At 35.0% G+C, this 72089-nt stretch overlaps 4 protein-coding genes across 4 annotated transcripts in view; 3 read left to right on the forward strand and 1 right to left on the reverse strand.

The window, feature by feature from the left end:
- Nucleotides 1–5443: 5443 nt before the first annotated feature.
- LOC120337763 (mutS protein homolog 5-like) lies at nucleotides 5444–27872 on the forward strand. The gene is made up of 24 exons (XM_039405644.2): nucleotides 5444–5739; nucleotides 6247–6371; nucleotides 7073–7196; nucleotides 7623–7748; nucleotides 8247–8354; nucleotides 8983–9130; nucleotides 9420–9539; nucleotides 10143–10302; nucleotides 18371–18478; nucleotides 19055–19155; nucleotides 19542–19650; nucleotides 19965–20037; nucleotides 20469–20560; nucleotides 20763–20855; nucleotides 21568–21613; nucleotides 22103–22241; nucleotides 22465–22567; nucleotides 23037–23150; nucleotides 23712–23861; nucleotides 24478–24647; nucleotides 24797–24989; nucleotides 25670–25707; nucleotides 26220–26362; nucleotides 27174–27872. Exons 1-24 carry the CDS (start codon nucleotides 5589–5591, stop codon nucleotides 27359–27361), a joined length of 2922 nt encoding a protein of 973 aa, XP_039261578.2. The 5' UTR covers nucleotides 5444–5588; the 3' UTR covers nucleotides 27362–27872.
- A 4073-nt stretch (nucleotides 27873–31945) lies between these two features.
- Nucleotides 31946–39346, forward strand: LOC120338385 (uncharacterized). The gene is made up of 6 exons (XM_039406370.2): nucleotides 31946–32049; nucleotides 33803–33992; nucleotides 35226–35535; nucleotides 36319–36535; nucleotides 37082–37273; nucleotides 37375–39346. Exons 2-6 carry the CDS (start codon nucleotides 33891–33893, stop codon nucleotides 38213–38215), a joined length of 1662 nt encoding a protein of 553 aa, XP_039262304.2. The 5' UTR covers nucleotides 31946–32049; nucleotides 33803–33890; the 3' UTR covers nucleotides 38216–39346.
- Nucleotides 39347–40860: 1514 nt separating this feature from the next.
- Nucleotides 40861–43616, reverse strand: LOC120338331 (uncharacterized). The gene is made up of 8 exons (XM_078117190.1): nucleotides 43404–43616; nucleotides 43035–43200; nucleotides 42557–42840; nucleotides 42279–42443; nucleotides 42051–42207; nucleotides 41775–41887; nucleotides 41378–41659; nucleotides 40861–41156 (listed from the first exon to the last, which is right to left on the reverse strand). The coding sequence occupies exons 1-8, from the start codon at nucleotides 43614–43616 to the stop codon at nucleotides 40863–40865; spliced, it is 1674 nt and encodes a 557-aa protein (XP_077973316.1). The 3' UTR covers nucleotides 40861–40862.
- A 25926-nt stretch (nucleotides 43617–69542) lies between these two features.
- The window catches only part of LOC120338093 (uncharacterized), a 10874-nt gene continuing 8327 nt past the window's right edge, over nucleotides 69543–72089 (forward strand). Inside the window, exons 1-3 of the mRNA XM_078117516.1 lie at nucleotides 69543–69691; nucleotides 70181–70346; nucleotides 70850–70956. Coding sequence (XP_077973642.1) covers nucleotides 69613–69691; nucleotides 70181–70346; nucleotides 70850–70956 — 352 coding nt within the window. The 5' untranslated portion in view covers nucleotides 69543–69612. The remainder of the gene's footprint in view (nucleotides 69692–70180; nucleotides 70347–70849; nucleotides 70957–72089) is intronic.

Raw genomic sequence — 72089 nt, forward strand, 5'->3', positions numbered from 1 at the left:
TATTGTACATTGTTTTTGGTTACTGCTTCAAATGTCAGCATTAATTTCAGCAACAGCTATTATTTAAAAGCGCGCACCATTGTCGTGGGTGAAGAAATACGTTCAAATACAATGGTCGTCCAAGTTGGGATTTTGGGACCTGTAGCTATACATCCGGGATTGCGCCGTTACTCCGCGGTGAGATGCCAGATCTGTGGTTCGTCAATGCTGCCATAATGGCCAAAGTTTGAAAATAACACGAACCATAAATAGCGCGACCCATCGAATAGCTAAAAAATTCAAAAATGTCCCCCAATAAATAAAATATTCGCCATAGGTTTAGTCTGCGGCTCTGCGCTATTTTTTTTCTTTTGTGGGACGCATAGAATGTGTTCGCGGGCCTCATACTGTTGGCGCAGAGCCTTGATTAAATCCTAATTATGGAGCGCGTACTCTGCCCACATAGGGTGTACGGATCGCGGGCCTCATACTGTCGGCGCAGAGCCTTGATTAAATCCTAATTATGGAGTGCGTACTCTGCCCACATAGGGTGTACGGATGGCCAATACCAATACTCTCGACGACCAGGTTGCACTCCCAAAAAGACGCGTACTATCACTGTATCAGCATAAGATAGGCGTAACTACCCATTGAATCTTGTGGATAAATCCAGGGGCGGCACGCTGCTGGAGGGCGGAAAAATGTGGCAAAACGTTTCAAACGAAGCGGAAAAACGTTTTAAATGAACCAAGGCAATCACATTAAACGACCTAATTTACCAATGAAGCCAAAAAATTACACAAGATATACGTCTAAACCAGGTGTTTTATGGCTCGTGGCCCCCTTCCAGCGCCTTTTTGCACTCGCGGTCTCCGTGTTCGCCATTCCAAAAAACGAAACGTGTTGGATTGTATCATGTGTTTACGACCTATTATGAAATGCAAAAGCAAACCACAGACAAGAAAGTAAACGCTCTCCAGTATACAATCAAAAGGAATCTTACGCTTAGGACTATCTGACGAGGTTTCTCGTATTGGGCGCAGTCTTTTTTATAGCTAGACGAATGTCAACATCAAGACGGTTTATAAATTTTGTTTTTGTGGTAAGAAAGCTCTGACAGAAACCCGAACTTAGTCAATGTGCGTTCCTGTCAAATCTAACTAGCTTGGCAGCAAAGAAACCGATGCCAACGTCTTTCGCCGGAGGTGCTTTTTGTCGCGGTATTTTGGAGTTCAGATGGACGTAATGATTTATTGCTCATTGCATACGAGCAATGCCAGCATTAATCACATTCTCTTGCATCTCAATTTACTTTGGTAAAGTCAACGGAACTGTTGTTGTTACTGTTAGTACATCTTTCTGTGCTTGAAGGCCCAGGAACGCAGCTATTCATGTGTTCATCCAAAACGGTACTGTAGTTCAATTTTCGTAATTGCGTCTATATTACGCTAGCGAAGGTTATCTCGAATTCGAGTGGAACTGCCATTTTGTAGGTTAGACCAGTGATTCCCAAAGTGGGCGATATCGCCCCCCGGTGGGCGAAAACGATACAGAGGGGGGCGAAAAAGTCGAAGGGGGCGATAGGGGGGCGATTTCACGAAACCTTTTTTTGTTTGGAGCATCGTGCACTTAATTCTGTACTTTGTGTGCATTCGCAGGCTTGAATCACGTGGGCGATTATCACACGCGAAGGGATTGCCGGACTCGCAGTAAGGTACGGTAGTTTGCGTATCGCTCGGCAAAATACGGCCGGAGTAAAATAATCTGGCCTGGGACGATTCACTGAATGGACCTTTCCCCGACCTTTTACCGCGGAAAATTCTTTCAATACTTTACCATTTCAAAATTTTCGGTGCTTAGTTTAAAAGTGTTTCGCGAGTTGGTACCTGTAAAATGGGGTATTTCTTTCAAACTATCATTCTAATTCATACCATTCAACAATCTGTTCATTCGCACTCTCGTACTTACGAAAATAAAAAGGGCATACTACTATAAAATATCACGGCAATTGGCGAATATAAATTTTCTGGTAGCCAGCTTGTAGGTAACGGTTATCCCATTGATTATTCTATGCTAATTACGCCATACAATAAGATAAGCTTGAATTTATTTTCGAAGTATTCGAAATTTCTCATTCGAAAAAAATATTTTCGAATGTATTCGAAATAGTGAATTATTCGGTAATGGCCATCCCTGGCTGATGGCAGGGGTTCAATTGCGCAGTAAATATTCGAATATATTGCAATGCAAAAAGGAAATAAAATCCATATTCTATTCGAGAGATTCATCAATGCTTAATTTTTCTAAGAATGTATCTTGTGCGAACAAATATTTCCGAAAATGAACATTACAAAGAACAAGCAAAGAACTAGGATTAGAACTAGGATGCCTTTTTCGAAAATGTTCCAATCTTGGCGTCGTAAAGCTGTCAAGCGTGATGCAGCAACAAGACCGTGTCACCCTAAATGTCATTGTAATAATTTTTTAATAAGACGACTGAGTTGAATTCCCGAATTGTCGCAGTTTTTGCGCACTGTTTCGTTTTTAACTTTAAAAAAATACAAGCGACACGCAAAAAACTAGCAACCCTAAATTTTGTCCCGCGAGCGACATAAAATTTGCCGACAACTGGGCCGTAGCCTGTAGTCGGTCACGACTTCTTCCACATCCGAGTCCATAAATTCAAAAACAAATCGCTGATTAATTCTGTGGACTGGAGATCGTGGTAGGATGAGGAATCGGGAATGAATTTTACCGAAATATTTTGGTGCAGGTCATCAGGCTGTAGGAATGAATTAGATCGTAAATATAGATTAGATGTACGAAAACCAATATTATAAGTTATGGAAAATTAACATTGTTTTCATTATTTTAATGTGAAATGGGGTGAATTTAGGGAGTAAAATGCTATAAGACAAGAGTACACGGCGGTTTTTGAGGAGGTAGAACCCCGAATTCTTTCATTTCCGACCTATTATATGGTGAAAAAGGGGTTTTCAGCCGTGCTACTATTGCTATCAAAACAACGAAATCGCCTTTTTATCAGTAAACGGGGTAATTTTAGATATAATAAAAAACTCCCTGAAGAACACCAAGCTCATCCATCTCATTAAAATACACTATAAACTATGAATTGTCTTCTTTTTTGGTTTGTAATATATTCGTTTCTGACTTTATACATTTTTTTGTAGTGCAGGGGGGCGATGAAGTTATATAAACTACTGTAGAGGGGCGATGATCAAAAAAGTTTGGGAACCACTGGGTTAGACCAGACGGCCTACCGGCGAACTATTTTCATTGGTAGATTTCAAATTCCATTATGATCAAACAATTCACGCACAAGAAAGTGAATACACCCTGACCATGTGATCGCAAATAATCCTATTCAGGTAATGAAACTGCCGTGGAAAGTATGCAAACGAAGTCGCTATATAATAAATTATTAGTCTTGTGTCGTGGCCCCCCTCGAACTGCTTCGTGGCCCCTGTAGAGAACCACTGCACTAGTACAATCAAGTGATTTTACATTTAAAAATGGCGCTACAGCGCTGGACGTAATGCAGTGGTTTGCAAACATCATTTATGTGAATTAACACCCTATTTTTCATGAGTCTCAAGCTTTACCTCACTGTTGCCGTTTCTTTCACAAGCTGCGAATAACGAAGTCAAAACCTAAGTTGATAGAGTTTTACTTGAGATCGACTATGGGAGAAAGCAGGCTGCCTGTGCCAGCAATACTGTCCATTGAAAGTGATTTAGTCGAGACATTATCTTTTGACGATATAATTTCTGAATTTGCTTCAATGAAAACTAGACATTGAATTTGCAACTTTCGATAAAATTCACTATTCACTGCTTTAATTCTTCTGTTGTGTGAAATTTTATTCAGCTTTTACGACGGTGTTGAGGGGGCGGCATTTCGCGCAAAGATCCAGGGGCGCCACATTGCGTTGTTACGCCACTGCATTAAAGTACTTAACCAACTTAATGAAATACCATAGGCTGCTGAGCTAAGAATATACAGCGAGATATTTTGTGCACATACCACCGTCTTCACCAATCTCCGAGCAAATCAAGTGACCGCAATGGAGCGTGAAGCTGCAGAAACTCGTAACGCGAATAACTTTGTTTGTTTTATTAATGTGGGCTTGGCTTTCTAGACTAGTTTCATCCCCATGGTCCACACACACAACACGAGCTCAAACTCCACATACCGGTAAATATATTCGCTTTATCGAATTTCATCTCCCCGGGATAAATATGTAAATGTTATCCTATTTACCCCGTTCATCTCAAAATTGTTTTAGATACAAGGGAGTAAAAGTATACAAACTTGCAAATTATGGGCAAATATTTGTATTGTATTTGCGGAATCTTTTGTGGAAAGCTTCCGCCAAAAAACTCCCACAACAGTCTTCCCAAAAATATGCGGTAATTATCTAGTTGTGAGTTAGCGCTGGAGATGCAGATTGCGCTGGAGATGTAGATTGCGCTGGAAATTATCAGATGCTTAACCCTAACTGGATAATTACTAATTTTTCATTTTAAAATGTGGCGTGGTGTTTTTCCCAAACTATTTGGTTGGGGCCTTATAGAAACATCGTATTTGCGAAACACCGCTGCTAAATAACCAAGAAATATAAAGTATATTATATCGGTATTATGTACAGTACTCATAGTACAACTACCGTATATAATTCTCCGTGGTACAACAAGTACCTGCATCTCTGTATGTAGCAAATACGATAAATATTAACTTTATGTGGAGCAACCTACAGACCTAGGTGAAATATGTGTATTGCCCAGTCAGAGACGAAATGGCAACTTGATGTTCTTGTGACACACATCGCCATCCGTCAAAGTGAAAATTAAATGGTCAACGAAACGCAATTCAGCGGCTCTTGTTTAAGACGTCCAAGTAAATGGAATTAACAACTCATTCTAGCATTATTCAGTTGTCTGGTTATTGCAGTATTGATGCTACTGCAGAATTCCACCGAGGTGTGATACCGTAAAAGCGCCTAACTTCGGACAAAATTATTATATTTTCGTCAATAACTCGGCCATTTATTGTCCAAACGGTGCCAAAATTGCTCGGTAAAACATTCGTGCGGTAATTTACATTCCCTGCAAATTTCGGTTCAATTGGACTATTTTTACTATTGAAATAATCGATATTTCTTGCCATCTGACCGTTATCCTTCACTGCCCTAACTTCGGACAGTCATTTTCTTCACTGCGTAACCGCGACGCACAGAGAGAAAGAGGCTCCCGATGCGGATGACGTAATCACGTCGTTGCGTGAAGATAAGACGCTCGATCGTCGTCGTAACGTAACATTGACGTCACGACGAAAATGCATTATTTGAAACTTCCGTCGTCCTATGTTTACATCTTTCGTTCGTTATTTTCGATACTTCAGATGAGTATAATAACACGTTAGTCATTTTAATCAGGAAATGCCGGTAGTTGCAGACGACAGCATGCATCTGCATAGTCAGATAGTCCATTAGTCTGGTTCACCAAGCCGTTACCATATTTTTTTCTTATCCAGCAGTACAGCTTTATCATTACTTCAGTACAGCGGTACCGGTACTTCTGTACTTCGATATGGACACGGGATATTTGTCAGATCCCTCGAGCAATGTTTCTTTATGTCATCGTCATTTGTCGAGTCCTTTTCAAAATGTTCTTTCTCGATCTATAAACAATGCTTCACATGGAACACAAAATTATCAGAGTATTGAAGCCACCTCTTCAGGTACAAAGTCTACATGCAGACATGGACTAGTTGTCCAGCTGTGTCTGATTTATTATCTCATCTAAATGCTGAAATGTTTAACCTGTTCTGACAGCAGAAATATATATATATATATATATATATATACTGATATATATGTTATATAGTTATAAAAATCCGATATCTAAATCTTAGCAGAACAAAAACAAATAAACATATTAACAGGTTACCATACTGGGGCAAGGATTAGTAATGTCATATTGACATCTTGCTTTTAATAACTTGGATAAAACATAGCCTACATAAGGTAAAGATAGATGACTTTGCATCTTCTCAATATACTGATATAATTTGAAACCATAGGCTATGCGCAAAATTAGTAGATTTAGTCTTGGGATATCAAATTGAAAAAGTTTTGTATTTTGGAAATCTCACTTGCATTTCATTTTTTTTAATTGTTAGATAATTTTACTGTAATTGCGGTCCTATAATACCGCTGGCACATTCTGACATAGTTTGTTTTTCTAGTTTCACCATCAACAAATCGACCATCATCATTGTCATCATCAGATATTCAGGAATCTGACATTGTGTCTCATGTTACTCATCATGCCACTGGAGAAAATTCACCAACTGATGAAGACCAGCCAGAGGTTTAGTTCTCTCTTATTTTCCCTTCTGCTTACATACAGACATATGGTCTTCAGATTATCAGATTGGTTTTGCAGTCAAGATGTTTTATATTGCGTTTTTGAAATAAATATATTTGTTACCTATCGATTTTAATCGGTAAGTATGTTGATAGGTATTTGTCTGTCTGTCTGTCTGTCTGTTAGATGCACGCGATATCTAACGAAAGCGAGATTGAATCTGCTCCAGATTTTGCATGTGCATTCATCATATGTCGTACCAGAAGCCTATTGATTTTGGATGAATTATGTCGTATAATTAGCGAGATATTAATTATTAGTGATGGGACACAAGGTGTCACTATGGAGTAAGAGCGCTGTTTGGGGGGATCCCCTGTCTTTCGATCGATAAGTCTTTGGTCTCTGACCGATATTCTCGTTGTAAGAGTCGTTAACCTATTCACAATAAGTTTTTTGTTTTGTTGGGAAGATTTGCTTAAAAATTTAGCCTGTCCATTGAAGTATTAACAATGCTGCACAAAGGTAATACTGTAATATGGCTTGCAAATACGACTCTTCGTTGTCAATCTGTTACCACCAAAACGATATATGCACTCTCAATAATGATTTTAACATAGATGGTAGACAAAAGCTTGTAGCACTATTCATCAGACCCAACACATAACCTCTTACATTTTTAATCTTCCTTTTTTTCATGTTTTAAGATTATTATGACAATCTTGTGGTATGGGGGTCGACTTGGAGCAGCATATTATGATTCGGATTCTGCAATAGTTCATATACTGCTGGATACACTAGAAACTGATTCTTTTACATTACCAAGGAGATGTGAGTTTTTCGAACTGTTCACAATTCACAATTTGCTTTTGAAAGCTTGGAAAAATATATATGGGTATATATTATAAGGTATAGAAAGATGATTCATATATTTTTTATACAGTAGGAACCGTATGCACAAAATTAAAAGATTTATCATGGGATATAAAATTGAAAAAGTTTGGTATTTCATAAATCTCTCCTGCATTTCATTTTGCATAACTTTGATGATGTTCATCTCAATATCTTTTAAAAAAGCACTAAACATTGTTGAATACAATTCAACTGAATTGTTTGCACATCCCCAATTTGAAGATGAATCTCGAAGTGGTAGCATTGGTTTAAATCTGTAAATATTTATTATATGAGGTTTTGTCCTTGTCGCTTTATATAATATTGTCATTGTTAACCATGTTTGAGGAGATATTTAATTTTCAGTGGTGGATGAACTTCATCCTTCTACGATAGTGACCAGTGCCAAGCAAGATGAAAGATTCATTAATTTGTTAAAAAAATTAACTGGAACAGCAGATGATGAGGTGGAAGGAGTATTGAACTCATCAGGTATGAGGCTGTAACGGTACTCGTATGTTGATTTCGAACTACCGTACTATGTCTTACAGAAGATTATTTGAAAATAAATCAAATGTTATGCTCCGATTCGAAATGATTGATTAAATATTTATGTTGTATATAACCAATTTTTGGATATGTATATATAGGCATAGATAGGTATTCTGATTACCTCTTTTTTCAAATGAAGTAATGACTTAAATGTCATTTCTCAATAATAAAATTGGTTCATATTAACACACGAGCATTTACATAGGGCTGGGAAAATAGAAAAAAGTACTATGTACTGTACATTGGATTTCAGTCCTATTCAATATTCTTTATAAATTAAAAATTGAGTTTCTGCTCACATGCCAATGCGTACAGCACATCTGTGATGGAATGTACAAAAAAACATAACCATTCTGATTCTGAGTGTTTCAGATAGGTCTACACCAAATATGATTTTTAGTTAAATTTAATAGAAGTGGATTTGATATTGATTTGCAGTTGCTTCACCCCAAACTGAAAGATTGCAGAGAGTATTGAATTCAAGTGATTCAAGTTCAGAAAATGTAATTCAGGCTTCATTGGAGATTCTACCAGGCCTTGCTTTTTGTGAGTGCACAACTTGATCATAAATCACTCTCGTACGAGTTGTACCCTTAGTGCCAATCGCGTTGAAAAACATTTTTGTGTTAGATCTAAAAGTTTTACTATACAATTTAAGAGTCCTGCTGCACACTAACACAAATTTATTTCTGTAACGTTTCGCCTGACCACAGAAATAAATTTGTGTTAGTGTGCAGCAGAACTCTCAAATTGCATAGCATTGTATTTTTATTCCTGCTACGGCATCCTTGCATTTTATGCGTACGAATCTACTAGCTCAAAGGCATTGAAGGGTTGGGAGTTAGTCACGCGCAACCTCTACTGATAGTTCTAAAAGTTTTTGAGGTCAACTATATTATTCGAATAGAGAATTCGATTCACAACTGCTATGGAAAAAGCTTCATTAAGTAACTTGTTAATCTAAATTTGCTAAGCATTGTTATTTTCTCTTTTAAATTTATAGACTATCGAGACCATGATTTTTTTTTCTCATGTCAGTTATTTATATTTGGTGTTGACATTGAAGCACAACTTTTCAGTCCGGTTATTTTAGAACAAACTTTTTTGATCCTTTTTGGATTATGAATCTTCTGGTCAACACACCATAATAAGCCTTATTGTACTATATTTACAGCCTATGAAGAAGGTAAGCATCGAATCATTTCAACTAATTTGCCCGGAATACCTGAACATTACACAGATACAGAAAGAACACTGCATATGACTTCAAAAATTCCATTCGACTGTATTTCTGCAATAAGGGCAACTGGTGGATTGATTAGGTGGGTTAAATTATTTTTTATGATTTATTTTCCTTTTGAACCTTATATTAGGCTACTATAACCTGACACTATCTTGTAGTGATGTCATTTGTTTACACAGTGAAGGGAAATTCTAGTGATAAATAGTCATTCGAGGGGCTGTGTTATCTGAATTTTTGAAGAATACAAGACAATACAAGACAATTAAATTATGGCACAGGGATTACTCGACCCTCTGGAATGTTTCATTGGGATTTTGCTCCACTGTGCTAAATTTTTTAAAAATGTTCATTTTTACTTTTTAATAAAGGTATCTTGAGAAGAATCGCATTGGTGTTGGTTTAGAAAAAGATGATGTAAAAACGCCAATACTCGACTTCAAGACATTTACTATGAAGGATGTATTGTTTATCGACAGATCGACTTATAGGTGGGAATCGACTTGGCCTAATTCAAAGCTAATATATCAAAATGAAAATTGGTTTGCAACCTTCTAATTCTAGATTGAGCTTCACCAAACAGCATCAGAAAATGCCTAGAAATATTTATCAAACTCTACACAGCAAATTATTTCAATCTCAGCATTTTCATTCATATAGCACAATATTTCTGTACAGCAAGTTTAATCTAATGTACTGCTCTCAGTCCTATATTTTTATTGTCATTTCTAGCTTGGAATATTTTTCTAATTTCTGTGACATTTTAACTGCATGCGCTTATTTATCCCTTATCTGAAAAGTGATTGACAATTTGAGCTAAGGACAATTTAAAATCAGTCATATTCAAATATTTATTTCAAGAATTTATGAACTATGATTTTGATTAATTCTTTTTAATTTAGGGACAATTTACGGTGCTACTATAAAAATAAGTAGTAAATGATAATATTTTTTTGTTTCGATAAACTTCATGAAAATAATATTTGTTATGATATGGACAAATTTATAATATGAATGGACACTGGAAATATTTTAGAATATTCATTTCTAGAATTTAAATGAATTAAATAATTTCACAAGTGGATTATTTTCAGCGCTCTACAAATATTTAAGAAAGATGATCACCCGGCTGTTTTTAAAATGGGCTCAGGATCTAAAGAAGGTCTTAGTTTATTTGGAATCATGGACAGAACAAGATCTCGACCAGGAAGAAAATTATTACAACTTTGGTTCAATCGACCACTCAATGATAAGGTGATAAATAATTAATTGATCAATTCTTTTTATATTAATTTTCTCCCAATGTTTTTTTAACTTTTCTTTCTGTATTCCAACCGATTTTAACCGTAGATTGAGACTCATTCATCTATATTCTATATCCTAATAAACAGAATAGCAAAAATAGTTTTCCACTATGCCAGTGGTTCTCAATCTGGGTTCCATGACATTTGAACCCATGACAATTGCACCTGCGTACTATTGCACCTATGGAATTTTTTTCGTTTTACGGATATTTGAACCCATACTAACCCTAACCCATGGGTTTTAGCACCTGCATATAGATTGAACCCCCGGATATACACATGGGTTCAAATGTACGGTCACCCTCAACCTGTGGTACGCGGGAGCTTTTCAGGTGATACGCGAGCTGCTTTGAATTATTGCAACAATTAATTTTTAAATTTGCTAAAATATGGCAACAACGCTTCCTATTTGTCCTCAATACTGTATGTATTCGCTTAACGGGTTTATAGCGCCTCCAGTCCTTATCTTTAGAGATCGCCAGCTACTGCCTACGGGGAACAAAACTAGACGGGCACGTTTTCAATTTTGTATGCTTTAGATGCAATTTTCTGGCGCAATCAAAAGAGTGGTATCTTCAGGTAAAATGAAAACAAATAGCAATGTATATGAATCTTACAAATACAATGAATTCTACATGTTTCACAAGATAGTTTTGTTTTGATAACTGCGATCAAGGTAAATTACAAAAGCAGAACTCTGTTATCCACGATTCTGATATGAATGATATACTGCCAATTGGAATACCAGCTACTTTATAATATATTGCATACGATACCATATACTGCAAATATTTACTTAAAGTAAATGGTGTATTGGATATAATGATACTGGAAAATCATTGAACAAATAAGAAAAGAATTAATTAAAATTACACTAATTCCTGTTTACTGTTTTGATGCTGTGAGTTCTTTTATTGCAAGTCCCACAAATGTATGTGGAAACGGGATACACTTGAATATTTGTTTTCCTGTTATCGGATCCACATAATCTGCATATTGAATCTCCTTCACAAGGGTAAATCCCAATCTTTTTATCATATTCTGGCTAAAATAATTGGTGGCAATAGTACAGGCGGTTGTGAATCCCATTTTCACTGCAATTTCTTGCGCCTGTTCCATCATTTCGCTAGGAATACTTTGTCGCAAATATTTCTCCATGATGCAGGCGATATAAAATCGCACATAATTTTTCGTGTTTAACAATCCTTTGAGAAGAGTTTTTGTAAGTGCTCTGTTTTGACGGTGTGGCAATAGCAGGTGTTTGTCTAAACCAAATTCAGTTGCATCCTTGTGGCGTCCAGCAATGATTACTCCAATGAGTTTATTCGTTTTGTTATCAAACGCGCCTATGCTCATCTTTTCAGACAATATTTCATTTAAGCACACATTTGCCATCTTAGTAACCGTATCTCCGGTTACTTTCAAAGCCACACATTGCGGCTCTCTTGTAATATAATCTGATTTGATTATTTTCAGTACATCATTGAAGTATTTTTGGTCAAGAGCGCGATATAATATCTTATTTCTAAACATTTCACGACTTCAGCTGTAAAACAGTATAGGATAGTGATTCCCTGTCGTAATCGTGATCTTTTTACATACATTGAACTAGTGATTATAACGCGGTCGACCGACGCCCTCCACCCCTCCGCAACTTTTAAATTTCTGGGAAGACCGAAAAAGTCGCTAGTAACGTGTGCGATGTTCACAGGACCGGTCTTTTTAAAATCGCTGATAGTTTTTGGCAGCTTGGCGTTTTTGTTTAGGCCGTGAAACTATACCATAGTCACTGAAGTTGAAACAGTCAATTGTGCGCACGAGTACCATCTTATCCATTCTTAAATGGCATTCGGGGCTCGCACTTTTTCTGGATTATTTTGATATATGAAGCAGTCGATGCAAAGTATATTCAATCAATTTTCATTTTACGTAAATAAATTGCACACATTTTCGGGGTTTCATCGCAGAAAACGGTAACAGGGATGACAAATTCATAAATTCGCAAAAATGAGAATCAAAACTACAGATACAGATACAGCCTGCGGAGTCCTTTCATCTGGACCGCAATAACATGAACAAGGTTTTGTCCGAAATTTCCATGGATGTTACCCCGAGAATCGACTTCCTTTTTTATTTCGTAACATTGGCCAATCAGCAAGATGCAAATAGTGACGTAACAACGCATTCACTCAGAAATATTTTCAGTCGTAGTTGTAAACAATACTTCGTTTTAGCGATTTTGAATGCAATGCGTAAGTTTTTAGTTGTGTTTCGGAAATTTAGGTATGAATCTAATAAGTCAATTGTCATTTTGCCTCCTTAGGAAATGTAGTGTAATTGCAGTAATTCAAAATTATTATTTTAGGAAGAGATGTGATTTATTGGGCTAAAATTCTCTATCCCCCCGTACGCAAACTTTTCTGCGAAGGATGGCGAAACTGTTACTGTGTATGTTTCTTGTGCTGAGATGAACGCCGAACGTGCGTTTTGCGCTAATAGTACTGAAATCTTTCGTGTACTGCTCCAATTTCACAAGTCACATTACCTTTTGTGCTGCTTTCAGGTGGCTATGCATGACAGCAATGTTTTGCTAACAGCTAACCTCCGGATAGTTGTCTAGAACTTTGGTATATTTGTTTTGCTATGATGTTCTCAATCTTTATTCTGCGATATAGAATTTGATATTCAAATCTTCAGAAATGTAGAATTTATATTGTTGAATAAATTGAATGAATTTCCCAACTTTTGTAAATTTAGTGTATTGCATTGACAAAAATATTTGTCCGGCCCGTTTCAACACAGTTTGAGTCATACCTGGCCCGCGATCAGAAAAGTTTGGTGATCCGCGCTCGAATTTATGAATTGCGTGAAAATTCGGCTTCAATTCACTCCCAGCGTCCAGTACTCCAATGCAGTAAATCTTTAGGACTCGAACGAAACGCCGATTAGTGCAGGAATACTACAAAATTTACTCTAAAAGTATCGATATCTCACTAAAAAGTCACTGAGCACCTACCACATTGCCATTTTTTTTTACCTCGAACAAGATAATTTTCACATGACGAGCCCTCTTTATTTATACCAGTCTATATGTGGGGCTTGTATCCTATGCCAGTCTGACAAATGAGGCTTAGATAGTTATGCCTTCCTGACAGATGATATTCACGCAATTGACAAACCATTAGCGTATTGATTAATTGTACACCGCAACGATTTCGTCACTGTGTATATTTTATGTGTTCATAACGATGGGGTATAAAATCATTTTTTATGGTTTGCAATACGTTAGACTCTATTCTAAGCCACTTTCCCATGTACATCCTGTTGATACATCTCGCTGAACTAGTGGCAGATATTCAAATTAAACCGCGCATGTTAAAATTCACCCAAGTGCAATTTGCACATTGTGTTTTGCATTTGTATGAACTTGCACGTAGATCCTATTTGAAGAAGAGCATTCGAGACCTCTCTCATTTTAGCGAAATTGCTAAGATGAATCGTTTTTTACCAACTGTCCGTGGGTCGTTGCCCTGGTGGCCTTGCTTAGATTCAGATATTTATTTCGGTCATGCAAAAATCGATATAAAGCAAAAAATATATAATAAAACGGAAAACATCTACTCCTAGAAATAGATGTGGGGTCGCGGAAGATTCAACGAACCATCCAGTTAGCCACACCTCGTTGCTGAATTACAGCATATAATACAGCTATAAAGCAACATGGTGAAAAATGAACTTATAAAATACACAATTAATAAAACAACAACAATAGTGTCGAAATAAACAAAAGCATGGGCAATTTAGAGTCTTAGACAATCGAATATCAGCGTATTCGAATTCAAATACACTTGGTAATTTGATTACGGCTGTGACATATTCGCTTTTGGCCATTGTGCTATGAGACTGATATTCTGAGTATAATATTTATTAATTGTGAGAGACGTTAACTTTAGTGAGGCATGCGTATCCGCTCATCAATGCATACAAAATATCGATAGACATCAATCACCGTCAGTTTAGCAATGATAAAACGTGATGTGTGAAAACTACTTGACTCGTTCCGCTGTGTTATGGATATAAAAACATACTAATAATTGATGACTGCGACTAGGGAGATTGATCTGGGATTCACGATTACCTTATTGCAATAAACCTTAATTATTAACAGGCACTTCATGTTAGTTTTGACTGTTGACAATTTACAGCGTCTGAGTTTTGTACACTATATGTGTGAAATAAAATTACACTAATTCCTGTTTACTGTTTTGATGCCGTGAGTTCTTTTATTGCAAGTCCCGCAAATGTATGTGGAAACGGGATACGCTTAAATATTTGTTTTTCTGTTATCGGATCCACATAATCTGCATATTGAATCTCATTCACAAAACTGAATCCACATCTTTTCAAACTTTTCTGGCTATAATGATTCGTTGCAATGACACAGATTTTTGTAAATCCCATTTTCAGTGCAATTTCTTGTGTCTGTTCGTTCATTTCCGTGAGAATACTTTGTCTTGAATATCTCTCTTTGATGCATGCTATATAATATTGCACAGAATTTTTTGTGTTCTTATCACTTAGTTTTGACCATCCTTTGAATAGAGTTTTCGTAACTTCTCTGTTTTGACGCAATGGCAATGACACGTGTTTGTCGAAACCAAATTCGGTTACATCCATAAAACGTCCAACAATGTGTATTGCAATGAGCTCATTCGTTTTCTTATCAAATGCGCCTATACTTATCTTTTCTGACAATATCTTCTTCAAGAACATATTCGCCACCATAGTAGCCATATCTTCGGTGACTTTCAAAGCCACACACTGCGGCTCTTTTGTAATATAATGTGATTTGATCATTTTCAATACATCATTGAAATATTTTTGGTCAAGAGCGCGATATAGTATTCTATTTCTCAGCATTTCGCTATTTTAGCTGCAATACAGTAGGAAATGTTTAGTTGTTGAGCAATGGCGGTTCTGCCATTTATATATACATATATATGGGCAGTAATGTTGCACCTCAGTGATCAAAATTATTTCGGTATTCAAGTTCAAAGCACTCCTAAACTTACTTAGTCCGTAATTGTGATAGTTTTAAATACATTAATTAAACTGCCGATTACATCGGCCATGGAAGCTGAAACAAACAAAATAATTAACATATTAGCGACATCGAACAATCACTGCCATCAATATCCAAAATGTTTGGCAAAAAATCGGAAGGTTGTTGTTTTTTCGCTAAATATCGGATAAAATCTACGTTCTTGTCTCAACCCTGAAACTTGATAAAACTTGGCAAATTTATTTTGCTGCGTGACGACCAGTCGTTTGAGACAGCTATAACGGACGTCCTATAAAAGGTCAAATAATTCACGTACGGACCTATCAAATAGATGGCCAACTTTGTGCACAATTATGCCTCGCTATTGTACAAAGGCAAGTTTGTTTTCCTGGTGACGTTAAAGACGGGATGTTTGGACAAAACCAATACAATGTATGAATGCGCCGCTTCGGAGATTTTTTTACGACGAGACTGTTTACTGACATCAATCTAACTATTTTAATGACATTTCACTGAAGTGACTGACGTATGTTATCCTCAATTCATGTATAAATTTCTCAAAAAAATAGAAGTATCTGACTAAGTCAGTGCTCCTTTTGCAGCAATTGAAGCTAATTTTTTTGACAACGAATATTAAAACTTTTATATGACTACGCGGTACATCAATGTCTTTTGGTGTAACTTGCTGTACAGATGATACAACTTAAACAATATGTTCTGAACTTATATGAACTGGCAGCGCACTCTATACTTTTTTTTAATTTTATTATGCATAACATCGTTTCAATTTTTAAATGGGCGCTTCGAATTTCAACATTTCATTTTGGCGTTGTCACGAAATTCCAAATCACGCAGTCGTTTGTTTTCTACTCTACGTTAGGGTAGATTTACGTGCACAGATGAGGTAAGAATGTTCTTCCATTGGCATTGGCAAGTTGGAAATTTGCGGATTCACTTCTTTCTACATTGTTTCGTCGCCCATGTTCGTATACAATAACACCTTCTACTGGACGGAAAATTTTGAAAAAAAAATTATATGTATACAACTACTTTTGCGATTGGGATAATTTGGGGACCGATATACAGATGCTGACTGACTAATTAATCACGTCACACTGACGAAAACAATCATCTTTTATAATGAAACTAACCCTACGCGATTTCAGCGACCTTTTCGTTCTTTCCAAAAATATCTCTATTTGAGCTATACTATCCAGGTGACAACATGCGATAATTAATTGATGGCGGCAAAGAGTGAAATTTCTGACGATTTGGGATTGCAAGGTTGCTTTTGCAACAATCTTTAAGTTTTAACCGTCGTCGTCAGATTTTCCTAAGTAACATATTTGTGAAGAAAAACTAGACTCTTTTGAATACTCATGAAATAATTTTTGTGAAGAAATCGCACTGCATAGCAGTAAGCTGAAAAAAGTCGATCTTATTCATATTCATAAAGGCACAAGAATATAAAAACAATTCATAAACAAAGTGTAATGTGAAAATATAATGTGATTCTGGATTCAATTTAAGTATTTTAGAATAGTAAATGCTTGTGTATTGCCCACCCCTGCTTGCAATATTTTTAATTTCAGAAGATAATAAAATATAATCTAAAGAAAAACAATTTCCTCCTTATAGCTAAGTTTTTCGATTTCATATTATATCATATTATAGTCTTGTGACTGACGTACAGACAATATAATGGAGTCCTAATAATATCGTAAAATATTATTACATGATGATTGTAAATGTAAATCATGTGGATGGTAGCCAAATGAGTTTTTTATTCTGATTTGAAGTGTCCAAAATTGCACTATTTTGCATGAGTCTGAGTGGAGTATTTATTTTGTGAAACTATGGTCAAGCGATTTCGAGTCAGAGAGGACATTTTTGTCAACCCATGGCTAAAACTGGGGCCTCAGAGCCTGATGGATTTTTTTTCTGTCGTTACGGCACTTATTGGCAACAAGGCTTGCCAGTGAAGTCATGAATATGTCTTTATAGATATTGCTTAAATAACTCCACTTATTTCAAGTCCTCACCAACCCTTTTGTCCATATATGGGCCATTCATTCCAAGCAAAAGTTGAATTCCATCAATTTTTTAAAAAGTGTAGTGAAAGTAATTTTTTTATATTTTTTATATCAAAAGACATTGGAAATTTATTGGACTGCATTCATTTCATCGAACAATATAAAATTTCACCCAGGTTTTTGATGGTTCATAAAAAATGGCCTGAAATGTAGAAATTTTGGTATAATTGACATATTTTGTGATGATTCCTGACACAAAGTGTTTGATTGGGTGGTACGGTTATTTCATATTGAATTGACGCACTGGATTTAAGTTAATAAAGTTTAAATGTTTGCAGTGCTGTAGGACATTTCTACACCCATTTAACGATATATTACCAGAATTTTAAGAGATGATAGAGGCCGCTATTCCTAAATGGAAAAATGTTCTGTGGTGTCACGTCCTGTAGTGTCACATACAATATGTACATTATTGGCATGGATTTACAGTGTTACATTAAGTAACTTGAGCAACACATAGAGGGGTACTTCAGCTACTGCACCAAAAATATTATGGGCTCCCACTGTACCATCGCAAAAATTTACAGCATAACACAACGTACTGTTAGTGCATGGTGGATTTGCCGCCCTGTAGTGTCACGCTATATTTTTTTTATCTATTAAGTAAGTCTTGGGTGTAACTTTTGTGCAATTTTTTACATATTCAATGAAGCAACTAATTGGACAATGAAATAAAACATGCAGCTGAAAATGTGAAAATATATTGCATCCAACCACATGCAAAATTTCTGGAATTGTCCTGTAGTGTCACTTGGAATAGCCCATGTATTAATACCTGTGTGTTCATGTTCTTGGATAATTGATTAAATTAAGATGATATCTTCAATAGTTTTCCAAATTGATTACCTAATATTTAATTTCAGACTGCTTTGAACAGAAGATTAGATGCTGTTGAATATTTTGCAGAACCACGAAATCTTGAAATAATGACAAGATTGCAAGAGGCTTTAAAACATACAAGGAAATTGGGAGTAAGTTTAACACTTACTAGTCATTGTTCAAGGTTAGCTATGCAATAACTGCAAGATTTGCACTAAAATATCTGATGGGGTCTTTACATTCATCTTCTGTACCAGATACCGTGAGTTATGGGAATAATCAATCAATAAACAAAGCTCAAATATCCACTTAAGGAATATAGGAAATTGTCTTTGTTACTATGTCATTGCTCTCTGAGTTGATGGATTTTCTTTTTATTATACCACTGAGAATTTTTTTTATTGTCAATGTCATTGACTATATCACTGGCATTTCACTGTCAAAAAAGTATTGAATTAGGTATCAAATTTCATTAGGTGAATGAATTTATGTCAAAAATTTCACATTTGTTTAATTCGCCACTATTCATCGGATTTGTTACACAAGCATCTGTTTCAGGTCCAAATATTAATTTTCATTGGTACTCTAAATATTGTCATTTACAGTTCGCAAATAAATGTTCTTTTCACATAATATAATTGTATTGCAATTCGGCTGCTCAATCTTATAAAGTGAATAGGAATTTTATAAAATGAAATATGGATTTGATATGTATCATTATCTTTTAGAGAATATTAAAAAAGATGAAAACAGCAACATCATCTGTTGCAGATTGGCTTGGATTGTATCGGACTGTTATTAGCGTTGTCTCTGTGGCTGATATTTGTAGGTTAGTGTTACCAATAAATTCTGAAAGTTGTAGCATATTTTCTTTCATGTTGCACATTGTGTTTCAGACCAGAAGGGTTCAGAAACCCACCCTTAGGTCCAACATTGGTGTGTGTCATTATGAGGAAAACACGCATACACAGCATTTTATCGCAATTTTTAAATCACTATCTCATCTTCATTGAATAGAAATAATATATTCATTAGTTTCAATTCGAATGAGTTTTTAGACAGTTTAGTGCAAACAGTCTTAATAATAGATGATTTCTCTACAGCCAATCATAGTACACAATGCTCTTTCTTGCCTTTTAATCGATATATACCGGTAAATATTGCATAATTATAATGACTCACTATCGTACTATTCGTATTATGCTTGATCAATAGAAATGCACCTCGATTGCCAGATCACCGACCTTTACCAAGAATTTTCAGTGAAATATCGCAATGTTCTACTCAAGAATTGATCAACATAGTCAAAATTATACAAACTATTGTAAGTTGAAAAAGACACGTATTACAGTGGCGCTATTAGCCAGTCATATATTATAAAGACAAAATAGAATTGGTGCGTATAATATAGAAATCGCAACCAATGTTCAGAATTCAAAGCTGCTAAGTCGTGGTTGTTCATCATAATTTGGATATTTTTCTGGCGTTCATATATGAATTTTTTTAAATTTTTGCTTTTATTCTACATTTTTAAGAGTAACTCCAGTTTGGAAATTTTGGAATAAGCATTTATCAAATTTAATGAAATCATCTTTCATGGCATCAGCGTGTATTTACGTTCATGTAATTTTATTCTAGATGGACAAGGAAGAAAGTGTTTCACAAAACAGATTTATAGTTCAGGCAGGAATTGATTCAGAATTAGATGAAAGTGAGCTAGTGATTCTGGAATAAATTAATTGTGCGAAGAAAAGGATGAAATATATTGAAATCAGTATTTGAATAGATAATGTTATGTATTCTGTTGAAAAGAGATTGTTTCAATGTCGTATTTTTTGTTTAATTAGCTCTAGAAAAACTTTTTCTAGCGATTCCTCAGCTCCATCTTATGTTAAACCCTATATTTCTTTTTAAACTTAAACTAAAATCTTGTTATTTAAATTGCATTTGGAATTGGACGCTTGACGAAATGTGCCGAATGTGCATTATTTGTTGACATTTACATCAACATGATTTTGAGCCTTTGATAAAGGTATCTCTGGTCACTCACTGAACCAAGTCTCTCAAACACTGTTTGAGATACAGATATTATTTACCAGTTATCTTTTTATTTTCAACTAGTTCTGTTAAATTTTGATACAGAAAAGCATCTGTATAATGGATTACCAAGTTATCTGCATCACGTGGCTCTTGCTGAACTTGAAACATTCAAAGACTACATATCTGGATGCCAGGTAGTGGTTTTCCTTTTGACAGGATATTTATTTATTGAGGTTAGGTCGCTTGTTCTAATTCATGGCTGCCGCTCATTTTGTTTAATTTAATACAGTTTATTTTGTTTTTCTGAAAATACCTACAAATCAAATTAGGAATTGATATGTATAAAGTTTATATTCCATAATACTCCATTTTTCCAACCGCATATCATATATTTAGATAATGTACATGAGAAGAGTTGGTTATTTACTCGTTCTTAAAAATCATCAAAAGTTAAATCCTGATGCAGAAATTCCTGGTTTGGAATTCAAGGTAATCATATCAATTTTCTTATTGCACACCAAGTGTACATGTGGATTTTTTAGCAAAATTGTCATTGTTAAGGAAAAATTCGCTACCCTCTGGACCTTGAGGATAATCGACTTCTAATTTCCAGTACCTGAACATGTCCAAAGGCTATCAATTTTTTCAAAATTTCTAGAGTGTAGTAGGGCTCTATATATTGCCTTAAAATGTGCTCATATTGCACCACCATATGCCATTACTAGTTAGACGTTTTGTTGACAAACATATTGCACAGCTCAGCTGAACCTTATGTGTACTGATATCAATATGAATTGCTGAATCATAACGGCAGAGAGACAAGGTTTCAAATTTTGATTTGAATGATAGATGGGTTGTATTATAGGTTGTATAGCCTACTGATGTACTGTGGTTAGTTATTCAACATTTGTGTCGATAGCAAATTATTTCGATTGGAAAGACTGAAGGTGATCAGTTCAGCATGCTCGATACTTTTCTGTAATGCAATGTATAGCATGCTATTTGATATCCTACTATCATTTCTATTCTACCAACCTAAGGTGGTATCATATACTCGTAGTCGTAGCCATGTATAAAAATGTTGGGTAAACCTCTAGAATTTGATTTTGACCTTTCAACCCTGATTTCATGTTGATTTGTTTTGTTTTTTGGAGTAAAATACCTGTTTGAACTCTATTGACTAGCTTTTTTGTGTTTACAGCTTACATCAGGAGATACATGTTATTACAAAACAGATAAAACAAGGGGTAAACTTTATTTTTAGGAATACATTTCTTTTCAATATACAAATTCAATTGTTTTCACTGGCATTTCGGTTGAAAGGATCCTCTTGTCTCTCCTAAGCGTATCCATGCTTGCATGTAACCCCCTCTATTACTATGCTTCCCACTTTTAGCTGAAGACTTCTGGACCATCTTTTTGGGTAGAGCAAACTATGGGGCTTTTCATGCGAAAAATGTATTTATGCAAATGACTTGATAGACATATTTATACAATCAGAAAATAGGCATTGTGTGTAGGCCTACATATTATTTCCCGTGTTATAATTGTCAAACTAATCCAATGTACGGATAAAATATCAACTCATGATAATAAAATGTCACACAGCCTTTATCATTTTTGAGTAGGGTATATCAGTGAGTTTTTGCAACCAGCATATACAGCCTACATTACTTGATTTGTATCAGGTCTAATTGAATGTGATTTTTTAATTCCATCTTTCACATACATACTAGAACTGGATGCAGATCCTGGTGATATTTTAGAAGAAATAGGTGACCAGGAGACAACGATAATGCATCAAATGCAAAACACAATACTTGAACGTACTCATATTTTACTTGATATTTGTCAATATGTTGCGGAATTGGATTGGTAAGTGAATAAGACAGGAGAAATTATATTCACACATGTTACTTTATATTGAATATACATTTTTGGACAACACTATTCAAATCAATTAAATATTTTATTTAGCTAACGGACTTTCATTTCAATACTCAGTTCTGGTCAAATATATTCTTGAATTTCTTTTATTAATTCATCATTAAGATATACTTAACTGTCATTTATAAAAATTAAAAATAAATGTTAACAGTCTCATCTCGTTCGCTATTGTTGCTAAAGAATTGAATTATGTTCGCCCTAATCTAACAACCGACAATTATATTGATGTAAAAGGTGGAAGACACCCTTTACAAGTAAGTTGAGGATTAAACTATAGATCTGCTTATATAACCGAGATATAATTACATAACAGGGTCATAGCCTAAGTTCTAGTTCTTATCAAGATGGTGGTATGATAAATTAGTAATCCGGTATCGTAATCCGCTAATAAAATTGATTATTTCTGTCTAATTCCTATACTTTATTCGGTACTCCTGAAGTATGCGTACCAAAATGGCGGACACCGGAACGTATGTGTGTACCAGGTTAGGGTTAAGCCATAATTTTATTCCAATTTTCCTTATTTTAGTTCTAGTACGAGTTCGGGGACTAGTTAAGGGACTCCCGTAGTATTTGAACCTAAAACTATGGCCTAACCCTAATCTGGTACACATACTACATTCCGGTGTCCGCCATCTTGGTACGCATACTTCAGGCGCGCCCTTTATATCATATACACCTTCTGTTTTGTGAACTGCATTATCTTATCCGTTTTTTTAACAGGAATGTGCCGTATCCTTATTTGTACCAAATGATATTATGATGGGAAATCACGATGGAAGAATTAAAGTTATAACTGGACCTAACGCCTGTGGAAAAAGTATTTATTTGAAACAGGTAATGTAATCTTGGCCAGGCTTTTTTGACTTCAGTTATTCATGAGATTTAAATCTTCTTACAATATAAAAATGGTTGTACTTCAAACTGCTGATAGGGTAGATACACAGATTACTATCTATTATTTCAGATTACTGTTTATATATTTGTGGAAACTCGAGAATAATGATCTTTGAAAAAGTACTGGAAGTTGACCTTAAATTCTGCTCAAGGTTTAATGGATGTTTCAATGACCCTTTGCAACAGTAAAAATCCTTCCTTCTGTATTCTTTTAGAGAAATTCTTCATGCCCATTGATGCCTTTTGCAAGTAGTAAATGAGTTCAAACTGGTTTACATATTTTAAATTTGCGACTGTTTCAAAATATTCAATCAAGTATAATTACAAAAAAGTGACAACCTAGCCCTTTTTAGCTTCTTCAAGAAGGACTTTCGAATACCTGAACTGAACTAAATCCAAACTAATTTCTGATACTGGTTCATTGGTGCATCTCTTGTTCTGATCATATTTTCACCCAGTCTTCAACATTTTTTTTCTATTTACTTTCTTTTTATTCTACAGACAGGTCTGATTGTATTCATGGCACATATTGGAAGTTTTATTCCTGCAGAAAGTGGCACAATAGGTTTAATATCAAAGATCTATACAAGAATTCGTACACAAGAATCATTGTCTACCGGATTGTCCACATTTGCCGTTGATTTAAATCAGGTTGACTTGAAATGTCCGTTATATGATAATTTTAAATAGCATGAGAGCAATGTCATATATGTAAGCATGTGGGTCAGCAAATAAGTACCATCCATCATAATAACCGGTCTATATTCATAAAGTTACTGCTAATGCCATAGCTGAATAGGGGGGTTTGAGAAAAAGATCAGGCATCAGGGTACTAAGAATTGTATCAAATGATATAGGTGTATAGGTCTGTAACCTAAATTTGAAAAATAGTAAACATTTGAAATGAGAAATATGTAAAAGTAATAGTCTTCGGCGACTTTTGATTGGTCCATTAGTTACAGAGAAACGCTATATTCTTTCATCACCTCAATAACAGCAACAGCCCAAATTAGCATGATAAACAACAACAATTTGTAAAATATCCTCAGTTGTTGACCAATTTGCCCATTCATCACAATACATATGGTTAGTAACAAGATTTTGCTTTGCTATTTTTTGCTCATTGTTTCAAACTTAAAACCTTGCTATTTTTTGCTCATTGTTTCAAACTTAAAACCTAAAGTCAACGCTTTGCAAAAAGTGTGATGTGTTAAGTCATGATGAATTGTTCAACTAATTGAACATATTAAAATCCATCCTATTCTAGATATCCATGTCTATATCTGGTTCGAATTGCAACACTTTAGTTTTGGTGGATGAATTTGGCAAAGGTACAGCTACTGTTGATGGTGTTGCTTTACTCGCAAGTTGTCTGACTCATTGGATTGAACAAGAAGAGGAGTGCCCGTTTGTAATTTGCTCTACGCATTTCCACAGGTGCCATTATACATTTAATGTATGGTATTTGTAATAATGAGTTAGATTTACAAAGTTAAATCTACAAGAAATAGGGATGATTTTTGTATGACTAAGCTAAGAATAATCTTAGTTTTTAGTTAAACTCATTCAACAAACGTTTTTTAAAGCATTGTCAAGAGAAACTTGCTTCCACAATCTCCATTATTACGATATAATACTCTTGAAACATTGAGAGATCAGGAAAGCGATGATCTAGTATTTCTATATCAACTGACTGAAGGAGTAGCTGGATGCAGTTATGCAGCTCATATTGCATTAGTTGGTGGATTACCAAAAGAAGTTGTAGTACGGGGAAAAGAGGTTTGTTTATGCTCCATTTATAGTACTTGGAAGAAATATTTAAGATTGTGTTTTATTTTCTAAGCTTGTTTACTATGGATTAAAGCAGGGTTACCCTTTGAAAATTCATGAACCCCCAAAATTTTCTTGTGTGCTGTGGATTGGATAAAATAAGTCATGTGAACTGCGAATGTAGACTCGGTAGTTACTGTAGTTGTAGTTGAAGCTTCTACTGAGGTAAAAATGTGACTTTCCAAAGAGTTGCTAATCTCAGGTCTTCAAATTATTAACCTCCAGTTATAAAATATTCAATGCAAATTAGAAGTTGTGGAAGGAATAATTCCTGTATTCCATCTGATGTAAACCTTGAAAAGTCGAAATGTATCCCTGGCGGGTACACAGTTTGGGAACCCTTGGATCATTAATGGGATTCAAAATTTTCTTGTGCCGACCTCACTTCATAAGCGCCATTAATATAACATGCCTTGCGTATAACTAATACATAAGATTCTAAATGCAAGAGAGGACGCAAGTCATCAACTGCAGCGGACGTTACCCATTTACAGTGGTTGTCTAACGTCTAAAACAGGCATGGGTTCGCTGATGATCACAGCATTCTAAGATTAGGTTCACATCAACCCTTGCTAACCCCCTGGATCCCTACATTGAATTCCGTTACATTTCCATCTACTTTTTTATAGATGACGAAGTTGATCCGTGAAAATACACCGATTCGTAGGTGAGTAAGAACAATTCAAACACTCACAGTAGTAAAACAATTCAAGCAGTCGCAGTATTCATGTGAAGTTTTTCTGTTATATATAGGTCCTTGTTGTTGAAATTGGTAATGAAGTGTATTTCAATTAATGTTTGAATGGGGTAGATGATTTTACCTGTTCTGTGGTGCTAATATGTATGCAGCTATTATGGTTTTAAAAAAAGAAAAGTTAACCATGATCTCCTTTGTACATTGTATTTATATCAGTATATCGATGGTATGGGTTTGAAACCAAACGCCACCGGAACCCCATTTTTCAAACTGTGACACCAAACGTCATTAATTTAAAGTTCAACGCATTTGTAAAAAAAATATACACACAAGGTTCCATGCTGAAAATTTTCTTAATAATGTCCAATCTGGCCCATTAACTATATTTACTTCTCTTTGTTCTTATTAAACTAGGAAAGGGCTAGTGCTTCGCCTACTTCTTGTTGAAATATATAAAGGTACGACAATTTTGTAAATTTTAGATATGACAGTACTTCGACAAAGTCCTACATGAACCGATGTACTTCTCTCATGGAAAATTTTCTGTCTCTTGATTTTATTGATGATAATGCAGTGAAAATGTTCATGAAAAATACAGTTCCAAGGGCCATGGAAACACCTAAAGGTTAAATCTTAAGTGTTACTAATTTAAAGCATGGAAGGGAAGTGCCTACAGTTAACTCAGTATAAACGTATAATAAGTAAATGCCCATAAACATAACCGAAGTAACTTCCAAGACGCACCAACAGGAATGAGCCCTCAAGTGCAGAGAGGACATGGCTTCTTCACCTTCACAGGTGGTTGGTCATGATCAGTCATCTGTGACTGGTGACAACACCGGTTATCTGGGAAAATGGTAGTTGCCAGAAATACAATAAAGATACAGTTAACAATTACCTGATCCAACACGTCAAGGAGTTTTAGGAGACTATGATTACGACGGATACAAAAATCTATTTGTATATTTTTAAGACCAGGGATAAGTAAAGAAAAGTGGGAAGTATGACGCACAAACTTAAGATAATTGGGGTGTTGCATAAGATGAGTTTATTTTCAATCTAGTATTTATGTGTATCATACTTTGTAAAGTTGGAGAAAGCGATTTGGCGTGCAGTGTTAGGCATTAGTATAGTAACACGTTCGTCATCGCACCTATGTTTCGTTGTTAGGTTATTGCTCCCTCTTTCGACAAGTGCACGCATCTGAAACGATTAACTGGTTAACTATTAACATACCCGACATGGTCTCGTAACAGAATAGAAGACGTTGGCTTTCCTCTCTTTAGACGTTGGCTTTTATCCCATGCTCAAAATAATATAAACTGGTATTTATATGAATGTAATGGAAACAGTAGAGACAATGACACGTATTCGCTGCTCCCTTTATTTATATTTTATCATCCGTACTTATTAACTCGTTTTGCCACTCATTCTAGAAAACAAATATCGTGGAAATTTGACTACGGATTCCAATGTATCGATTAGCAATAGAAAAACGGCTTCTTCGTTTTTCACATCCGTATCTGAAAACAGTGATGCCAATGTAGTTGATGCAGTGACGTCCAGCGATAATGAGGATCCTCTTGCTACTATGCCAAAGAGACCTTGTCACGGAGTTGCCTAATTCGAATGTCACGAAATGGATGCTTTTTTTTTCATTTTTTTTCCAACATAGTTCTATTTTTGTTTTTATATTAAATCCAATATTTTACTGGGTGCAGTTACTGTATCCAATCGTATGTGCAGTATTGAAAATATAGTGCGCGTTTGTTTATGGTCGTGGATCCGCTGAGAAAACGACAAAGGATTTTTTTAAAGGTTAACGTACAGTACACACACAGGCGCTATTGTCTTTCTAATGCTTTCCGGTTCAATTTGTAGATGGGGATCAATACGACACTACGCCGGCAACGTATTGCAAAACTGAAGCGTCTTGTTTTCATGTTTTGTTTCCGCTATTCATCGTTATCTTCCACTTCCTGGCTGGCCACTATCGGTTGATTCTTTCCGGCTCATTTTTTATCCGAATTAGTCAGTAGTCTATATGCAACGTTGTCTGGAACTAATCCACCCGTTTTTCTTTTCCTCCGTATTATCTTGTTATGATTATTCTCGATTCGTCTTTGGCTGATCACTCCCCCCTTATGGTTGAATTTCGTCCACTTTCTTCACTGTCAGCTGCTTGACTTCCCGGCATATAGGCAGGGTTACCATCTACCTACAGCCAAAAATAAGCACTGGTGTCAAAAGGGTATTTTTGGGTGTACTTAACAACAGAGTATAAAAATGGAAAATAAATCATACAAGAGTCTCTTCCACTCTCCCAATTTTTCATCCACTTAAGTTTTCTTTGGAAGTCGCTTCGAACAAGAAACCCATGGAAAGGCACGAAGTGACAGTCACACACAACCTCTAAAGCGGTGGTTCCCAACCAGGGCCACCATGCCAGGCGCAAAACGGATTTTACGTTCCATCTAGAAAAAAATAACCGTTTTTTCTAGTTTAATTGCTTGATAAGGTTATTTCACAGAGTGTTTTCACTTTGTTAGCATGAATTGTTTGAACAAAATGGGATTAGGAATCTACTAATCAAAGTAACACTATTGAATGATAAACAAGGGGGTCATAAGTGCTAAACGCCTCTAGAACGGGGCCACACTGTTCTGTCTTCATACTTTGATTTCCCGCAAGGATTTTTGCGAAATTATTATGTTTTGTGGTAGTATTGTGGGCACTAATTGCTGTTTATCCCATGACCTCTAGGTTGATATCGCTATCACAATAGCAGCAACTAATTGACTTTGTGCACAGCTCGACTTTGTGCTCGTGCTTACTCATTGTCTAAATTATGGTTTATCCCTAAAAAGAGTATTCTTAAAAACTGACGCCAACTATTGTCACTGGAAATACTGCAAACCCCACCGCTAACAGAAACAGTGAGCGAGTCCGAGGCATGAGGTTACGGTGGAACGTAGTTAATCGATATCTCACAGTAACGCAACAAAACGCGAATACGCGTATAATGATAAACGTCGTCCCTTGTTTTCACGGAAGCTTTGTACGCATACATGAACTTACCATCCATGTTTTCAAGACAAATTGAGTACGCAACTCGAAAATAAGCACTTTTCTTAGAAATAAGCACATCGTTACTTTATAAGACGCGGGCCGAAAAAGAAACACAAATCTTAGAAATAAGCACGATATAGTAAACCTGCATATAGGCTACTCACCTTCGTCGGACTAACTTCGTATCAAACAAACAAATACCTTCAACAGACAAATACCAAGCAATAGGGCTGTCCAAGCGAACCAAATAATCGAATCGCAAATTATTCGAATCGTTTTTCAACTAATTTTCGAATCGCTTAAATTAGGTACCGGTACATAAAGCGGAAACCACCTTTACGGAATGTTTTTCATCGGGCAAGCGGCAGCGCTCCGAGCTTAGACCACTCTCGCTCCCGGCTTAATTGGTTTCCCGATATTTCTCTCGCCTTCATTTTGTGATAAACATGTCGTTACTAATGCCCGCCCGGTGGCACGTGATTAGCCATTTCATGCATGGTCATCATAACAAGGTATAATCGGTCATGACGTTTTTGAGAGAGAACAAGGAGACAATTTAGAACCCGATAGTTCTATAAATAGAATCGATTTGAAGCTGTTGAGTTAGTTATCATAGGAACATGGTGCAGGCAACTCAAAGCTGAAACAGGTGTTTGGGATCCTCATGATGGCAATACCTTCTTTGAATGGAATTTGTAAGTTCTTATGATGGCATTACTGTATTATCCATCTATAAACCAAGACAAATAATTGCACTCTTGCATTTTGATGGCTGTTGTACACTAACAATATTATAGTCGTCAAATAATATTGTCGTGAACTAGCTTTGAATTTTTAAATGCAATTTTGAACTTGAGTAACAGTTTATCTATATTGATGGTTGTTATTATTTTGCTGAAATTTACACAAAAAAACATGAGACTAGTGGATAGGATTAGAATAGCATCTACAGGCTTTACATGTCCTATTAAAACTGAATCCATCAAAATTGAGATTGCAATTTTTGAATAGTGCAATTTTTACTCTCAACACTCAACAGTTTTCAAGACCCAAATTTTGGAGTTCTCCAATTTTTTTGACCAGTTCATACAAGCGTGTGATCTCCTTTCAAAAATCTGAAAACATTGTATTGCAAAATACCAGCAGTAAGTAAGATGTAACTGCACATACGTTACCACAACATCGAGATTCAGGCCTTTATTGTATAATAGAGACAGATTTAATATTGCGCAATAATGTTCGATTCGAATCAAAAAAAATTTCGATTTCGGACAGTCCCACCAATCAACATACTTATCGATCTAACAATATTTCCAATTTGATCAAAACACTGCCATAATATTCTTTGCCTGGAATTCTACCATTCAATGAACTTGCACATTATGCACTGATTTCAAAATCATCCGTGTGTACTTTTTTGTAAAACTGAGTTGCATTTTGTGAGTCGATTTCAAATGAGGTGTCCTTCACACAATTGAAATTTGCTGTTACATCTTACAAATTTAGAATCCTTAGCGGATATAAAGTAGATTTGAACTAGGAGACACCCCTGCATCGGCATTTTAAATAGTTCCCAAAATTACTACAGTCGTTAAAAGAATTGACTTTTTGAGATGTTACTAATTCTTTTGCTTCGCCAAAAACCTCTAAAATGCCCATGATAATTGCATTCAAAGTAATCAATCGACGCCGTCATCGCAATGAATAGATTTGATGAAAGTGGACTAATATTGATTTAACATACATTACAATTATCATATTTCATCATGATCCAGAGAACAAGTTCGTGCCGGTCACTGATTTTCAAACTCTACAAAGCAAACGGAGTTAGCGGGTCGTGATATGTTAAAATTCTTATTGCTAGCGCTCCGTGGCGGTATTATCAGACATGCGCATCAGCCAGTCACGTTGAAAAATCTTGTATAGGTTTACACGGTGTTATAGAATCGGAGAAACGTTTCACTCGGCTCTGAGTAATTCAATGAAAACTCGACCCCGACCTTTTTCTGCGAGTTGATAAATTTTTTACTTTGTTACCAGCCCTTAACTAAGAATATATGAAAATTAAATTACCAATTTTTCTGTTTGTGGGCTATTGGTATCGTGTCCAGAAGTGAAACCTGGAAACCATCAATTTTTTTTTTGTTTCCGTCAAACATTTTGCATTTAAGTAGATTTATGCGATCAAATAAATATTTGCATTCGTAGAAAATACTTTGGGAAAGATTGGGTATTTTGTGGCCCAGCATATGGCGTAGCTAGCTGTGGCGCGTTCCCGAATGCCTGGCACATGAAATTTACATATCAATAAATATTTTTTGTTGCACGCTTTTGGTTTGATGAAATATCATAATTTTAGAGTATTAGACAAAATTATAAATATGGCTCTGATGCGTTCATTTCAAATTAGTGTTTTTTTTTCAAAAAGACGCTATGGTATGGGATACCAGCAGAAAAAAGCAGTCTCAAACACAACGTAAACAAGCCCTTAATTCAGTTCGCCACCATAAAATAGTTGATAGCGTTAATTTTTGATAACTCCGAATAAAATTTCGATGTCTTAATATCTCGTTTCAACCCAACCATAAATTTGATGCGTTTTGAAAATGAAAACAGTTGTCTTACTCTAACATATGCCTATATTTTCGATTCATTCTGAAATCGATTTTTAATTCTTAGATTCACCGTCCCCCTATTAAATTTTTGGTTACAGAAATGCTTCGAAAGATATTTCAATCAAGATTACGGGCGTTGGAAAAATGAAACCAATTTTCATAGAGTTTAAAAAAACACATGACGTGATTACCTTGCGTGTCATCATGTTTATCGATATTGACAGCCCATAATAAAAATGAATCAGCAATGTTATTTACGTCATTGGATAATTTCGGTAACGCTGTCATTTTGAATAAAGTTTTTTTTTTACGAATAACACGTTACGGGAGGCGTTACCCAAGCTTATTATTGTGAAAACTAAAAATAATTTTCTGCTTGAAAAAAGTTGAAATTTGTCTGGTAATTTCATATATAAAATAATTATTACATCTTGACTCATGCACTTACAGATGCAAATATATCGACAGGGATGTAGGTGCATATGCAGTTATTTTTCACAAACATAAGTCCGTGCGTATATGTGGTGTTACAAAATTTATTCCATTTTCGTCAGTTGATACGTAAGTTAAGAGAAATCCCCACATCGCTGAATCAACGGATTTGCGAATGGCACTAAGACGACAAAGAGTAAGTAATGTTCAGTAAGTTAACTGTAATGCATGGGTTATTGTGATAAGATATATGTTTAATATCTTCATGACTTGAGGCTCGGGAAATATTTTTCTGAAGAAGATTGGTTTATTGGAACTATATAACTGAAGTTAATTGTGATGCGTTTGTTACATTGACGATATGTGTTGGTTTACAAGTCATTATATTAATAATATCCTGAGATAGCCCCAAGCTTCGATGTATCTGAGATTAGAAAATTGATATTGTAGTTTTATATAAACTGTTGCAATTTGATATGTGGTATATAAGGCAAATAAAAAGATTATATGTAATATTATGCTTGCAGTCAGGTATAAAACTTTGATAAAATGCGAGCCGGGGACGAGCGAAGACAACAATGAAAACCCTATGTTTTAGTGAAAATGAATATGTTTTATCAGTAGATAGGCTAGTTGATAGGTTAGTTTCAAAAGGCGGTGTGTGTATTACAGTCATACTGTGACTGAACTCGCTGCCAGGCATCTCACTGCGATGGCCTGGTTATTTATTAAGCTTCTTCAAGCTATTGCAGCGCAGTGGGTTCGAGTTCTTGTCAGTAAGGCGATGGTCTAGATTTAGAAGTTGAGCAAGGATTTGATATGGATAAGGAAGAATTCGTTGCCTAATATGTAAAATACTCAAATTCTGTCGTATAATATAAGAAAAAATTGAGAACAATAAGATCACAAAAACTTTGAAAAGAAAGCAATGCTGCATCATTCAATAACGGTACTTTACAATTAATGTATCAATTGAATTTTAACAAATCGCCCCTACTTGTATCTCGTTCACATAAATTGAATTTTATCAATTGATTTATTAAAAGTACAAATTGCATACGAGATGATCTGAACTTTTGAAATATCAAGTAGGTTCAATTCAGTTCGTAAATGCATTATCGTGCCCAGCGTAGAACACAGTCGTAAGGCGTGCAGATAATAAGTGATCAACAACAATACAAATTACGCACTTTGACGCATTACCATTCAAAATATGATGTGTATGTACCAGAAAGGTCGAGTTGAAAATATCTATTGAAACTATAAATAGTAATGATAGTTTCAATTGACGAAAGACGTTTGTTTTTTCTAGAAAAGGGCATATTAATAATTTTATATAACGTATATTGATAAGCAGAATATATGGAGATGCGCGTAATGAAGTTAGAATACTGAGTAACCCATATATATCAAAATCGGCTCAGGGAATCAGACCTCAGGTTGTGTTATGATATGAGTTTGTTTAGTTATCTATTCAACAGCGTCTTGGTCATGCAGCTTAAATTATTTTTGCCACAGAGCGATTGGATCATGCACATCCTGAATAAACCTTTATATACAATCAAGGATGAATATTAAAAATGGTATGACAAGGCCTTACGAGGATGAGATATTCATGACGAGTTAGGCTATGATATTCGCGTATATTCGTTGTTATTGGTTTAACCCTGCTAAAACGCTTAAAAACAGTGAAAAACCGTCAAAAAACACCAATAACCCTGCTAAAACGCTAGATTTTAATATAAGTTATTTTCATCGTCAACAAATACAGGTAGTAAAATCACGTCAAAATCGCTTACTACGCACATTGAATCTTGTGCTAAATAAATATTATTCTACTTCAATATTTTAAAGATGGTCTAGCTAGTGGATAATTTGTTTTATTTTTCGCGTACATATCTTGTAGTTCATTTAAAAATTCATCTAAATAATCTGCTTATTTTTAATAGTGTAAATACCCAAAGGGCAAATCTATATTATTTCAATGCATCAATCTTCAACAATAAACAAAGAAGATATTTCGTGACCGTGTCTAACATGAAGTCGTCGCAAACCTGTCACAGCCCATTCGTTTATCGTCTGAATCTATACTGTGTTTACATAATCATCCTTGTATCCATCGTCATGATCGCTAACCAGGTATGTGAACCGAACGTGTTGTTTATGTCGTAAAAAATTTAAGCCGGATATTTGGCAACGGAGATTAATTTCTCATAGACGAATGTGAATTTTGTTCTCATACTAACTATGCCTAGTATGATATGTGACTTTGTCGTTGCCAATTGACTGCCAAAGACAAAATTATGGATTTCTGACCAAGAGTAATTTACGTTGTGGTAAATAGTCCCACTTTTGACCAAGCATAAAATCATTAAATCAATTATCAAAATCGACCTGAATCATTTTGTCGATTCAATCTTGATGTATACAATATAATACCCAGCGAGCAGTTATCTTAATTTTACAAATGTGAGCTAAGATTTTGAATGACAATTTGTACATGAAATAAGTATTATAATACATCGGTTTACTTTATATTTAATAACTTTTCAATTTGATTTAACGTATACTATGAGAATCTTGTTTATGAACGTTTGATTTGAATCATTTGAAATTTTCAAGCTAAATCCTCAATCCCATGTCTAATATAAATTTTCAGAACAATATATCCTGTTGCGAGGATATTTATTCATCTAGCTAGAATAAGCTGATCATATGTGTATCACGTTCTAGAGGGAGAAATTTTCGCCAGAATTTCATTTCATGTTTTTGAGTGAATGCTAAAAATATTCTATCTTGAACTTACATTTTGAAAAATGAGAAACGTTTTTAGGCCATTTTAGCAACACATTTAAAAATCGTGCTTCCTTTCCGCGGAAATAAAATTGAGAATACATTTTAGTTTTGGTTCGACAGTAAATACCATCGATTGATCCTTTCTGACGTCTTCTTTCAGAAATTATCAAATTTTATGCAAATTTTCCACGCAAATAGTTTCATCAATAAATTCCTAAAAATAAAACTTTTATCAAAATTCTCAAAAAAGTGATTATTTTTTAGAATAATCGAAGTTGAATAGGACATTTTTTATTATTGGCCAATTCTATTATATATTTTCGCAATTCCTATAAAGTCAAGTATACATTTCTTCCAAATATCACTTCTGTGCTTTGTGTAATAATTCTTGAGTCATCGCTATAATCTATTTTGATAAGTTTAATGAAAATAATTTTCACGTTTCAATCAAAAAAGCATATTTGTGTTAAACGTTCGCAAACATAAGTCAGCAAAAGTACTGAATTCTTTTTTAGATAAGTATCTTATCATAGATTTGACGTCACCGTGGTTCTCATTCTAGTTGTTTTTTAACAGTGCAACCTCCTTTCTTCATTTACTTACAAACAAAGAAAAAACTCGTTCAGAAATATTTTGAATGTTCGATTTCACTCGGAGTCGAACTCGAAATTAGAAACAAAGGAAGATGTGAATGTTCGAGTTGTAGAAGAGTTTCAAAATTTTAATGGCGATTATCAAGATATGGTTATCGTTGAAGTAGATGAAGCATCCGATGAAAACTCGACAGGTTTTGAATATGTTACTGATCAACCACTTGTTACCACATTCGGAAACATTTCGTTTGAAGATTACCAAACTTGGCAGGAATATCTGAAAACAAAATCAGGTAATATTTATTGTGATAAACACAATAATTCATATTCGACTTATGGTTAATTTCGACTGAAGCAGAGCATGATATACAGTATATACGAGGGTAAAATCAATATGTATAAAAATAGGGCTATATTTAACCTATGACACCCGTCTTCCTTCTAAACATTATATTATCACGTGCAGTTACGTACACAAGTAATGCTTTGATATAATGCTATTTTTCTAATATACAGAATTTGAGTGGTTAGTCATTTTGAATTTATTTTATGTTTCGCACATAATCTCCGTTCATTCAAAACGAGTATCACAGTTCACACAATGTGTTTTAGCACGGGGCTCTCCAAACATGGGTTCTCGGCCCCCGGCGGGTCGCGAAAGGGCTCAATATGGGTATTGGTACCTATTAATGTCAGAACTAGCAATACATCTTCCGCCTTTTGCCCCCACTTGTGTGTAAAAATCATTTTCGAAGCTAACTCATGTCATCACCGAAATGAGGCCAAGTTTCGATCTTTTGTGCGAGAATATGCGAGCACGTCTCATTTAAGTTCCAGAGGGTCGCGACGAAAAATGTTTAAAGAGAACTGTTTCAGTGTAATCCTCTTGGTTACGATATTACGGGGTCATTTAAGTCCATCATTATACAAAGTTAACACATGCGCCCTAAAGCTACAGACTTAAAAGCCGCTGAATAGACTTTTCATACAGCTTACTATTTGTTTAGTGGACTAAAAATTAAATGTTGTGCTTTATTTCATTTCTCTAAAATATTTGATACTATTTTTATATTCAGAATATTCTGACGAAAGTTCGTCAAAGCTCGACAAATTTATGCCAACGATATTATTCTGGAATCCAAAACAATTTCCAGACAGTATGATACCGAAAGAACCTATTTGTGGGGGTGGATGCAACATCGTGACAGATCGAGGGCTGTATAATGTTAGTGATGCGATTCTCTTTACGATGAAAGAATATAATCTGACTGATTTGCCGAATAAATCATGGAGGTAACTAAAAATGGTTTGCTTTTATGAATATTTAATATTTAAATTAAATTACCCGAAAACAGTCATACAGCAGTGAAAAATTGTCTCTTTTATTTTCATTTCAAATGTGGAGATCCGTTAATTAATTAAGCAATTGCAGTCTGCTGGTAGTAATGTTGCGAATGAATTTTCATTCGAGTACTCTGATGACAAAATACTTGCGAAATCAACTCAATTTCAAGTTATTAACTTCCTTATGAGGTATGGATATAGCTGCAAAAATCGAGTACATCGGCCGTTTCCTTATGTAATGCATCTCTTTATGGGTCATACTTTATTAGCGGTTAAGTTGTGAGAGATAGAATTTAAATACTGAGCACGCCTTTTTTAAATAGGGTTAGCATACATGGTCTCGATCGTCACTTGAATGGCTACTCCGTGGGTGGATAATGAGTTATCAAAGTATGAGCTTAATCTTTTGAGCACCTTCACGAAATGTGTACTGCTGCCTTTGTTATATGTTGAGAAATGTTTTTTAAATTAACACGATATTCGAAATATTCATAGACATCCCAATCAAGCGTACGTATGGTGGTCTGAAGAGAGTACATGGACTTCCAAGATCATGTATGAGAAGAGGTTGGATCAGATAGAGGAAAACTATTTCAATTGGACAATGACATTTAAACGAACATCAGACGTAAATGCAATGATGATTCCGTATAAAGCCCGTGACTTTGTACGCCAAAGGCTATATGAGTAAGTAATATGTAGCCATTTGAAAATAGTCCATTTTGAACCAATGAAAAACACAAAATACCTTCAAACCTATGCTTTTCTAAATATATTTTCGATTTTAGATATAAAAAGCTCCATCCAACTTCAACAGACACGAAAGTTTTACCCGGAGACGAATTTATCCCATCAGGACCCAAAACAGCTAGAGAAATTTCCTATTATAAATCCCAAGCATCAAAACTATTGCAACGGAAGATCAAAACGGCGGCATGGGTCGCTACAAATTGTGGCTACACAGCTGGAGCAGTGTTGCGGAGAGATCTTGTAACAAAATTGCAATTCCAAGGTCTTCAAGTAGATATCTACGGTGGATGTGGCAATGAAGACGTTCCCAAAACATTGGCAGACTTTTCTGAAATGCTATCAGAGTACAAATTTTATCTTGCATTCGAAAACGCGTTACATTGTCGGGATTACATCACAGAAAAATTTTGGTATAACGCACTGTACGCTGGGGTAGTTCCAGTAATATGGGGTCCTTTGAAAATAGACGTAGAAGCAGTTGCACCTCCAGATTCCTACATTCACGCCGAAAATTTTGATTCGACGGAACACCTTGTTGATTATCTTATACAACTAAGTAAAGATGATGAATTATATATGCGATATTTTACATGGTGGTGGAAAACTCCTGGATATTTTCCTATTTTTGGAGTAACAGAAACGAAAGAAAGCATAGGTAATAAAGGTGCCATGTTTGACTTTGAAATGAACGGACTCTGTCATCTTTGTAGTCTTTTAAACAAAGGTGTTCATAAGAAATATAAAAAATCTATTCCCTCTCTGCATAAGTTTTGGTACACAAATGAAACAAAAACTTGTATAAGTCGAACCCATAATGCAAAATTTGAAATTTTTGGAAGCAAAAAAGCCAAAACCCCTTACAAGATAACAGTTGTTTAGTTTTGGACTGGTCCCCAGGGTGACCGTACATTTGAACCCACGTACATTTGAACCCATGTGTATATCCACGGGTTCAATCTATATGCGGGTGCTAAAACCCATGGGTTAGGGTTAGTGTGGGTTCAACTATCCGAAAAACAAAAAAAAATTCCATAGGTGCAATAGCATACAGGTGCAATTGCCAAGGGTTCAAATGTACGTGGGTTCAAATGTAATGGAACCGGTCCCCAGTCTGGTACTGAACTAAACACTTTCACTGCATTCATTTATTTATTTTAACAAGCTAATATTGTTGCTTTGATTACATGTGTTTGAAGAACAGCAAGAACTAAATCATTTATTCTACTTTCTAATATTGTGCAGAATTGATTTGCAGTTTTTTTTATATTTTTTGCTTTTATTTTCTTACAAATGCTATTGCACTGTGTTGTGTTTTACTGTCATTGACATAATAATATTTATTGCTGAACATACAGAAATATTTGCTTCTTAAAATTATCGGACTAAAATGATATAAATTTCCACAGACAAATATAAATAATCAGCCGGGACCCCCAGTTTGGAGATCCCTGATATAAACGGATCCATGATGTGATTTTAACATATGCCTGTTCGAAGTGCTGATTTTGTTTGGATAAAGTACTTACAAAAAAAAAAGGAATGGCATTGCCAGCAAGCAAAGTCACAGTTAACGTTGACGGATTTCCACTCCTGAAAATATGTTTTTTTGTTGCTGCCGGTAATCTTGCCATCAAGCAAAGCCACACATCCTTCCTCAAAATTGAGTTGCTTGTTGCTGTCGATAATAGAAATATAGGATTTGGAGGTAACTTGAAACTGCCGACGGCGCGACAAAATGGAAGGAAAGAGAGGTTCCACAAGTCGCTAATATGTATTTAAACTACTGCAGCGCTTGCCAAATGCACCGCCCGTTAGAACTAGCATAAGGTACAAAATAAGTACACAGAATTTCATAATCGGACACGTTAGTGGACATAACGGTCGTTTTGGTAATTTGTTGTTGTTGTCTTTGACATAGTTAATAAAAAGTCTCTTTACTTTTTTATTACTGGACCAATTGCTTTGAAATTTTCAGTACTTAAAGATGGATTTATTTCTAGAAGGCTATCACTTTTATTTATTTCTAAATTTTCTATGAATCCTATGAGATCTGCAATTTCATTCAAAAATTCACTGTATTAACTTTTACGCATGGGAACACTGATTTAGCACTTATCTCTAGCGTGACGGCTGATTCTGAAAATCCTTGCTACTGGAAACTCGGAAGTTTTTTTGAGGGTACCGGTAACGTCAAAGGTAAATGACTATTTCGCTATGGTCTACGCGTCCATATATTGAAGCATTGCTCTCTTGTTGCCTTTGACCTAATGGAAAATTACGCCGACGAGTTCTCACTATACTAGTTACTACGTCATCAATGGAACATACTAATTTGCGTTCGATTTCGGCAGGATTGTCTTTTAAAAATTCGAGTCTCGCAAACGAAGTCCACTTTATGCAAGCTGTAAACGCCAAAAATCATAAAAAATTATATATATAGAATGAAATTTGCCACAAAAATGTTTGCGTGATAAACCACCTTTAGATAAATAAGATGCGGTGTTTTAGCGCGTATGAGTGCCAAGTTCGTTAGAATTAGTAATCAATGAAATATCTCCACTTATATATTTGTCTACAAGAAATTAGATATGAGGCACCACACTTTTCAAGGCCGGAATATTTTATCTTAAATTTTTTTGCGTACTCACAATATAGGATGTCGCAGACATCTATTAGAATCTCGCATAACGTTTAGTAGCGAGACGACTGATGTTCAAACAATAGAAGAGTATTGAAAAATGGATTGTGGCTGATTGATTGATGGCTTCTTTGAGCTCGATTTTGTTCAAGCCTTTGCTGACTCAAGCTATGCTTGCTTCGAGTCACATTCCACAGGCTCAAGTTGAATAAAATGCATAAAACGACGTGGTCGACTCAACTTGACAACGAGCTTGATCGACTTCATTTAAGTGTTAAGAATAATTGGACACGTAATGGACCTATGTATCGTTTTGGTATTTTTGTTGTTGTGGTTGTTCTTTGACATAGTTATGAAAAATTCGCTTTTCTCTTTGATGACTGGACCAATTGCTTTAAAATTTTCCGTGGTTAAAGATGGAATTTTTCTCTAGAAGGGTATTACTTTTACTTATTTCTGAATTTCTGCAAGTTCTTGCTTCGCAAATATTTTGCTGTACTGCTACCGTTAAGACTACTGCTTCGCTTTGGTCTACGTATCCATATATTTAAGCATTGCTCTCAGCGAGTAGCCGATTTTGTAAGTCGCAATGTTTTACATAAGTAGGAAATTTCTTTTGTTGAGACGAAACACAGTGATACCAATGACCCAAATGATTAGTACCTTAAAACATTCGAATATTAAATCAAAAGACATTCTAGTTGGCAACAGATAAGGGTATTGCATGTATTCGGTGTAGACTCATATAAGGTAATTGGATCTCTCCCAATATCGGCCTTCCCATAGATTCAGCGGAGATATCTCATATTTTGTAATCATTTCAAAATACCACACATATTTTTTACCAATAAATAAATATATTTAAAAGCACAAGGAAAGACGTAAATCTTACAAAACCATAGGGACAGTTATAAAGTAGTTATCACACTCTTCGTAAATTTCCTCGTCAAGTTTTTTGAGGAAAATCCTATATAGGGGTAACAATTCATGCAAACAATCAAGTTTTTCTTGGATATCCATAAGTTTCTCCTCAAGTCGACGTAAGTTATTAGATTCACCGGAACGACAGCAATTCGGAACCAGGAATTTTCTAATCTTACGAAGAAAATTCTTCTTTTTTGATTTTTTGTTCTTAATTTTCTTCAACAACAACTTTTTCTCTTGCTCCTTATCACGCAAAGCCTGAACGATAATAATTATCAAAATACACTAAAGAAAATTATCCAAGCAAATAATAGACTAGACAACATCTATACTGATTATATCAAATCAACTATTTGTGATAAATTTATTAATTTTTACTATGTAGTATATAGAAAACACTGTAATGATAATAAATGTGTGTTAATACATAAATATGTGACTAAGTACGCAACCATCAATATACTTACTATAAAACCTACATTTTCAGTCTCTATTTCCATTTTAATAAAAAGATGTGTTCGATCCAAACGACTCATTTGACAAATTTTATCATATGTTCCAAGTGTGGTGGTATTTTTTAACTGAAAGGGTGTAACCTCCACAAGCGAAGGACAAGAGATAGATTTGCTACATCCCTGCAGGTCAGAACTATCCACACAAGCAATATTCCAATTGTAATTGAAAACAGAACCATTCCCACAAAAATCCCGGTCTCGTAGTAAAGGACCAGAATTTCTTTCAATGTCATGTCGCGTTGAATACTAAAAAATTAAAACAATTTGAATGATCAAATTAAGTGATAAAGCATACACAATTGTAACCTTTAATATTCATAACGAACTTTGGTACAAAGTATTATTCTCTTGCATAACTTACCCAATTCAAGCAGTTTTCGGATTTTGAACCCAGGACATTTTTCTGTAATTTTTGCGATTTTTCAATGCTATTTCTTCCTTTTGCAACGATGTTCATTGTTCCGAGTCCTGTTCCTAGAAGCAAACAAAAATGTGAAAAACATTCTAGCCAGGGGACAAAAACATTTGAAATACACTATAGCTCCATGGAGCCATTTGAAAAAAGTTCGAAAACTATAATTATATGTTCATTTTATTCACATGATTTACAAGCTATATACGCATGTAACGGTTTCACCTTCCAAAGTATCCGTGAATTCCGACGAAATTGAACAAATTTCCTCCTGATCACACTTCACCGATATTCCGTCCCTAACGGACAAAACGTCCCCCGAACACGTGATAAACGCCGGCATTGGCGTTGACAAGATGCCATGCTTATTTATGTCGAATATCTAAAACAAAGTTTATACAGAATATATTAGTTAGTAGCGTAAAAGGTAGAACAGTAAATTAAAATATTTACCCGGTCTTCTTCAAACAGGTCTCTCAACTCTGAAATTGATTCCTCGAGGAAAGAATCAGTAGGTTCGAGCATTATTTTTGAAGTTAATGGTAATTTCACGGATGTGGTTATGCTTTCGACTTTTTTTGGATCTTTATCGCTGTCTTTTTCAACAGTAATGCGAGTCTTTTAACGAAAAAGGTTATGTTGTAAAATTTATGATAATATTTAAATATCCATCGAGTACACATGGTTAATTATTCGTTTGCTTATGATTGAATATAATTATTTTTTGCTACCTCATCTGATAATTCAAGTTTTATTGAAGAAGAGTTAGATTTTTCGTTTTCTTCTGCCTCGAATTTTTCTGCATCTCTATCACATATTTCTAGCATCTCAGAACATTGACTCCCCGTGTTCGTTCCCATATCGAGTGCTTCGGAATGTATCTTAGGATTACGGATCGTTATTTTCTCGGTAATGCTCTCTTGTTCAATATCATTTCTATGAGATTCATTCATTTTTGCTTGCAGGCATAGGACCGCATCCACTTCTTCAGTTGATCCATTTACAGCAAACGATACTATTCAAAAAAAATTGATGTAATTGCAATCTGATGTTTCTGATCGCTATTTATCAAGTACAGATCATTTTATTCACAATTTCTTGTTTTTCATGTTAGCAAAAAAAAAAAAATTCAACGTTATCTATCTGAATTCGGGAAAATAACAATGAGTTATCCCAGTATTTGCATTTACTAACTTACACCCAACGTACCCTTATCGTCTTTATCGACATTGCTACCTATTTTGAACGAAGTATTTTCTTCTCCACTTTTACTAACTGAAGTAATCTTGCAGATTTCAATATTTTCGACAGTCCTTTTGAGTCGCGGATTTTCCAGAGTTTCTACTGGTGGATCACACAGATTTTTAAATGTTTCCTGTAGAAGTGGATATTTGAATGGATTTTATTAACAATTAGCAAGTATAGTTTTCCAACCGCATTGCAATGAACAGTATTTTATATACGCCATATTTTGCCAAACATACTACAAATAAAATATTTTGCTTCTACCCAAAGTGTTTTTGTGTTAATTAAGTTATCCCCTCAATACTTTGGCATCGATAAAAAATTCGATCTCACTCGTTTTGAAAAATGTTGTTGAAGTTTATTTTTCTGAAGGTAGCCAACTCTCGTTGGTCCTTTGCTATTGCCTGCTCCCTCTGATTCGGGAGCATTGAAGCGGTTGATAAGGGATTGAACTGTCCATATTGGATAATCTTTTGCACAAAATCCCACTTTCAATTTCTTCTTGGCAGGGGTTAACGATGTAAACTTTCGGGAATCGTTAGTCATGGTACAGGATGACGTCTTTGGGGTGACACAATTGTCACGTGGTGATTTATTGTTCATCACGTATGTAGGATACTGGTAAAATAGTAGACTAGTTTTGTGCGGTAACACAAATAATAGCTACGAAACAAATAAAATTTTTACTTCTTCATGTAATGTATGGTTGGCATCAACAAGGTTTATTTTGAACCTGAGAACTAGACTACTTAACGACCGAGATGAATGAATTCCTGAACCTTTGAGAAATCAATCTTCAATACATATCTAACTTACGAGTATTCTCACAGCTCCCGAAATAAATTTAGGATATAGAAATGAATGAGTTTCACTTCACGTAGCAACGGTCGTTGTCAAGTAACGTCTTTGAATTTGTTTCGTCACAATATCGTAGTTGTCAAGTTTTGATTGGAGACATATTTGTAGTATCCGGCAGGAACTATCTTCGAAATTATCAGTGAATAATATAATTCACAGGTGGAGAGAGTCACAGAAAACCTCAAGGGGTGATCTAGCAGTGACACCCTATGTCTACTACTGTTATTATATATTTGAATTATAAAAAAAAGTATACACAATGCTTACTTCGGGTAATCTTCGAAGACCTGAAATATTGGTTCCGGTAAAAAATCTAGATTTAACATTTGTTTCAGGACTTCTGAAGTCTATCATACACAGAAGTGATGGTTTACTCTTACAGTGTACAATACGGACCATTAAACTTCATCAGTTTGCATCATCGACAAAATATATTGTCAACGCGTGCGTGAGTTGAACGCAGCTAGTTGTAGGCTGTACATTCATTGTGTTTATTCCACAAAACACACGGAAGGTATGCATGTTACTTTTTTTTATATTTACCAACACTTTTTAATTGTTAAAATTTTAATGATATTTACAGGCCAGAAAAGTACATTGAATAGTATACGTTTAACAACAAGAGATCTAAGCTCAAATATATGGACACGTCACAAGGTGTCGCAATTTTATATTCTGACACATAAAAAACGAATCTCTTGAAGTCCACAGAAATTTTTAAAATAGGTAGAAGTAATAGTCTTCTGGAGAAAAATTCCATCTTTAACTACTAAAAACTTTAAAGCAATTGGTTCAGTAATCGAAGAGAAAAGTGACTTTTTAAAAACGTGTCCAAGAACAACAAGTACATAATATTGAAACGATCGTTATGTCTACTTAACGTGTCCAATAAAATGTGATATTATTAAGGTTTTTTTTAGTTTAAAACATAATTCAAACAAGCATACAGATTACACGATTGAATATAAATTTCCATGCTTTAATTTAAATGCTCGCGTTTTACTCTCTGTCTCAGGTTGTTGCACTTTATTGGTAAGGAGCTCCAGAAGATCGTGTTTTCATGGCTATGATCACTGTTTTAGACATTTATGAGTCGTAGCATGGCTTTCCGCGGCCGCTAATGTTGCAATTATTGCATTCGTTGGAATTATTATTGGCTGCATAGTAACTGTAAGACATTATTTTGTGAATGAGTGCCGGCGCAACATGAAGTAAATATACTGAAAAATTGTAAATATAGAAAATTCTGATTAACGTAATCGAAATTAGAATATGATATTTCAATAAAAACGGCAAACTAATCTGTCACAATATTTATCGTTAAAATGAATTTGGAATTGCGCTCAAATATCTGAACTCCTTCCTATTCGCTACCCCATGTAGCCGACATTGAACGAATACCAGTGTTCTTAAGATCTTCTATTCCTATATTTAGCGTAATAACATCGGCGAGTCAAAGAAAAGGTATCAATACACAACAAGTTTTTAGATACAATGGTCAAAAACAAGATATCTCCGATAGGTAGGCTACATTCCCAAAATTTAACTTTGCATGATGCAAACACTCAAATTTTATATGCAAACCTAATATTTTTCGAAACAAAAATAATATTATAAACTTCAAGTTTCCTCAAACTGAAACTTGATTAGCAATCTATTTTTAACTAAGTTGTAATCTTCCACAATATACAGATTCTTCCAATAGAAAATGCCATGAGATCTCCACATTTGAATGAGTATAAGTGCTGCAATCATGATTTCTTTTGGTGTTGTTGGATATCTCAAGTTTGGATCTATAATTTGTGGCAGCATCGCACTCAACTTTCCCGTTATGAACGTGTAAGCGACATATTAACTTAAATTTTTAAGAGCCTCAGTTTTGAATCAAAGAAAATTGTAGAAATTCAAATTAATGTAATATTTCATTTCTCATTATGTAGCTTCAGCAATATAAAAACTGTAATAACTCGAGCGAAAGTTTGAAAAATCCTTGAAACTCATAATATTTATATCTCACCTGATAAAATGAAAAGAATTAAGTATATAGCAGTTGATCAGTATATATAATAAACATAACATAACAAAGATATAGCTGTTTCAAAATATTCAATGTTTCTATCATCAACCGGCGTGAAAATGTCTGATCGATTTCCTGACCATCATCAGCTCAATTCCATATCTCTTTAGATTTTACCAAACCGTGGAAACAACAGTCTTATATAGTTCTAATAATTGTAAAAATTTGGTGTGAGGGTATTGTTGGTTTTTCATTAACCTGTAGTCAGTGTAGCAAAACTAGAACATAACTATACCATGTTAGGTGGCCGCGCAATTTTTAGTTAACCACATGTGGCCTTTGGCCAAAAAGGTTGGCCGATACTGCGAGTCTAGTCGGTCATTTTGTTCAGCTTATTCGGAGCTACATCTTAACAGTTACCGGTACCGATGTGCTTGCGGCATGTCATGTCCATCAGCCTCGATTGTCAAATTTAAGCAGACCATAAAATGCTTATCGGCATATTGGATAATTTCATTCTAGTTAGATTCTTTGGCTTAGTTATTTGACTTCTGTGTTGATAGCATTGATCATTGAACTCTTGTTTTAAATTCTACATTAAACAGCATAAAAACGTATTTAACTTTATAGAAATATGAGTCATTTCAACACGTACCACACTGAATTCCATCTGAAACTCAAATCTGGTATTCCAGCCGAAATAAATATCAAGGCGATTCCAGTGATTATAATGACTGAAATCTCATTCGAACTCGAAGTACCAAAGCTCCAAATATCGTTGTTGTTCAATTTGACTTATCTCATGCACTAATTGTAGTGTATCCATTTTACCAATAAGATAAATAAGAATATTCCTCTTTATATTTCAGAGGTCTGGGCAACATCTTTTGTTTTATATAAACGGGTCCCGCCATTGGCTGAGATATTCATGCAATCACCAGAATCCATGGCGATTCAAGTATTCTAATTTTGAAGCGCCTCGTCTGCAAAAAAGAAGGACGCAATAGGACGCTGGACAATATTGAAGGATATTCATAATTTTTGGATTGGCAAGTGTGGTATTTGATACGATGTCGTCAGTCAAAATTATAGTCAACAGTATGACCTCACATCATACAGCGATATCAACTTGCAGGGGTGGAATTTCATCTTCTGTGGACAAGTTAATTTTACTTGGAAATCACACGGGAAAAGCGTGATAATATCAATTAGCAATTCCCAAATTCGTTATGAATCGATGGCACGAATGTGACTAAGCAGTTTTTGAAACTCACAGATGGGAAGAGATAGAAGTCTGATCTGACCTAAGTTTTTTTCATTCTCTGTTGTGTTCATAAGCCCCCTTCCATGTTCACTAGAAGTATACACGTTGTAGCGACTTCCTTTATCGATCAACTGAAACCAGCAAATGACCAGAAACTCCGACCAAGGGCAAAACGTGTTAAGCAAATCTCATGAGTAGTCCACTTACATTTGCAATTAGCCCGAGCAGACAATTTAGGGATACCAATGACAAATTCGGAAAAAATCTTTGATAGTAATCAACCATGCTATCAAACGATTTCATTTGACTGACGTTTTCAGGCCTAGGTGCGTTACGAATGCCTTTAATTTTGGCATCCGTTTTGTAAAGCCTATTGCAATTAACTCGGGTATCCACAAAATTCTACGCCCTTTTTTAAAAAATTCAGTTTTAATTTCATTTACTTTTAGATTTTATTGTTGCATAAGCATAAGAAGTTTTTCAATATTGTCTGAATGATCAATGTTATTATTATCCATTGTTAAAATGTCATCAAGATCAAGAATACCTTTGCTTCTTAGAACCCCGCTTATTAGTTGTTCACTTGTTCTTTGCCAAACAGCCACGGTGGACGCTATGCCAAATGGGAGCTTGTAAAACCTATATACTGTAATCCTTTTATGAGTATGAATGAACTGTCGACAATTCCTTCGACTCTTGTTCAACCCCCATTTGAATGCTTGGAATCCCTTTACACCGTATCACTTACAAATCAATAAACAGTGTCTCACCAACGTCTGTGCAATCGCTGCAATCTTACGAATCCACATCTGTTGTCTGTTTGACCAATAGCTTTTTTTCAATGGACATACCTACATGCGACTTCTGTTAACTCGCAACGTTTTCATGTTCAGAATGTTAATCACTGGTTTACAAATAGCAAATAATAAAAGAGTAAGTCCAATACAAATATTGTGGGCATCGTTTTCGAAGAACTCTTGTTGATAACGCGAACCATCTAAACACCTCCCAATGGGTCAAATTTACTTAGTGAAACATTTGGCAGCATAAAACAGTCTTACCGTGGATTAAAATATAAACAAATGTTGATGGAATGTCGCGTTCCACAGGACTTAGAGGTAACTTGAGTAAAAAAGAAAAAACTTTCTGGCGCCTTCCATCTTTAAACACTGAAATTTGAAATCCACTGCGGAGCAAGTCGATTTTTTTAACAACAAACAGTCGTCTCTTCGGCAAGTTTAACACCAATGATTCAGTCATATATATTGATATATATGTGTGTGTCTAATGTACCGAAAAAGTTTAGTTGTCTCAAAGTTTTGTATATATTCATAGATATTTACTCATATTTTATGATGCCTACTACCCGTTCGGCTTTTTGACATTATATATATGACCACATCGCAGCATTGCCAACAAGAACGCCGTGAAATATATACCGTCGTTTAGCCTAAATTCGGCCAAATAATAAAAATAAAAACAACACGATTTCTGGCCATCCAAGTGTCCAAAATTTAACTGCCTCAAAACACTTTCTGTTACATTTATCTCAATATGTATATTATAGCAAAACTAAAATCGTATTTTAATGAAAGCACTGTATGGGTGATTGCATCTGTTAATATTGTACATTTCGTAAGCTATAAAAACACATGAATCAATAAGCATAACACGATATGCAACCTGGGAAAAATCATTAATTGGGTTTTCCGGCTTTTGTTGTTCTTAATCACTTCCTCGAGTATATTATGTTACAAACGTGGCATACGAATGGCCATTCTGAATATCTTTACGAAAAGAGTCGCAAACTCCGCAAGTAAAGTCGCAACCTCTGCCGTAAGCGTAGGTGAAAACTTAAAATATGCAGTATATGAAGTTTAAAAATGTTCATAGCGATGAAGATATATTTTAGTAAAACGTTAAAAGCATAGTTTCTACATACACTTCATATCAGTGTCTTGATCTCTTGTGATTGGATGAATTGATTGACCTACTTCACATCAAGTTGTGTATAAAGGGAATGATTACTATGGGCAGGGGGATATTCACTTGGCTAATACAGACAGTTCCCGAACTCGTACTAGAACTAAAATAAGAAAAATTGGAATAAAATTATGGCTTAACCCTAACCTGGTACACACACTACGGGAGTACCGCTAAGTGTGGTACCGCTCTAAACTGTCCTTTTCTAAGTACCTCGTTATGTAGGTCACATTCTCGGACGTTTAATTATCTTACATGATTATCTTCTATTCAGTTCTATACAGCAGGGGTGGCCAACACGTCGATCGCGATCTACCGCCGATATACACATACAGTATTTGAGTCCGGGGAAGCTCGATAGAGCATATTATTACGTAACAAAAGCAAGTTTCACCGCTGCCAAGGTTCAGACATAAACTTCTGCAGTATGCAAATCCAGTATCCAATTTTTTCTAATTCCAAGCGAGCGAATAAATGAACTTGAAGGAAATGGTAGATTATATACCGAAAGGTTGAGCAGTCATGTCACAATTATGGTTTTAAAATATATACCGGTATTTATTTTTCTCTGTTTCGATAATACATGGATGCTTTGCAAGATTTTTTGAGGAATTTTTAACACTTACGACCTAAAATTGGGCAGGCTTTGGATCAGAATCATATGATTTGAATATATCTTATATAATTGAAGAAACATTCACTCCCGGTTCAATTATATAATCAAATTACCAAATTAAATGGGACATAAGAAATGCAAACTTTTGTGTAGTATCCAATTAGCCAGCCATACACGATTAAGGCAATTCATATGGAATAATATAACCCTCCCTACTCCAACTATGTTAGTGGCCAAAAGGCAGGTACAGATGTAGGTACAGAAAAACATTGCCTTGTTTGTTACAGATGTTTTACTCTTTACCATTTAACGCTTACCCTTTTTTCAATTTCAATTATGAGAAAAAAAATTAAATCATTTTCCATTGTCAGAGTTTGCAACATGATACAAAATAGAATGTCATTGTTTCTAGACTTATTTTATTGACAATAATTTTTATTGGTTGGTCGACGTACGAATCACAAAAATTTGTGCCTCCACTTTCTTTTGAAGTAGTGTCAAGTCCAGTTGAGAATGAATTGCGTACGAGACGACATAGCCGAAATTCATCTATTATGATTGCTGTTATAGTTGAGCAGGCGAGGGGGGTCGTAGAATTCACTTCCTCAGTTTTACGACGATATCATGATATTCCATCACAAGATATTTATGTTTCTGCACCAACAGCATTCGATGAAAAGACTATGCAAAAATGGTACGGTTATGATATAACAGTTTTCAATTCAGGATTAATTTCTGCTCAACTATGGAAACTTATTGAATCCTTCTGGAAGTCACAATATAAGGCCATATTTATTATAAACAGTGAAACTATTTTTTCGAAAGATTGGAAGAGTTTTATATTAAGAAACATACACAAAACGGACGGATTTCTATCTTTGTATCATTCCTCGAATATGCACAATTATACGCACGATTGTGAACATTTAGATGGTACTTTATGTATTGGAGAATCGACGGCAAAATTTGGAGTTGTTTTAGAGAGAAAGATTATTTCAGATTTGATGAAAAGGAAAAGTGTCGAATTAGCAGAAATGAACTGGACAAAATTATTCGGAAATAGGAACGTTCGTATTCGATATCCCCAAAAATCATTCACAATGCAAATCGGACAAAGAAATCAAAATGTTGAAAATTACTGCGGTGAAAATGAAGTTGCTTATCGATTCTCTAGATGTGAATTTCCTGATTGGATACAAGATGGAATTGAATTTTATTTTGATCGCTGCACAAATCCTGAGGAATCTTACATTACAGACTATTCAATCGAAAAAATTAATGAAGAGAAACGATTTTGGGTACGCCCGGTTATATCCTACTCATTTTATGGAGATAATTGGCGATACACAAAAACTGCTCAAGAAAACGTAGCGCGTGTTTTTAGCATATACTCAGATTGGAAAATATGGATATATACTGATTATTCAGTTCCTGATGAAATCATGGCAAAAATGTGCGAGTTTGATGTGAGATTCATTGATATGACAGGAACGAATATTATAAACAAAATGTCCTGGCGATTTTTGGTCGCATCAGAGCCCGTTAAAATGTTTGCAGTGAGAGATATTGACTCTTGGTTACTAATGAGAGGAAAAGCAGCTGTGGACGAGTGGATTGCATCAGGAAGAATGTTTCACACGATGAGAGATCACGAGAATCATGCCCGACAACCTATGAATGGCGGTATGTGGGGTGGACGGTATAACGCAGTTCCAAACATGAAGGAGTTATTGGACGCGCGATATTTAACTGGTGCATATATGCAAGATATGGACTTTCTAAATGAAATCATTTGGAAAATTGCTAATGAATCAGTGTGGTCTCACGACTCTCACTCGCTCCATAAATTTGGTGAAGATCACCCATTCCCGACGGAATTGAAAAATCCACGTGATTTCGTTGGCCGTGTGGCAATATATTAAAATTACCGTTCCTAATTAACCATAATCTTGTCAGATTGGATTGTCAATTTTTTTTCATAACACAGTGTGCAGATAAAATTCGCTGTAAACTCATTGATAACTTGGTAATTATATAAATTCGTAGTACTGCAATTCGAATCCAAGTCTTGTTTTCTAAAGAATCACAGGAAATTCTGATTATTTCCGCTTACTCATCAATGCACGGAAAAGGTATCTTGTTGTTCCTTATTATTAATCGAATGTAAAGAAATCGACGTGTTGAATGCCTTATAAATTTTATGATACCTCGAACTGATGATAAGACTTTGTTTTACGCTGATTCAACGGCAGTGTGCCATTCCATATTATATGCGATTCTTTATTGATTTTAAAGACAAATAGCGGTTTATAATTAAGGATGTAAGTTTCGGAATTTCGAATCGAAGCGATTCGAATCAACAACAATTCGAATCGATTCGAAGCAATTTTAGGAAAAACGGATTCTTTACAAAAATAATGACGCAGATAACGCGAGGCAATTACACGGCACAGCGTCGTTGTCTCAATGTCAACATAAAACGTTTCTTCCTTTATTTTATAGCTTTTCCCAATTTGTAACAACCCTGGGGTTGTTATATGTATTCCTTTAGAGGAGCCAATGTTTAAGCTCAATTTTGTACGACTCAATATGTTTTACAAATATGTCATTATATATATTAACGCTCTACTGATTTGCCTTATAGTATAATTGAACTATTCCATATTAAAAACACAGGTCTGCGACGTTCCTCTCACAATCATTGCTTCTATTAATCATGGCACTAAACTAGGGTTGGGGATTTCAGGGAAAATGTCCTAACTGTTAACCGGGTAAAATTATCCGGTTAACCGAAGCGTGACGTTTGACGTAATAAATTATAATTTCAGCTTGTTACGCCACAATGGTTATAAAGCAATTTTGAGTGATCTCATCTCGGTATCGCTCAAAATTATTCACGAATCGAGATAGTACATGATTGCTCTGCTGCAAGAGATATGTAGCGGGGTTCGGATATGTGGAAGTCTTTCAGAAAACCTGATTCCGTTATCAAACTTCATTTATGTGACAAATTTTCAGTGTTCGATGTACAAATTCTACTTCGAGATATCATAAAGAAAAACGGCACCATCTGCGCACTTGTTGGATGAAATTGAATATACGATTTTGCAATAAAATCGTGAACAATATATTTCGACCGAAAACAGATTCTGAATTTATCATTGTCAATTTTCATAATCAGCAATCTCAATATATCAATTTTTTCCACATTTATTGGGTCCTTACCCACATATATAGTTAGTGAAATTCTTTTGAAATAAACGCCGCAGGAGATAAATTTGTGGTGACGTAATTATTTTTGAAGGAATTCTACAGTATAAAAATGATTTGTACCTGACATGTCAGTTAAAATAAATCGTAACCGTTAACCATTCCAAAATCGGTTAACCGGTTAATCATTCCCAGCCTTACACTAAACACATTTAACTAGCGTATATCATTTGGATAAATTTTGAAGGTCAATTTGGGAAGGAAATTATCATTATATGTATGTAATTAAAAACGAATAATTACGTGATAAAAAATGAATATGTGACAAAGCCTAGCTCCATGAAACAAAAATAAATTCTCACAGCCCTAATATGTTGGGTACCTGGTGCATCTATTGAATGTATTTGTTTCTACTAACTCTTTTATTTAATAATATTATTTACTCCAAATTCTTCCTGTAGTTAATTCACCTTCAAAATTCATGGATAATATGACGTTATACTAAATATAATCAGATTCCGAAATATTCGAATCGTGACATTCTGATTCGGAAATAATATATTCGAAACTTACATCCCTAGTTATAATAGATTCGTTTTTGTTTTGTATATATAATTATCATATTCGTTTTTCGATGCTACAAATCTGGCCTACCAGGAGTCTATATCCCCATTCAACGATAAAGATCTTACGCTTGATGTCGGCTTAAGCTAAGCCTGTTGGAGCGAGAACTAATATTTTTTGTAGCATGGACCACATGGCGAAGACGCCTAACTATATCGATGACCATTATATACTGCCCTAACGGGAGCTAAATCCAATGGAATATTTGGGAAGGTATTTTTCAATTCATAAATTAACTCAACAAATACTTGTATGTTACAAACAAAAATCCGTTGCGGCGCCAAAGCTGCAATATACGTCACGATGCGTGACGTTATAATACAGGTTACTTCCTAGTCGGTAAAGTAGCCATTGGGTAATTTGCAATTCTAAAACTGGAATATACTTTTACGTCTGAGATTGTGAATCTATCAATTCTTAGCTTGTTTTAAAATATTTCAAATTTATATCGAAATTTTGATTGAAACTACATTTAGCAATAAAGCTATGAAAGTATCATTTTCATTTAGTCTCAATCTGGCCTCGCTCTTTCTGTTTCCTTCTATCAATATGTATTACCGTATATATATTTTTTTTCTATTGCGTTGAAACTTCACATCGAGTTTAAAAATCTGAAAGTGCTCAATAAAAAGACAAATGACTATTCTATTCATTGGTTAAAAAGTTATTTTAAATTGTTGTGAAAAACTTGGCTATACCAAGAAACTAAATTGCAAATAAAAATAACATAATAGCAAATTAGTTTCCATAAATTTGATAAAGTCAGTATGTTTGGATATCGGTTTGTTCAACATCTAAATGACCATGAATTTCACATCATAAATTTCATATTTACTTTTCATAGGCTGATTTAGTAACAGTTTTGTTATGTTGATATTATATTAGTAATTTTAAAAGTAAGTTTTGAATTTCTAATTTCAAAAACCTAACAGTAGAAATCCATAGAAATAGAAGTACCAGTTTAATATATCGTTCTAATGTTCACTTTCTTTACCGTCATTTCATTGGATACAGAAATACAATTAGTTGTAACCAGGAACATATCCTAGCCTAGAGATAGATGTGAGAAATGCAATCAATGCCTTCGGATACCAACTATCACATTTTAGTCCCTATTATTTTACTTGAACAACTCTTACTATCCCCATAATATCTTTTGATTCATTTCCAATATTAAACATAAATTACAATGCTATGAGGCAATAGCAATTTAAAGCGTCAAGTTAGGTTTATATAAATAAAAGAAATCTAAATATTCAGTAACAGAAAAAATTATAAAAAGTAATTTTTAGACGAAGCTACGAATAAATATGTTCCTGCAATGTTCAGGCTTGAATTTCGCGGCTTCAATCCCTCACTCTCTACCTGTCAGCTTACAAATTGTAGATAGAGGATATATCGGTGATGTCAATATTAAATAATATGAGAACCCAGACGTCTTACTGTGAGTATAAGAAAAATTTATTAAAATTTGTTTGATAATAAAATTACTAGAAATCAGCACCATGTGACCGGGTATGATGGTATAATGACCAATGGAAAATAGGTTAATAATGGACCAAAACCAATATATTATTGAGGCACTGCAAATACGTAAATCTGTCAACATAGCACATGGAGAAACCAGTGGTTTATTAGACGCAATTTTAGGGTTTCAGTTCACTTGGCAATTCGAAGGACACCTTTAAGCTTCATTTCTCGTCGTCACAACGTTCACAGTTATGGCAGAATAAACCATGGTTGGTGGCTCAAACGCTATACTGTGCGTGCGAAGAAACGTTTCCTATCTCTTTTTATATAGGCTGGTAAAATGGACTGAACAATATTTCAGTATATTGCTACTCTACCAACAAAATCACGTGGATTTTCTAATTTCGTAGGGAAAGGATGGTCTTCACCAAATATATGGAGCGAGTGAGAATCGTGAGCCCATACAGATTCATTGGCAATTTTCCAAATTATTTCATTCAAAAACTTCATATCTTGCATATATTTATTAGTCATAAACCTCGCGTCCAATAACTCCTTCATATTTGGAATTGCATTATACCGCGCACCCCACATACCGCCATTCATAGGTTGTCGGGCATGATTCTTGTGATCTCTCATCGTGTGAAACATTCTTCCTGATGCAACCCATTCGTCCACGGCAGCTTTACCTCGCTTCAGTAACCAAGAGTCAATATCTCTCACTGCAAACATTTTAACGGGCTCTGATGCGACTAAAAAACGCCAAGACATTTTAGTTATAATATTCGTTCCTGTCATATCAATGAATCTCACATCAAACTCGCACATTTTTGCCATGATTTCATCGGGAACTGAATAATCAGTATATATCCATATTTTCCAACCTGGGTATATGCTGAATGCACGTGCAGCGTTTTCTTGGGCAGTTTTAGTGTATCGCCAATGACTACCATAAAATGAGTAGGATATAACAGGACGAACCCAAAACCGCTTTTCCTTATTAATTTTTTTGATTGAGTAGTTTGGTATATAAGATTCCTCAGAATTTGTGCACCGGTCAAAATAAAATTCAATTCCATCTTTTATCCAATCAGGAAATTCACATCTAGAGAATCGATAAGCAACTTCATTTTCACCGCAGTGATTTTCAACATTTTGATTTCTTTGTCCGATTTGCATTGTCAAAGATTTTTTGGGATACAGAATGGGAATGTTTCTATTTTCAAATAATTTTGTCCATTTCATTTCTGGCAACTCTGCACTTCGTTTTTTCATCAAATCTGAAACAATACTTTTCAACAAGACAACTCCAAATTTTGATGTTGATTCTCCAATACATAGAGAACCATTTAGGTTTTCACAATCGTATGAATAATTGTGCATATTAGCAGAATGATACAAAGATAGAAATCCATTGGTTTGGTTAATGTTTCTTGATATAAAACTTATACAATTCTTTGAAAATATGGTTTCACCACTGATGATAAAAATAATTTTGTATGCTGACTTTAAGAAATATTCAAAAAGTTCGAGCGGTGACGTAGAATCACGATCCGAATTGAAAACTGTTATGTCTTTTCCGTACCAATCTTGCAGCGTGTTTTTATCTAATTTTGATGGCGAAGAAATATGAATATCATGCGATGGTATATTATGATATTGACGCACAACAGACGAAGTAAATTCCACAATTCCAGTCTTGTTTTGCACAATAATTCCAATCATAATATCTGATTTTGGACCAATTTGTATAGCTTGCGATAAGATCGTTTTTTGGGAAATTTTTGTGATAGATGCTATGCTGTATCGTTGTGTTTCGTACACTGACCATCCAATATAACATATTGTCAATAAAATAATGCCCGATATAACTGCGACTCTAGTCCGAGTCATATTAACTTGAATGTTTCATGGAACTGTAATAAACAAATTAACAAATTATATTAAATCGTTTAGAATCTCGCTAAGTAAATTTGTAATTGGAAATCAGCAAGAAAAAATTTCTGTTACGGGTTATGCAATAAACCAGGGGCGTGCAACCTTTAATGCAGGAGGGCCAGATACAAATACCTGGGTAAAACAGCTGAATGCATTTTTATTTAACATAGGCTTTCTAGTAGTTGCAGGCACAAAACTTTTAACATACGTTGTTCGCTTTGCACAAACTAGCATTGTAACGTCATAGGCATAGATAATAAATTGGACTCAGGTATCGGCATTCAACGCAAGTTACGCAGTCACTCACACGTACCAGAATAAACTGAATTGAAGACTGGTTTCGCGAGTCGTACAAGATCAATACTTAGCTACAAATGCGGTATCTAGTATGACATTTCACGGTTCTAAATCGCATAATATCTTTAAGCTTTAGAAAGTATGCAAGATATATAGTTGTAAATATATATTACAATCTGATCGAAATCCTGAAATCAAGCCGCTTTTCATTTTCAGGTAAAATCTTTAAAATTATTAGATCAAAAGTTTGTTTTCGAACTGAGTAGCCTACTTTAAAACTATGGAACTACATTTTGCAATAAAAATGTCTTTATGTCTATGCTAACTGACTGTATCCGGTTTCCTCCTTTCATCAAGAAATTGTTTTTGCTCTTTTTGAATTAATTCATACCATAAAGATTTTTTATAGCAATAACTATGATATGCACAGATGTATGCCATCGTCAAAGCCAAATTTGTACATTATGTCACAGAAACTCATGCGTCTTTTTATTTTGATTCAGAAAAGAAACAATAACCGATGTAAATTATAACAATTAAATGATAAAAAACTGTCAAATTTAACTACAATTTTGGTAAAAAGAAATACGTAACCTGTACAATTATCATTAAGAAACATTTCCCACGTATACCTGATATTGCGTACTAAAATACAAATAGAGTAAACCGTTTCAAAACCCGATCCCTGATATTACACAATATCCTTCAACGAAAAATTAAAGTAATAGTCACCTACACTTCCTTCCTATACATAGGTCTGAATTGTTGTGATATGTCATAGAAATAGTCTATTGATAGGCATTGCTATATTTATGTGACAAAAGTAATATTTTGTCAGTGAGGCCTGCCTATGAATAAAAAATGTAAAACGTAAAAATGAATGAAAATTTGAACGGTAAACAAAGATTTTTATTTCATTTCATTTTAAATTTGTAGTTTATTTTTTGTCACTTTGATTCGTCTTTCTCCTTCCAATATATTGATTATTTTTATTACCAGACCGTTTAAACGCCGAATTGACGCAAAAAATACAACCGGAAAGACACTAAACTAGCGATAGCGAATTCCTTCAAAACACCTTGCCAAGTAGCTTACCTATATTATCCAAGCAGCAAATAATAAATATTCTCAAACCATAAATGTTACATGACTGCTCAAACTTCAGTATCTAATTTACAATTTTCTCCGGCTTCGATTCTTCGTTCGTTTGGAATTAGAAAAAAATGGGCATTGTGATGCCACTGCTACCGTTGCGAATACAATTCATTCACTACACTAACTTTCACATACTGCAGTTTCTCAGGCTAGACACGATACTCGGCAAGTTCCTTTCTGAGCCTTTGCAGCGGCCAAACTTTCATTTGTTACGTGATAATATATCCGACGTGCACAGACTCAATTACTGTACTATACGTGTATATCGTATTTTGCGCAGATACAGTAGGCTACTGTATTCGTCGTCTTTGAAAACACGCAACAGGAGCTGCATGAAACTGGTTCAAGGCAATTTTTGAGGTCTGTTTTTAAATTCAGTCAACATCAGACGGGATGGACTACTCAAGACGTGGCGATTGACCGGTCGATCGCGATCGAAATGTGGCCACCCCTGTTATATCGTATTTCACTGCAAAGTAATAGCTTATTAGCAATAATATTTCTATCATCTCTCCACTGAGGCCTAGAACAATCTGTAGACTAACATTGACTAAAAAGTGAACCCATGCGTTGAAATTCAGAAGATTTTAAAACTGGCCATTTAAGATCGCATGGTCCGATGAACATCCACGTTATTTGTGTCATAAACTGAAATTTTTTGAATTATGTTATCCCGACGATGGACCTATTTTAAAACGACTGTTTTATTCCTGTAATCGTTTTTATCCCAACGCCAAAATGGTCATTTTATGATCATGGTTTGCGCATGAGTTGTGCTCGCAAAGCTCATAATATTAGGTTTCACGATCGTGAAGTGGATACGTTTCTTATTGTTACTCAACTTATGACCACTGGGATAATACTAACGTGACAATATAATTTTTCTACATGAATGTTTTACCTAAATAATTGATATAACCAGTGAATGTAATACAGCGCAAGTTAGGTAATTTTTGTCTTATTATGTCAAAAAATCGATTCTAAATTACTTTGGTAATATGTATCAGATTTTAATGAGAATTATTAAATAAAACACTGAGGTTCATCTTCTCACTTTACCACAATAAAAATCCTCTGCTTGCATTTAAACCTTTGTACTCGGCTAGTTGCGACCCTTGAATGGTCTACCATTGTGTATATTCATGTCCAAAACACATATATATATTTACGATATTATAGTTAATGTTTAATCCGCACTTCGAGTCGCGCACCAAGCCCATCTAATACATTTATTGTTGCCAAACAATATATTTTAAAATGTACTGCAAAAAATGATCATTGCACGAAGGCTTGTCTTTAGGCAAAGCAAATCTGTCACAGAGCTTCTTATGCGATTCATTTTGTTTGTCGTATTATTATTATTTGTCAATATATTACTTATGTGGGTGCGCCAAATACAATCTATTTTAAACTAATAAAATTGCAGTATAATGTTTCATTTTGTGTATAGGGGAAATGTTCGTGAGTGGTGCCATGACCCCACTACTAACGAACACAGACGGCAACTTCGAACACAGACTAAAAAACTGTTGTGAACAGCTCATTCCATAGATTACGCAAATCGGACCGTTTTATCTTCCAAATGACGATAATGCGACACATCATGTACAATTTTATGGCTTTTAAACGATTGACTGCCAATTATGCGTTCGAAAACTGCTTCTCTCTGCCTAGCATAGCCCATATGCCGACTATATAGGCGAGTGCAATTTACCCGCCCCGTAGTTGAACGTAATAGTTGATTACAATATTGAAGGAGGACTCTTTTCCGTGAGCCACGAGTATTTGTATTTCACTTGGTTTTCCAATGATGATGCAATAGATAGATGATTGTGTCGACTCGAGTGAATAAAGTACATGTTTTAGAGACGTTCGCCAAACAATATAGGCGCTATTAATGCTGCTGCTTGGTGTAGGAAATCTAGGGATTTGTTCAAAGACAATTGTTTTAAAACAATTGTTTTAAATCAAGTTTTTTTTGCCTGTTTTGTTTAAAATGGCTGTACTATTTGATTTTTTGTATTGAATAGGTTGAAGAAAAATGGATGTAAAAACTTGCCAAGCGCTTCTTATTTGCAATAAATCCCTCAAAACGCCACAAATATCGATAGAGGCTCACGCACACCTTCTCAAGCTGTAGTTCAGTGGTTGGCGCAGTAAAACGCAACCGCAACGCATTACGTGAACGACCCTGCTGCGACGAAACCACCTTGCGAAAATTGAAATGCGATCGAATAAATGAGTTTGTATAATCTTGAAAAACCTCTTCACTTCAACCTTTATAACAAAGTATGCTAAGCATAAATTAACCGAACAGTATTAACCGTAAAAATGCCTTAATTTTATGAGAAAAATGTCAATACATGAACTCGAAATCCATAATATGGCGTCATAACAGATTATAGTTGTGGCGTCTTTGCATCACCTGACTCTTATAATTAGCAAACGCTAGACTAGGGTGTCTCATCGTTTATATCAGTAGATTGCCACCGATGTAAGCATATTCTTCATTATAGCAACCCATTCGTTTTGCAGAAGGCTGCCCTCGATCGAATTGCTTTTGTACTAGGCTCGTGAGCTGAGTTTCATGATTTTTCTTACTTGAAACATCTCTCTGATTACTCGGATAAACAATCCGGTAAAATCTTATCACTTGGTAGGTACAAACTTGGCGATAAATGTACGCAATAGAAGTAAAGGTCAAAATAGGAATTTTTACTTCCATTTTTAAATTATAATTACGGCTGCGTGTGCAGTTGCCAGAACGTTTCGGCGTAGTTTCACAGCGTTGCAAGGCGTATTTCATAAAAAAATACAGGAAAAAAATGATTTAAAACAAGCCATTTGTTTTAAAACACGATGTTTTTCTTTAAATTGATAAAAAACAAAACCCTAACTGGAAATCGACTTGCGTATATATATTATATGCTGGGCAAATGTATTTGGTATAATATTAATGTGATTTCCTGCGTAGCTTGCTTTATCGATAAACACATTCTGCACATTCGAATGGTAAACTAAGTTTTTATTTCATTTCAATTTTGCAGTTTATTTTTTGTCACTTTGACTCATCTTTCTGGATCCGGCCCGCGTAGTAATATAATCCGGCCCGCGACGCTTCACTGAATTATAGTAATAAAAGAGCTGTTTTGACGATTATATTCTTCACGTAACAGAATTTATTGTGAGACACGTGTAGACTAAATCATATTATAATCTAACAAGTATAAAATTCACCATTACTCGTTTAATGAGCCTATAATTTAAATATAATTAGACAAATGGCAACAAAACGCAGAAAAGTTGATGCTAAGTGCAAAGGGTTCAATGGCGCCGAAATTATTCAAATGTCAAAATATTCAAAATTTTTGGGGATGCAATGCAATGGGGAAATAAGTCTATATTTTTTCCGAGAGATGTATCACTGCTTGATTTCCATTATAAAAAGTATCATTCGTTCGGTTTTTGACTTTGTGCAAAAATTTGTGCGGCCCGCCAATGACTTATTGCAACCCGTAATTTTGGCCCGCGAGCGACAAAAGGTTGCCGACCCCTGCCTTAGTTGATTGGGATGCAGTTTAGTGAAATTTGACCATTTCAATATGACTTTACACTTTCACTTCTATCATATATCCACTCATACCTGAAGACTACAAACTGTTTGATTCAACAATTTAGCGATTCGTCACGCTAATAACCGAATTGTGTTTATTTTTGGCGATTTTGAGTTTTTATAAAATAGGTATTTATGTAATGCTGCGCACCTGTCTGTTAACTCAGATTTTATTTTAAGAATTCCGAATCCCATAAAAATGAAGATTTAGTATGACATGCACATTTGTGCAATTGTTTCGTCATAATGAATTATCATTGGTACCGCAGAACTATTGTGACGTCACAAGGGCAAAATAACCTCGGCGAAAGATTTTCGAGTTTTTGCATCTCGGATTCTAGCTTAGCGCGTATTAATTTGACTTTATACTACAGTATAGGAAGACGTACACTTGTGATATTCACTGTCCGAGTCCAATTCACCTTGGTTGGCTTTTATATTGGGTGCATTGCTGTTTTATTCTTTATATTTAATCTTAGTCTTATTTCGGTGGGTGTGCAAAACGTGTTATATTGATGAAATATATATTTTTAAACATAAAAAATAATGAAATTGAAACTGATTAGCTATTTTGGGAATTAGACATTGTAAATACTGAGAATTAAATTCGTTTTTGGAATGTTTAGTTTTCAGGACTAGGGCATATAGTAAAGTTGCAAAATTGCGTATGTCCCCAAGTCATAGACACATTTCTGTCTAAGTCACAGTGCGCCATTATGACGTCACTTAACTGCGTAATACAAATTAACTTAAATCCGACTACGATGAAAAAATTGAACCATGGCGATTATTGACTCTCAATGGCATAACAATATCATTAGGAAGTTTTTCTCAAAACTGCTAAAAATGACTTACGCAATTCGGTTATTAGCGTGACGGATTACTCATCCGGACTATTCATTTATCTATAATAGGTGGAATTCCTTGGTAAGAAGCCAGACGAAAAATGTGCTAGTCTTTGTCGTTTACCACTTATATAACGAGGTGTATTACAAATTACTTGTCCAGTACAAGTACTTCAATTCTGTTGGAAACATTTCATTGAATATTTTCGAAGTTAAGATTACCACATATGACCCTTTTGTACTACAAATTACAACCTCATCTATTTTTTTGTATTTGTAGATTGTAATCACTGTATACCAATGATGTACTCTGTATTACCACTAGATCACAATTTGGTTGGAAGCTTTAATTACGCAAACAATAGCAGATACTCTTGCTACTGGATTTTCAATCTACAATTCCCCAAAGAACAAGAGAGCAATGCTCAAATATATGGACACGCAGAACAATTCCCCTAAAATCATATGCGGTGACTTACCAGTACCTGTATAAACAAAGCACCACATCACAGCAATCAAACAGACAAAATCACGGTGGTCGCAAATTGGTTGACAAAGATATTATCGACGTATTGGAAATGCGCACCCCCCTATTCCCCCTCGTTTAAATGTAAAAACGCGAAACCTTCAAGTTTCATTACTTAATCTCTTATATTTGTATGGATTTTCAAGCTTTTGACAGCTACGAGTTAGTTCAGTGTCATCGCGCTGTGTTACGGTACCAGAACTTCTCTATCTTTAAAAATATGGGCTTCTAATTGCATTTCTGACCGTCATATAGTTTAAGAACACGGTTATTTCGAACATAACTCGTCAAATTATAAACAAATCACCACATCACAGCAATCAAACCGTAAATATATACGATCAAACAGACAAAAACACGGTGGTCGCAAATTGGTTGACAAAGATATTATCGACGTATTGGAAATGCGCACCCCCCTATTCCCCCTCCTACCTGTAAGCTGTAATGCCAGACGCTTTTTCTTTGCAAAACTAACTTATTCGATTTATCACGGTATTATAACAGCAGTTACCACAGTCCACAAATATATTCACACCAAGCGAAGCATTTCGACCATAGTCTACAAATATATTCACACCAAGCGAAGCAGTACAGTAGGCCAGTACGGGTAGGCCAGTACCGGTCCCGGTACGGTTTATCGTACCTTTAGACCAGGGGTTCTCAAACTTTTGGTCTTGCGGAGCCCGTGAAGAGGTTGACTAATATTCACGGAGCCCCAAAATGAATTTTAAAATTGTTACTTTCGGATTAATATTCCTGAGTAAGTTAAAGGTACTTTACGAATCTAAAAGCTAAACATTTTTAATGGGGTTAATACAAGCCATAAATATATCTAAATTTCAAAGATAAATTATATATATAAAGGCTGTGAATTTGACACTTGACAAACGTATTAATAAATTAGGGGTCGAATCTTGTCCCTTTTGATATTTTTGAAAGACTTAAAAGGTCGCTAATAACGTGCGCGATTGCATTTTGTTACAATCGCCGATTGTTTTCGTCAGCGTGGCGTGTTTTTTAAAAACCTTAACATCTTTACGTCGGTGTTTATTCTCCCTGAATCAAAAATTTCCTACGGCATATACATGTATTGTTCTACAATGACGACGATAATTGCTCTTTTGTTCTCGTGGGGAATTATGAGTTCAATGTGAAAGCATCGTCACCATATTATAGTCATTGCTTGATCGGCGACGAGAGGCTAAAATATTTAATAAAGAGGTAAATCCGCAACTCAAATTCTTCGATTGAAAAGCGGCATTATGAATGATTAAAACTAAAACTTAAACGGAGGATAACATTAAGTTTTGTTTCAACCGACTCACGACAGATTAAAGCTTTTTGAGACATTGTGAATCCCAAAATTTGGTGTTATGTTAGATTTTCTTTGGTTATTCGTCGTAGTAACTGAAATCGAAACACAGTCAATTATGCGCGCGATGTACCATTTATCCATTCTGAGACTACCGACGGAGCCGCATGCAATAACATAAATTTCAATCGTTCGTATTTTGCCCAGACCTTGTGATTTTTTAAACGGCGATATTTTGCAAAGAATCTGAGTGGCAGACCTGCGCGGTAGGAGTTAGTGTTGCCATAAGGGCTCAAATTTGTCGAATTCGGTAAATCTACCACACTGCCACTCAATCAGCCATGATTACGATTATGAATTAATCGGAAAAGGCACAAATATCTTATCAAACCACTGGCACCGGTAGTAGGTATGTTCTTTTGTGGGCAACATGACTTTGTTTCTAATATATTATGATAACAGCGTTGTTCAGACGGTAGTCCACAAGAACTTCGTTCACTTAACTTTGTTTCTCATTTCATGTCCGCGGATTGCCCTGGTAATTTGAGAAGTAATGATTTATTACATTGAACACAATTAATTAAAGTCATTGAGTTTTAGCGTCAACCTAGGGCTTTTTGTAGCGCCGATATCTTGCTCAAAAATAATCTCGAGAGCGAAAGAACAAATCAAGTTTGACAAATCCCAAGATCGCAAAAATACGATTCTAGTTTATTTATTGTTGGCAGTTTATCACGTATTTTATATTATTTTAGAATAGTAATCTTTTATTTTAGTAATCCTAATAGTAATCTCGAATCAAACGTGAGTAACGATAAGCACAATTAAATTATTATGACAAGACATTTTAAATGTTGCTCGCAGTGGTCATGGATTGAATATTTTACGCAACAGAAATTTCGTTATCCACTGAAAAAAAAAATTTTCAATCGCGAAGAATGTTGCACGAAAATTTCCGATTCCAATTTTGATCCCCCTCCCTCTTAAGAATCCTGGCTGCGCTCCTTCTTATAAATAATGTCATTTCTGAATTCCGCCTCTTTGCCATATTTCGAGGTTATACTGTTGTCAAATTTTATTAAACCTGTTATTGCTTCTTTGAACAATTACAAAATTAGCAAAATCAGTATTTTGAAAAGTAATAGAATAGCACGCGGAGCCCCTAGGTTTCTCCCGCGGAGCCCTGGGGCTCCGTACGGAGCACTTTGAGAACCTATGCTTTAGACCACAGTCTACAAATATATTCACACCAAGCGAAGCAGTACAGTACGGTCTACCGTACCTTTAGCATCACCGCCATTCACCGGTAACCTCGAAAAACTTGCGATTTGCAACGACTTTCAGAATCCGCCGTCACGCCAACGTTCAATGTCACGTGATCAAAAAATGGAGTGCCTGCATATGCGTACGCAGAACGTTCAGTGACGTCATAGCAAACAAAAACAAATCTCACAGAGCTAACAGAAATATTTGAAATAAATAAAAGTAATAGCCTTCTTGAGAAAAATTTCATCTTTAACCACTAAAAATTTCAAAGCAATTGGTCCAGTGATCAAAGAGAAAAGCGGTTTTTTAATATTTCCACTAGGTGTCCAAAAAGTGTCAAAGAACAACATAACAACAAAACGATCGTTATGTCCACTAAACGTGTCCAAAAAAACAACTGCATCTGCCAAATGAAGAATTGCCAAGTAACAAAAAAACAGGGTAACTTGACTTTCTCATTACGTTTTTTTGCGACCTTCTATATAGTCTGTTTCGCTAAATATTTATGGTTCAAAGAAATTGTATGAATCCTAAGTATCTGTCGTGGTTTAACATTCATGCTATCTTTAGGTGGATATAGTACGTTTCCAAGCTTGCAGGGGGGTGGGTTCTCCCTGTCTGGGTAAAACAACAATTTATTGCTATATTTTCAACTATGTGAATTCCAGATTATTTAATCCCTTTTCTTCGACGATTAAGATAGTTTGATCAAAAACAGAACGTAGAATATTACATACCATACAAAAGTTATTTTTATTGCTACCTAATACATTTTAGTAACATAATATTCAACTCATGAAATACTTATTGGCTATACATGTATTATTGCAAATTCAAATTGCAAGTAGAATTCAATTTTCGACTCTTGCCTGCGAACTGTGTGATCTATGAACTTGAATTAAACTAAAGATATACGGCACTGCAACGTAATATCACTTCATTCAAATTATTAATTAATATTAATTCCGCTGACTTATTAGCAATAACTTTTCTATCATTCCACCACTGAGGCCTAAAACATTCTGTTGACTAACTTTGACTAAAAAGTGAACCCATGCGTTGAAGTTCAGAAGATTTTAAAACTGGCCATTTAATATCGCATGGTCCGATGAACATTCACGTTATTTGTGGCATCACCTGATAATATTAGGTTTTACGATCGTGAGGTGGATACGTTTCTTATTGTTACCCATCTTATGACCACTGCATGGGATAATACTGAACGTGGTAATAAAATAATATATCCTGAATGCCATGATTTTTCTACAAGAATGTATTACATAAATATTTAATATAACCACTAGAGGAATAAAGCGCAAGTTAAGTAATTTGTGTTTTATTATGTCGAAAAATCAGTTCTGATATACCTTGGTAATATGTATTAAATTTTGCTGAGAGTTATAAAAAAAACAAAAAACACTGAGGTTCATTTTCTCACTTTGCCACAATAAAAATCCTTTGCACCTATTTAAACCTTCGTACTCGGCTAGTTGCGACTCTTGAATGGTCTACCATTGTGTATATTAATGTCCAAAACACATATTTACGATATAGTTAATGTTTAAACCCCATTTTGAGTCGCGCACCAAGCTCATCGTACTATTTTTTATCGTGAACCAAATGATATATTTTGAAATGTAGTGTAAAAATTGATCATTGAACGAAGGCTTGTCATTAGGCAAAGCAAATCTGTCACAAAACTTCTTGGTTTATACATTTTGTTTGCCGTATTATTATTATTTGTCATTATATTACTTATGTGGGTGGGCTAAATACAATATATTTTAAATTATTAAAATTGCAGTATCAGGTTTTATTTTGTATATGGGTGAAATGTTCGTTAGATGGTGCCATGACTCTACTACTAACCAACACAGGAGACAACTTCGAACACAAACTAAAGAACTGTTGTGAACAGACCATTCCTTATATTACGCAAATGGACCGTTTCATCTTCCAAGGCGACAAATCCTGTACAAATCTATGTCTATTAAACGACTGACTGCCAATTATGCGCCAGAAAACTGCTTCTGCTTAGCTTAGACCAGGGGTGGGCAACCTCTTTCGGTTCGCGTGCCAAAGTCAGCTTAATTGACAAAATTCTTCCGCGTGCCGACCAAAATTGTCAATAGCTCACTCAGTTGTTACGTCATATTATATTTCTTTGTAACCATGAATGGACAGAATGAGATTAAATAAATAATGGATTGTTAACAAACAATAATGAATAAACAATGTGTTTCATCAGATAATTCTGAAGTTTAAAACTTTTTATCCGAAGGAAAATGATCTCGTTTTCGAGGCCTCGCTCAGTTGCCGGCCGAATAAATGGGCCTAATTTGGCAAACGGGCCTTATGCAGACTATACACGCGAGTGCAACTTACGTATCCGTAGTTGGACGTAATAGTTGATTCCGATATCGAGGTAGTATCATTATCCGTGAGCCACGAGTATTTGTATTCGAATTGGTTTTCCAATGATGCTGCAATAGATGTGTGTCGACTTGAGAGAATAAAGTAGATGTTTTATTGACGTTCGCCAAACAAAAATGCTGTTACTTCGTGTAAGAAATCGGCTTGCGTATAATATTCTCAGCAAAATTGTATTTGGTATGATATCAATGTTATTTACTGCGTAGCTTGCTTTGTCGATAAACACATTTGATAATCCAATAATAGGAAATTGTCCTGGTAATTTTGAATTTCTTAGAGGCGGATATATACTTACACTGGCGTTAAACTTGAAGAGTTGAAGTAGCCTTTTCCGATCGTAGGAGGTCCTGGTCCAGTCACCATACTCGATACAAATAACGCTACGCACAATAAGCTAAGGCTTGTAGGTTGTAGCTGTCTCGATAAATCATAATCAGCGAAAAACCTAAAATGACCTATTTCATTGAATTCAACATACTATTAATATGGAACGGGTATAGATACCGTTAAAATCCATAGTTACAATCCACAATCGCCACCGAGACATCAGAACATATTACACAGTTTGTGCACTATATATCCCGGAGTTTGGTCTACGTTGCGGCTGGTGATATTCTTATGCATGAATTTTAATTTTGATTTCAATAGTAAGTTTAAAATATTGCTTTTATGTCTTTTGAGTCATAACTAAAACTCGGTTACTTGAAAATACAGTGATTCGCTCCTTATCAAAACAGAACGAATATTGAATAGAAGTTGGATATCGGATTATCTGATTGCTCTATTGTCAAAACCACGTCAGTTTGAACAAAAAGAAATTCTATTTCTGAAAGTCTGTAAATACAATCATATACCGATTTCGCCATCTATGATTTTTTAACTTGACTTCGGTTGGTTCTTATAAAATATTAAATCAGTTTACAGGATAAGGCTGCGTCTATTTATTTAGATAATGTATTTGCCGCCATTGAATGAATTGTTTCGATCGAAATGAAGTAGAATTAAGCATATGTTTTTATTAAATGAATATAAGCGTGCTAATCTGTTGCATTTTATGTTTTTACTATTCAGAAAAGCATCAGTGAGTTCTTGCATGTTTCTACAATAAATCTAAAATGAATTATCACAGGCTGTTGCTAATTTCAGTTTTCTACTTCGGATATTTTTCTCCTTCTATTTCGGAAATTACAAAGAGTAAGTGCTGTATTTCTAAATGCTTATCCGTTGATCATATTAAGTGGTCGGTTTACCAGCAACGCTAAGGTGTTGGCTTTTCTTTACTCGCATATTTTATTCAAGCAATTGTAAAAATCTGGGTACACTTGAATTAAAAAATTTTTCCGAACTTTAACTTTATATTTCGCCCATTTAGTGAGATTTTGGTGTGTTCAAGGGGATTAACATTCAATTTTCAGATTACTGGCTTTAATGTGCTTTTGAGACGCCGACTGTAAAGATTCTGAATTCGATTTCAGTAAGAATTTGAAGGAATACAATGCAATCTGTACAGTAAAATATATTTGAAGCATGTCCTATATTTAAATGAGATCACAGTTTGCACAGGAAGCAGTTAGGTATTGTATGAAGAAATTGGACAAATGTACCTCGATTAAAATTGACCAGAAAAAATTTACAAATAAACTATTATTACAAAACTAAAATAAATAAAATATTATATTGCAGCAATACTCATAAACGGAGGAGGATGTGGAGTGGCAACAAAAGTACCTGGTGGAATTGTTGTGTCTCATGATCCGATAGCGCTCGATATTCCTATATCAAATACTTTTAACTGCTTATTTACTATTCAATCGTATCGACCAAGGCAGACCGTGCGACTAGTATTTGAGTAAGTAGGGGTAACTAGTAGTAAATAATACGTGTTATCTTTATCACTGTTAATATTCGACTTATCAGAGGTTTGTAGCTTTGCTATTTGAGGTGATAAAATTATTTTTTTTAAACTCGTTTCATGTTTTACCCGATTATTCGCACTTAAAGAGTTATGACGTCAATAAGACTCCGGAATTTGTTCCAGATAGAAGTCACCAATGGTTTCTGAAAATAGAAACTCATGCTGTAATCTATATTACCTTCAAACTATAAATCATATTATACATTGAGCTCAATTTAAGCAGAATAACCCTGCTGGTGTTTTTGGGCAAGATATTTATTCAGTATTTAAAAAACTGTTCATCCTCAAAAAAGAATAGTCCGGCATAACAATCTATTTTGTTTGCAGATTCTGGATCTCAATTTAAATTACAGAAGAGTTAAGCCATATACTAACATTATTCACTGAGATTGTGTTAAAAGAATAAAATTAAAATATGATATTATTATTATATTCAGCCATCTCAGCCTTTCACCGAATGACTGCGCGCAAGCCAACATCGAGATATATAATGATAAATTTGCAAATGATTCATCCAAACTTCTGAGTCCGACTTTATGTCCAGGTGAGATTTTTAAAAACGTTAAAGGTCTAATTCATTTTATAAATGAATTTATATAAGTAGAAAAAGGGATCAAACAACAAAGTTAAAATGTTGCTTGTTTACACAAAAAGTACAAAATAAGTTATGACTGATCACAGCGTCCTGACAATCACAGCGTCCTGTGTACTTATTTTATACCTTGAGCTAGTTTTATTGCGGGTTGCATTTAGTGGAACACTCTACTTGTGAATGCGTGATGAAAGCAAGTTCTTGAATAAGTTTTAGTAGCCTTCTACGTCACCAAAAGCCATTTCCGAACTGCGGTTAATTTTTGTTAGTGCGTCTTTTAATAATTCATAAGTAGAAAACTAAGTCGACTTTATGTAAATAGTAAACGTCAAAAATTCCGAAGAAATATAAAGAATCAAATTCATCAAAAAAATTTTCCGTAATAACCCACCTTTAATATCTTGTATTTGCGCGATCATTGCTTTTATCTAAAAATGAAGTTATATAATTTACTTTCGATTGTTGGATTCGGATTCAAGTCGTATCATTTTGTTTTCACTATCTGGCGTCTTACGTTATGTACCTTTGCCTCCATAAAGTTTGGTAATAACATACCTAGTTCAAAATCCAAGATTATATCTAAAAAAACAACGTAGCTCAATGTACAATTATCTATATCACAAATCCTTTAAATAAAAACGAGTTCGGATACTCTAGTGAAGTTAAAACGATTCATCGCTTTTATTATAAAAATATTGGTTGCTCCTGAAGTTTGCGCACCAAGATGTCGCATAACCTGAACCATAACCTGGTACACAATGTGAGTTCAGGTTGTGCGCCATCTTGGTCAATATTGTCGCCCGTAGGCTATATATACTCTTGCAATGTATTCAAGTTTGCGATTTGCGCAGTCATGAAACGTGCTCAAACAGGATTTCTGCTTCGGAATATAAACTCCTATACAACTGTAAGCATACTTGTTTATTGACAACAGCGACACAACTTGGTAATACAACTCAAAATATGGGCAATAAACAAACGCCTGCAAGGTAACGAGACCGTACAACAGTGGTCCTCAACCTGTGGTTCGCGTACCACTAGTGGTACGCGGAAGATAATCAAGTGGTGCGCGAGCAGCTTTAACA

The sequence above is a fragment of the Styela clava genome, chromosome 10 (assembly GCF_964204865.1).
Source record: "Styela clava chromosome 10, kaStyClav1.hap1.2, whole genome shotgun sequence".
Classification (NCBI taxonomy): Eukaryota; Metazoa; Chordata; class Ascidiacea; order Stolidobranchia; family Styelidae; genus Styela; species Styela clava.

Bases quoted from the DNA above. Each gene is read 5' to 3' on its own strand.
- LOC120337763 (XM_039405644.2), top strand. From the start codon at position 5,589: ATGGACACGGGATATTTGTCAGATCCCTCGAGCAATGTTTCTTTATGT. The intron at 18,479-19,054 runs GTAAGTTTAACA...ATTATCTTTTAG, and splicing joins AACATACAAGGAAATTGGGA to AGAATATTAAAAAAGATGAA. The intron at 20,561-20,762 runs GTAGTGGTTTTC...TCATATATTTAG, and splicing joins ACTACATATCTGGATGCCAG to ATAATGTACATGAGAAGAGT.
- LOC120338385 (XM_039406370.2), top strand. From the start codon at position 33,891: ATGAAGTCGTCGCAAACCTGTCACAGCCCATTCGTTTATCGTCTGAAT. The intron at 33,993-35,225 runs GTATGTGAACCG...GTTTTTTAACAG, and splicing joins TCGTCATGATCGCTAACCAG to TGCAACCTCCTTTCTTCATT. The intron at 36,536-37,081 runs GTAACTAAAAAT...AAATATTCATAG, and splicing joins TTGCCGAATAAATCATGGAG to ACATCCCAATCAAGCGTACG.
- LOC120338331 (XM_078117190.1), bottom strand. From the start codon at position 43,616: ATGACTAACGATTCCCGAAAGTTTACATCGTTAACCCCTGCCAAGAAG. The intron at 42,841-43,034 runs GTACGTTGGGTG...TTTTTTGAATAG, and splicing joins TGTCGATAAAGACGATAAGG to TATCGTTTGCTGTAAATGGA. The intron at 42,444-42,556 runs GTAGCAAAAAAT...TTTCGTTAAAAG, and splicing joins AACTTGAATTATCAGATGAG to ACTCGCATTACTGTTGAAAA.